Source organism: Nicotiana tabacum, chromosome 4, assembly GCF_000715075.1.
Source record: "Nicotiana tabacum cultivar K326 chromosome 4, ASM71507v2, whole genome shotgun sequence".
Classification (NCBI taxonomy): domain Eukaryota; kingdom Viridiplantae; phylum Streptophyta; class Magnoliopsida; order Solanales; family Solanaceae; genus Nicotiana; species Nicotiana tabacum.
In genome coordinates, this window is record NC_134083.1 from 29790512 (window position 1) to 29843992 (window position 53481).

Genomic DNA, 53481 nt, shown 5'->3' on the forward strand with positions numbered 1-53481 from the left:
TTTGGATGAGAAGATTCGGCATTGGCGTTATGAAAAGAAAATATCAAAGGGAAATAACAAACAAAAAGATTAAAAAGTCGTTATGGAAAGAGGTAATAGGAAAAACTCTTATCATATCAACTCCTCTTTACTTCCCTTTTCTCCTTTTCTCATAAAACTCTTTTGCCAATTTTGCCTTATATTTTATGTAGTTTCAGAAGTTTTAAATTGTATTTGAAAAATAAATGAATGCGTGATCATGAAAACAACAAAGGTAACCCATTTAAGAAAATGTTATGTTGGCCAATTGAAGTTTCTTTTGAAGATTGACAAAGGAACTCAGACATGAACCAGGTCCATTCCCTGTGTACACAGGCATGGGCATATTCGAGCATGAGGGATGCACGTGAAGGAGAGAAGGTTAACTTGGTATATATGATGTCTCCCGATCGAAAAGGTTGAATAATTGATAAGGAGAAGGACTCCTTACTCAAAGAGAACACTATCCAAGATAAGGAAGGAGTTATAAGTTGAAGTTAACTAGAACTCTTCCACCAAGGAAGAGTAGCATTAGAACTCTAGTTGTTTCTTATTCTACTAACTATATATATTGCAGGATATTCTCATTCTACGGTAACGCACAAAAGCAGAAGTTAAACGTGAGTTGAGATCAAAATAGCAAGGTATTTTGCAAGCAATTCTTGTGTTATTCAAGTGTGCGAACCTGAAGCTATATGAACCAGATAGAAGAACCAGTTCCAAGCGTCTGTCTTTTATTCTAGTTTAATTGTAGTAGGTATTTTCATGTTGTACCTTTCAGCTTTACCTAGAAGCAATTGTATTAGGTACTCTAAGTATTCAAGTTAGAGTTAACTTGAAGTTGTCACAACAGTTAGAGGTTGGTTGCCACAACGGGATTAGAGTTAATCCTTAGGTTTACAAAGAGTTTTGTAAATGCTGTTTTGGCTCATTGATTTAGTGAAGTGTTGGTGAAAATCCAACTTAGTAGCAGGTCGTGGTTTATTCACCTTTTAATCCGGGTATTTTCCACGTAAAATACTTGTGTTCTTTATTTTTCGCATTTACTATATCTGCAACAGTAGTATAAGGAACACTTAGAAGAACCAGATCCTTCTATAATCAGTGTACGCAAATATTGGACACCACACAAATCATCCCCCTCCCCCCCTCCTCGCGCGCTCTTGTGTGGTATTGACGTATAAAATATCAATTGGTATCAGAGCAAGTTATCCTTGAAAAGGCTAACACCTTAGGAGAAGATCAAGATGAGTGCACCACCTGGAAACTGGGAAGGGCAATCCACTTCTAGGCCACCACTCTTCAACGGCCAGTATTACTCTTGGTGGAGAAACATGATGAGAGATCACATCATAGGAGATGACTATGAGCTGAAGGAGAAGATGTACCAAAGACAAGAGTTGACTACACTGCTGAGGATTTGAAAAAATGGGAGAAGAACTCTAAAGCCAAGAAATGGCTTTCTTGTGGACTTGGTCCAGATGAGTAAAGCAAAATCCAAAGATGTACCACTGCCAAGGAAATCTGGGACACTCTGCAAGTGGCTCACGAAGGAACACCTCAGATGAAAAGGTCTAGAGGAACTCTACTGTATTCTCAATATGAGAACTTTACTATGAAGGAAGGAGAAACCATTCAAGAGATGTACACAAGGTTCACCATATTGACAAATGAACTAAAGTCTATTGGAAGGATTATCCCTGAAGAAGATAGAGTCGAGAAGATTTTGACAAGGGTTTGGCCTGTTACTTGGGAGAGCAAAATCACTGTCATTCAGGAATCAAAGAATATCGCCACCCTCCCACTTGATGAATTAATTGAAAATCTTACTGCCTATGAACTTAGGTGACAAACCATGAAAATAGATGTACCTAAGAAGGAAATGAGTTTGGCACTCAGAATTACTGAAGGTTCTGATCTAGAAGATGATGAAATGGCTATGATCATCAAGTACATCAAGAAGTACCTGAGAAGAGGAAAGGGTCCTTCAAGAATTGGAAGCACAACAAGTCAAAGGTTCCTGAATAGAAAACCAATTAAGGATATTACAAGTGTAGGAAGACTGATCACCACATCAAGAACTATCCTCAATGGGAAATTAAATGGAAGAAGGAAAGAGCTGAACGAAGGAACAGGAAGAAGGAACAGGAAGAAGGAACAGGTTCAACCCAAGAAAAGCAAATGATCAACCAAGGCTATGGTCACTTCTTGAGGAGAAAGCTCAGATGATGATGGAGATGAACAAGCACTTATGGCCATTGGAGTATCTAATGAGGAAACTAAGGTAGGTGTAATTCATCTCAAAGACAAAATTTAATTTTTGTCTAAAAAAAGGTTATTTGAGTTACTTCTAGATTTAATTGATGAATCTAAGGATGTAAATAATGAAAAGGAACAGTTGTCTAAAGAATGTGTGATTTTGAAAGCAAAGTGCAAAAACCTAGAACTCATGGTTAGTGAAACTGTAAGTGAAAATACTGCTTTAAAGAACCAGGTTCATGCACTTGATTCAAATATCCTAAAACTTAGATTTGAAAATTTAAAACTGAAATTAGGAACATGTAAGAAGACAGTTGATCACACACAACTCAATCTAAAAGAAATATAGAAAAAATGAAAGATGAGTTGTATAAGAGGGATGAGCGGGTAAGAATTCTAAAGGAGGATCTAAGAAAGGTCAAGCATAAGCTGGACAGAACTTGTAAATGGAACAGGTCCTCCGATGCACTTTCATGGCTACATGAACATCATAGTAGCAATAGAAGAGGACTTGGCTTTGGGAATCTGCCACCTAAATGGGACCCCAAAAGCAAGTACCTTATACTTCCTGAGAACAAGATTTGCATATACTGTGGTAAAATAAGTCACTATAAAAGTGAATGCTCTGCAAAAGAAAAGGCAAGTCAAAAGAACAAAGAATTTGTTCAAGGGAAGAATAGGCTACCAAGTTGGGCTAAAAAGAATTCGATTCATCCTTTTGCCTATAGAAAGGGACCCAAACTATTTTGGGTTCCTAAGACTAACCCCTGATTTATTTTTGCAGGTCCAAGTGAAGGAGAGTAGTCAAATATGGTACATGGATAGTGGCTGCTCAAAGCACATGACAGGAAACAAGAACCAGTTCCTTTCACTTGAGAACCTTAAAGGAGGTAATGTCTCCTTTAGAAATGGGAAGAAAGGTGAGATCATTGGGGTTGGAAAGGTAGGTAAGACTAATTCTCACTCTATTGAGAATGTCTACTTGATAGATGGATTGAAGTACAGTCTAATCAGTGTATCACAGTTGTGTGATAGAGGTAACATGGTAGCATTCACCTCTACCAAATGCTTTGTGATTAATCTTACCACTAACAAGATTGTTTTGCAAGGAAAAAGAGTGAACAATATATATGTTGTAGATCTGTCCACACTTTCAGAAAATTAACTCACTTGCCTAAGTGTGTTGGATAATGATACCCTCATTTGGCACAAAAGACTTGGACATGCCAGTCTAAGTCAACTCAACAAACTCTACCTCTCCTACTTCTTGTTGTCACGACCATTGGATGCCCCGTATTCCCACCTTTCGGGTTCACCACCGTATTACTAGGTAGTGCCCCCTTTGGGCGAGTATTTAAAGTTTGAGAAATTTGGACAAGTTGAACCTCCAAGTTGCGGATAGAAGTGTTGTGGGAGGCTAATTGGGCATCGGAGTCAGCATTTTTCTCCATCATTTGCTTGAACATGTTTTCAATCCGTCCCATTTCACTATTGTAAGAACTAGGACATTGCAACGGATATGGAGGTTGGTTGTTTGGTTGTTGATACATCGGGGGCCTCTAAAAGCCCGACCCCCGATTTCCTTGATTGCTATTGTTCCAACCCCCTTGATTATTGTTGTTCCCCCAATTGCTTTGATTGTTGCCACCCCAATTACCTTGATTATTTCCTCCCCAATTGCCTTAATTACCTTGATTACCCCAATTGCTTTGATTATTGTTGTTGCCACCACTCCAATTTCCTTGGTAGCCTTGGTTGTTCCAGTTTCCCTGGTTTCCTTGTGATCTCCATTGTTGTTGATTTGGAGCATTGCTTCTTTGACCTTGATAATTGTTGACATATTGAACCTCTTCATCTTGCTCATCATATGAATTATCTTGATTATACCCACTATTACTTTGCTCAAATTGTTCTGGTTGGTTTTGTACTTGTTGACCTCGTTGTCGTCTCTTGTTTACCATCATGTTCACCCCTTCCATAGCATTCACCTGTCTCAAACCTTGAACATGTTGAAGCTGAGCCTTGATTAATTAGTTCATGGTGATTGTCAACTCTGCAATATCTTGCCCATGATCATGTAGCTCCTTATGTAGGTGAATAACATTTGGGTCACCATGAGGAATATAGTCCCCCTGCTTTCCGGTGACATAACTTTGTGTTACCGGAAAGTTAGTGAGAATCTTCTTTTGGCTGAAATTACTAAAATTCCTTTTGAAGGTTACTGATGGCTAATTAGACGCATGTCCCTCTGCATTTAATGTCTGGAACACGTGTCCTCCTATGATTTAGCATGCCTTTTGCCGGTTATCGAGGTAATTGGGGCCAAGTATTTTAGCCGCCCAAAACTCCACATATACGTATCAACTCTCTTTTCCTTTGGGTCTCACTAGTCGATTGAGCTTTCAAACTGCATTCCTGCTCTTCACCTCTTCTCTAATTTTCTCTTGACATAGAACTTTTTCTTTCTCTTCTCCAATGGCTTCTTCATCTAAACGAGCTGGTTCTTCGAAGAGTAAGATTAAGAACGAGGATTCCGTTCCTCCAACAGTAAGTTCCATAATCCCTAGAAGACTTAGTACTTTGAAGGATTTGGAGGAGAAATTTCCCACTAATAGCCCCCGTACATGGGCGGTTAGTAGGTACCCATCTTCCATTCGTCCTTCCAATATCCCTACTGTGGAGGAAAACTGCGGCTGCCAGGATTTGGACATTATCGCACCTGATCTATCGGAGCGAGTGACCCTTCCCAGAGAGGGTTTTGCATATTTCTATACGTACCCTTTTACTTTGCGTACATTTTCTTTGAACGGAGAACTTGATACTGTGATAGAGGAAATTTGTCTCCATTATAAGGTGTGTTTGATGCAAGTAAGTCCTTCTGTGTGGAGGACGGTAGCCTGTCTTCGTCGCCTGTGTCTGGAAACCAAAGAAGAGCTATCATTGGCTCATATAATGAATCTTTACTCCCTAAAAGTTTTCCGCGGGGGGATGATAAACCTCAGCAAGTGTGGTCACCATGCTTTGATATCCAGCATAGATGATGTCAAAGATCGAGGGTGGATGGAATGGTTCATTGCAATTACCTCCGGTAACATTATTCCGACAACGACATCATCCTTTCCGGTTGCTTGGAACCGCTCTCGTAAGTTCCATTCAATACGCTCCTTCTAAATGTTTTTCCACGCGTGTATTAATCATTTAACTCCTGTATGTTATAGGGACTGATGGGTCCCACCGGTGGTAGAAGGCTTGGACCGGTGGTTCAAAAGATCTTAGACATTACCACACCCGAAATCCGCTTGTGGAAAGAAATGTCCATCAAATACGGGTGAAAGGCCAAAAATCATGGTAACTATAATTTGGTTTGCTTTAGTTTTTGTATATGTGGAATTTGGCTGAATCTCCTGATTTGTTTGTCAAATTAGGTCTATCCCCGGGTGTTTACCCGAAAAATGGTACAGTTAAATTTGTACGTGATTTCTAGACAAATGAATCAATTTGATCCCATAAGATAATGAATCAGTCAATTTGGATGCAAGATATTTAGCACAAATGTAGATAAAACGATAAATATGGAGAGCCCGGGGACAGAGTTTACGGGCACGATGATGATAAGAACAACAAGCTAGAAAAATAGTATTAAGATGATCCATTGGAAGAATTATTTGATGTCTAGAAAATCGTGTCTTACAACGATTGTTGAGCCTATTATTTATAGCTCAGTGGGTGTAATGGTTGGGCCCACCACTAATGGCAATTATTGAAGTGCTGTAATGGAAACCTAATGATAAACATAAATGCCTAAATTTCTGTAATTAGTCGTTACTCTTTAATGTTGTGGAATATTCTTCATTAAAGCATCATGCTTAATGCCTTTATGGACTTGCCTTTCTTGGAGACACATGAGGTAGATGTGCCCGATTTTTTGTCCTCCCGGCACCGATTCCACGTGTCCCATTCTTTGATGGCCATGTATCATAACATATTTTACCCAATACAGATAGTCCCCCTGCTTTCCGGTGACATAACTTTATGTTACCAAAAAGTTAGTGAGAATTTTCTTTTGGCTGGAATTACTAAAGTTCCTTTTGAAGGTTACTGACGGTTGATTAGACGCATGTCCCTCCGCATTTAATGTCTGGAACACACGTCCTCCTATGATTTAGCATGCCTTTTGTGGGTTATCAAGGTAATTGGGGCCAAGTAAGTCCTTCTGTGTGGAGGACGGTCGACTGTCTTCGGCTCCTGTGTCTGGAAACCAAAAAAGCGCTATCATTGGCTCATATAATGAATCTTTACTCCCCCAAAGTCTTCCGCGGGGGGTGATAAATCTCTGCAAGTGTGGTCACCATGCTTTGATATCCAGTATGGATGATGACAACGACCGAGGGTGGATGGAACGGTTCGTTGCAATTGCCTCCGCTAACATTATTCTGACAACGGCTTCATCCTTTCCGGTTGCTTGGAACCGCTCTCGTATGTTCCGTTCAATACGCTCCTTATAATGCTTTTCCACGCATGTATTAATCATTTAACTCCTATATGTTATGGCGACCCGATGGGTCCCACCGGTGGTAGAAGGCTTGGACCAATGGTTCAAACGATCTTAGACATTACCACGCTTGAAATCCACTCATGGAAAGAACTGTCCATCAAATACAGGTGAAAGGCCAAAAATCATAGTAACTATAATTTGGTTTGCTTTAGTTTTTGTATATGTGAAATTTGGCTGAATCTCCTGATTTGTTTGTCAAATTAGGTCTACCCCCGGGTGTTTAACTAAAAAATGGTACAGTTGAATTTGTACGTGGTTTCTAGACAAATGAATTAATTTGATCCCATAAGATAATGAATCAGTTAATTTGGATTCAAGATATTTAGCTCAAATGTAGATAAAACGATAAATATGGAGAGCCCGGGGACAGAGTTTTCGGGCACAATGATGATAAGAACAACAAGCTAGAAATATAGTATCAAGATGCTGTATTGGATGAATTCTTTGATGTCAAGAAAATCGTGTCTTACATTGATCGTTGAGCCTATTATTTATAGCTCAATGGGTGTAATGGTTGGGCCCACCACTAATGGCAATTATTGAAGTACAGTAATGGAAACCTAACGGTAAACATAAATGCCTAAATACCGGTAATGAGCTGTTACTTTTTAATGTTATGAAATATTCTTCATTAAATGCTATCGGGCGCATCATGCTTATGGCCTTTATAGACTTGCCTTTCTCGGTGACACACGAGGTAGATGTGCCCAGTTTTCTGTCCTCCCGGCATCGATTTCACGCATCCCATTCGTTGGTGGCCATATATCTTAACATATTTTACCCAATACAGATAGTCCCCCTACATTCCGGTGACATAACTTTGTGTTACCATAAAGTTAGTGAGAATCTTCTTTTGGCGGGAATTACTAAAATTCCTTTTGAAGGTTACTGACGGTTGATTAGACGCCTGTCCCTCCACATTTAATGTCTGGAACACGCGTCCTCCTATGATTTAGCATGCCTTTTGTCGGTTATCAAGGTAATTGGGGCAAGTATTTTAGCCGCCCAAAACTTCACCAATACGTATCAACTCTCTTTTCCTTTGGGTCTCACTAGTCGATTGAGCTTTCAAACTGCATTCCTGTTCGTCACCTCTTCTCTAATTTTCTCTTGACACAAAACTTTTTATTTCTCTTCTCCAATGGCTTCTTCATCTAAACGCACTGGTTCTTTAAAGAGCAAGATTAAGAACGAGGATTCCGTTCCTCCAATAGTAAGTTCCATAATCCCTAGAAGGCTTAGTACGTTGATGGATTTGGAGGAGAAATTTCCCATCGATAGCCCCCGTAGATGGACGGTTAGCAGGTACCCATATTCCATTCGTCCTTTCAGTATCCCTACTGTGAAGGAAGTCTGCTGCTGCCAAGATTTGGACATTATCGCTCCTGATCTATCAGAGCGAGTGACCCTTCCCAGAGAGGGTTTCACATATTTTTATATGTACCCTTTTACTTTGGGTGCATTTTCTTTGAACGGAGAACTTAATACTGTGATAGCGGAATTTAGTCTCTGTTACAGGTGTCTTTGGCTTAAGTAAGTCCTTCTGTGTAGTGGACGGTTGCATGTCTTCGGCGCCTGTGTCTGGAAACCAAAGAAGAGCTAACATTGGCTCATATGATGAATTTGTACTCCCCCAAAATCTTCCTCGGGGGAATGATAAATCTCTGCAAGCGAGGTCACCATGCTTTGATATCCAGCATGGATGATGACAACGACCGAGGGTGGATGGAACGGTTCGTTGCAATTGCCTCCGCTAACATTATTCTGACAACGGCTTCATCCTTTCCGATTTCTTGGAAGCGCTCTCGTAAGTTCCGTTCAATACGCTCCTCCTAAATGCTTTTCCACGCATGTATTAATCATTTAACTCTTCTATGTTATAGCGACCCGATGGGTCCCACCGGTAGTAGAAGGCTTGGACCGGTGGGTTCAAAAGATCTTGAATATTACCAAGCCCGAAATCCGCTTATGGAAAGAACTGTCCATCAAATACAGGTGAAAGGCCAAAAATCATGGTATCTATAATTTGGTTTGCTTTAGTTTTTGTATATGTGGAATTTGGCTTAATCTCCTGATTTGTTTGTCAAATAAGGTCTACCCCCAGGTGTTTACCCGTAAAATGGTACAGTTGAATTTGTACGTGGTTTCTAGACAAAAGAATCAATTTGATCCCATAAGATAATGAATCAGTCAATTTGGATGGAATATACTTAGCTCAAATATAGATAAAATGAAAGATATGGAGTGTCTGAGGACAGAGTTTCCGGGCACGATGATGATAAGAACAACAAGCTTGAAAAATAGTATCAAGATGCTGTATTGGAAGAATTCTTTGTTGTCTAGAAAATCATGTCTTACAATGATTGCTGAGCCTATTATTTATAGCTTAGTGGGTGTAATGGTTGGGTCCACTACTAATGGCAATTATTGAAGTGCGGTAATGGAAACCTAACGGTAAATATATAATGAGCCGTTACTCTTTAATGTTGTGGAATATTCTTCATTAAATACTACCAGGCGCATCATGCTTACTGCCTTTATAGACTTGCCTTTTTCAGTGACACACGAGGTAGATGTGCTCGGTTTTTTGTCCTCTCGGCTTCAATTTCACGCATCCCATTCGTTGGTGGCCACGTAACATAACATATTTTATCCAATACAGATAGTCCCCCCTTCTTTCCAATGACATAACTTTGTGTTACCGAAAAGTTGGTAAGAATCTTCTTTTGACGGGAATTACTTAAATTCCTTTGAAGGTTACTGACGGTTGATTAGACGCCTGTCCCTCCGTATTTAATGTTTGGAACACGCGTCCTCCTATTATTTAGCATGCCTTTAGCTGGTTATCGAGGTAATTTGGGTCATGTATTTTAGCCGCCAAAAACTCCACCTATACGTATCAACTCTCTTTTCCTTTGGGTCTTACTAGTCGATTGAGTTTCCAAACTACATTCCTGTTCTTCACCTCTTCTCTAATTTTCTCTTGACATAGAACTTTTTCTTTTCTTTTTTCTATGGCTTCTTCATCTAAACGTGCTGGTTCTTCGAAGAGCAAGATTAAGAACGAGGATTCCATTCCTCCAACAGTAAGTTCCATAATCCCTAGAAGTCTTAGTACTTTGAAGCATTTTGAGGAGAAATTTCCCACTGATAGCCCCCGTACATGGGCAGTTAGCAGGTACCCATCTTCCATTCGTCCTTCTAGTATTCCTACTGTGAAAGAAGACTGTTGCTTCCAAGATTTGGACATTATCGCTCGTTATCTATCGGAGCGAGTGACCCTTCCCAGAGAGGGTTTCACATATTTGTATACGCACCCTTTTACTTTGGGTGCATTTTCTTTGAACGGAGAACTTGATACTGTGATAGCAGAATTTTTCCTCCATTACAAGTGTGTTTGGCGCATGTAAGTCCTTCTGTGTGGAGGACGGTCGCCTTTCTTCGGCGCCTGTGTTTGGAAATCAAATAAGATCTAACATTGGCCCATATGATGAATTTGTACTCCCCCAAAGTCTTCCGCAGGGGGATGATAAATCTCTGCAAGCATGGTCACCATGCTTTAATATCCAGCATGGATGATGACAATGACCGAGGGTGGATGAAATAGTTCGTTGCAATTGCCTCCGGTAATATGATTCTGACAACGACTTCATCCTTTCCGGTTGCTTGGAACTGCTCTCGTAAGTTCCATTCAATACGCTTCTCCTAAATGCTTTTCCACGTCTGTATTAATCATTTAACTCATGTATGTTATAGCAACCCGATGGGTCCCACCGGTGGTAGAAGTGTGGGACCGGTGGGTTCAAAAGATCTTGGACGTTACCACGACCAAAATCCGCTTGTGGAAAGAATTGTCCATCAAATATGGGTGAAAGGACAAAAATCATGGTAACTATAATTTGGTTTGCTTTAGTTTTTATATATGTGGAATTTGGTTGAATCTCCTAATTTGTTTGTCAAATTAGGTCTACCCCCGGGTGTTTACACGAAAAATGGTACAGTTGAATTTGTATGTGGTTTCTAGACAAATGAATCAATTTGATCCCATAAGATAATGAATCTATTAGTTTGGATGCAAGATATTTAGCTCAAATATAGATAAAACGATAAATATGGAGAGCCCGGGGACAAAGTTTCCGGGCATGATGATGATAAGAACAACAAGCTAGAAAAATAGTATCAAGATGCTGTATTGGAAAGACTTCTTTGATGTCTAGAAAATTGTGTCTTACAATGATCGTTGAGCCTATTATTTATAGCTCAGTGGGTGTAATGGTTAGGCCCACCACTAATGGCAATTATTGAAGTGCGGTAATGGAAAACTAACGAGAAACATAAATGCCTAAATTCCTGTAATGAGCCGTTACTCTTTAATGCTGTGGAATATTCTTCATTAAATGCTACCGGGTGCATCATGCTTAATGCCTTTATAGACTTGCCTTTTCCTGTGACGCACGAGGTAGATGTGCCCAATTTTCTGTCCTCCCGGCATCGATTCCACGTGTCCCCTTCTTTGGTGGCCACGTAACGTAACATATTTTACCCAATACAGATAGTCCCCCTGCTTTTCGGTGACATAACTTTGTGTTACCGGAAAGTTGGTGAGAATCTTCTTTTGGCCGAAATTAATAAAATTTCTTTTGAAGGTTACTGACGGTAGTTCAGACGGTTGTCCCTTCGCATTTAATGCCCGGAATAAGCGTCCTCCTATGATTTAGAACACCTTTTGCCGGTTATCCAGGTAATTAGTGTCCAGGTATTTTAGCCGCCTAAAATTCCACCTATACGTATCAACTCTCTTTTCCTTTATGTCTCACCAGTTGATTGAGCTTCAAACTACATTCATGTTCTTCACCTCTTCTCTAATTTTCTCTCGACACATAACTTTTTATTTCTCTTCTCCAATGGCTTCTTCATCTAATAGCATATTTTTCTTTCCCCGTAGGAATTCATGATGTCGAGCGAAAGAATACCTAACAATCCTTTAGTGGTTTGTGCTAGTGAACGATCGGGTAACCTTTGTTCGGTAGCAAACTTAACTTCCCGGTGGGAATTTGCTATCGAAGCAAAGATTACCTTATCCTCCCCGAGTGGAAACTTGTTTGATCGCCTTGTCATCAAAAGGTTTTATTACTGATGTTTTGTAGTATGCTTGCGGTCGTTGCTGATCTCGTCCAATTTCACACCTCTATTTGAGGATATGTAAACGGTCAATGCAATAATAATACCCAACAGAGTCGGGGTCGAATTCCACTGGGAGCTTTGCGAATGGGTGCTAATAGTATATATCTTAGTATGTGGATTTGTATATCTTAATTTGCTCTTCCGGAATGTTGGGTTTTGTTTAAAAATCTAAGTTAAACTACAATTGCAATTTTAAGAACAAAACTAGGAAATTGTTTTTATTTGTTTTTTCAAATGATAAAAAGGCCTAGGACTATGACCTTCACCTAGGTATTCGCTTAATGGGTTGTAAGCGTTAAAGCTTGTTTTATTGGTCGGGGTATATTATAGCTATCAACACTCAAGTACCCACTCAATACCACTCGTCCAGAGAGTGATTTTGCCCAATTTGGCTTTCTCAAGTCCAAATGGGTATTAAACAAAGCAGTTGATAATAAGCTCAAGTCGGGTTTTACTATCTCTAGGTTCAACCCTTTAATTGGTATTATCAATCTCTCTATTGACCCTATTTCTTGCTAGCCAAGTTTTCCTAGACTAAATCTCTCTTTATCAAGTAGAGACCAAGTCAAATAGGCATGAAATAATATTTGCAACCATTAATTCTTCAAATTAAAGCAAGAACTAGGCTAGATAATCAACACCCAACCATAAACAAGCAATAAATCAAACACCCATTAAGTTCACACACTAGGGTTGGGTCATAACCCTAGTGAAAATCTAGCTACTCATGCTTAAATTGAAAGAGAAAGAAGAAGAAGTGATAATGAAACCCATATTAATGTTTAAGATGATAAAAGTAATATTCAAAAAGCTCAAATACTAAAAAGGGCAAAGTAAACGGCTGCTGATGTCAAAAGTTCTAAAAGTTGACCTAAAAAAATTAAAATTCTTCTATTTATACAGTGCTAAAATTTTCGAACAAAATTGCCCTTGCGGAGGTTCTGCGGCCGCACAATTCCATGTGCGGTCCGCACTTTGCTTTAGCTTGACAGGATTGGACTCTTGCGGCCGCACAATTCTGAACCGCGGCCACATCTCTATCTTTCTGCGGTCCGCACATTTTTTAGTGCGACCGCACATGGCTCTTTTGCGGACCGCACAAATACAATTGCGGCCGTATAGATGATTTTTTGCGGCCGAACAATAATTGTGCGGTCCGCACTTTCTTTGAACTTGATATGCATGTTCTCTGAACTTTCGTTCTTGCCTTGATTCTGCGGCGGCACATTTCATGTGCGGACCGCACTTCTCACAGATCTCTAATAAGTTCTTCTGCATAATATGCGGCCGCAGATGATAATCTGCTGCTCGCACTTTAGAGCTTCTGTGCCTGTTTTTATCCTTGGTTTAAATTACTCCTTCTTGAGTTGGATTTCATCTTTGAGGCTCATTTTCCACCATTCCAGCTAATCAAAAAAATGCATCAATCACACATCAATTGGGACCAACAATTACCCACACACTTATGAATTTTTAACAAGGCAATGGGTTGAACTTTTAAGCACAAATAGATTTAATGTGACACTTGAGCATCAAGAGTTGACTTAATTCATCAAGGAAGCTCGATCATTCATGTAGGTCATTGTGGATCCTAAACTCCTCCTCTTCTACTCTCCGTTTTCTTATGTCACTTTAGAATGTAGCACTTAATTCAAAGATTTGTGAAAGGTTCGCTCATCTCTCTCAAAAGAATGTCACAAGTACGGTTTTAAGTACCGTAGGCTTGCCCCTCGTGTAAATCACCACTAATGTAAGCTCACTCAGCTTAAAATCACGTAGAGCTTTTTCTGAATGCAATGAAGGCCTTTGGGCTAAGGTTGGATATGCTATGATAGAACGGGTTTATCTTTCCTTAAGCACTCCATTTTCTCTTATCGGCTCATGTTTTGCCAACTTTTTGAGGCATTTTCTTTTCCATAGGGGGATTAGAGAGATTTAGCTTCACTCTTTCTTGGTCATGATATTCATTTTCTCCTTCTTTGTTTTCTCCATGCTTTGCATCATTACTATTCTTTGAAATCCCTTCAACTCTTCAACTTATTCACTTTCGTTTTGCATTTTTCTCACTTTCTTTTTGCATTTTTCTTTTTGCTTTTTTTTCTTTTGCTTGCCTTTCCTTATCTTCATTTCTTTCTCTTTTTGTGCCTTCATACCTTTTTCAAACTCCTCGTCTCTCCCCCAAACTTACGTTTTTAGTCAATTGTTTCACAAGAGTGTTAATGAAAGCTCGGGTGCCAAGAGAGGGTCACGATAGAACGGGTAAAGGCTTGTAACATGGTGATCAAATGAAAACGGTTTTAGGCTCAAATGGGTTGACTAGGGATAACAACATTGGTGGGCCATGGGAAATTTCAAACGGGTCAAGGAGAGCCTACCAAATCTTCTCAAGCCAAGAAAAACTTAAAATTTCGCCTAGAATTACATTCGGGGCAAGTTATAGACCATTTGCATGGGTACTTGGACTTGCAACAAAAACATCTCACCTCTCACGCAGCTTGATTGTTAAAAAGGATAGAGTCGAGGGCCCACAACGACCATAATCAAGATTTTAAAATTACTATGGCTCGACTAAACCACTTGATGATTGTCTGAGTCAACACAACAGTCACAAGGTCACTAACTAGAGCTATTATTTTCCAAAACAAAACTTATTTCTAACCATAAGTACATAGTTAAGTGTGTTGGTACCAAGTGAATCATATTTGACTCTTCGAGCTTGACTCAATTAGGTCTTTTTATTCCTTATTACTAATATTCTTACCTAAACACCAAAAACGGACTCAAACCCTTAAAAAGGTTATCACGCCATCCATCATTGGGAAGAGTCACCCGGTTCACACAAAAACTACCTCTGGAAAGAACCGTGGCATTAAGAAAACCAAAGGCTTATTGTCCACTCAAACATAAAAAGAATCTACTAGATTAAAAAGAAGCTATTAGATTAAACAAGAAGCTACGGAATTAAACATTGACTAATAACAAAATAAAATAAAGAAGCTACAAAGCAAGATACTGCAAGCATAATGAATATACATAATGAGGAAGGAAAAGAGAAAATATATACATCAATAGAGAGAGAAAGAGGAGAATCTATACATGATAAAAAGTAAAAGAAAAATGTTATCAGTTATTACAAACCAAATGTCAAAGCATCCAAATATCCAATAAACTCCCCCCCCCCCCACATAAAAGTAAGCATTGTCCCCAATGCTTAACAAAATAAGAATAAAGAAGGGTAAGAGTGAAGAGGACTCCCTATGTGGTTGTTTCCGTAGCAGCGTCACCTCCCTCAGTCTCCTCTAACTGGATCTCATCATCCTCGGCTCTGGGAGTAACTGGGTGGGTGAACATCTAGCGCACCGCATCAGCAGTGTCGGCAACCATGTCTGGCTCCTCAGACTGGCCAGTTGGTGCCATTGGAATAGATGGTGCTGCTGGAGCTGTTGGAGCTGCCGATGCTGGTGGGTCTGACCCAATGAGCAAATCGAATGGAAGCTCACCAGTTGCTACTATCTTGGTTACATCTCTCCTCAACCTGTCAATTGACGCCTGGGATTTCCTCATTTTCTTTAACTGCTTCCCCAGCTCCTCAATCACTGATCCATGTGCTACCAAGGTGTTCATGATGGTGGTTTGGTTTTCCAAGATCTTCTTCAATGTGTCCTCCACTGTTGAAGGAATCTGGGGTGTAGGGGTGGATGACTGTGCTACAACAACACTAGATAAGTCAGACAGCTTTGCAATAGCTGTTTGCATCTAGTTGTTGAGGCTCGCCAGTGTCTGGGAGACTCGCAGTGCAGATAGTGGATGAGTGGGCATAGGCACCGGCCTTAAAGTCAAGGTAGAGGGAACTGTTGCTAAAGGCCCTGAAGAAAGAGGTGGTGGCATGGTAGCTGTACTGGTAGAAGGAACTGCTGGAGGGGAAGGCATGTTTGCTGACTCTGCCGCTACCACCGAAGGCTCATCATACTGGCCCACGGTAGTAGTCGGCTGACGCTTATTCTTCGGGTTTATCGAGTCCTTCAGAGAGTACCAATTGAAAGGCTTCTTTGCCCGAATCTTTGTGTCAAAATTCCTCAGCTCCACTCCCGCATCCGGCACTGCCCACAGGATTGGAAGATTTGTTTCATTTTGGCACGGGTATATTCTGCTACACACAAACATCTGCCATCCCTTTGCCTCAAAGTTTAGGGTGTTCTGCTGAATAGGAATGTAACGACACGACCGGTCGTTTCGAGTATTATAACCCTTCCTCCCTATTTACTGCTCAAATTATGATTTATATTTGTTATTTGACTTGCCGAGGTAATTGGTTCGAGCCCGGTGAGGTTTTGGAATAATTTGGAACACTTAGTTCCAAGGTTTAGAACTTAAGTTGAAAAGATTTTGTGGTGCCGAGGTAGATTAATTATAACAAAGGTTGTAGAAATTTCTCGCGGCGAGTTGAAAAGCAAGCCGTGGCTCAGACCTTTTGGGTTGAACAATGCACTGGGAGTAAAGGAAAATTTTTGCCAGAAAAAGTCATTTCTGCGGCCCACTACGCGCTCGCAAAATTACTCTGCGGACCACATAATGGTTGTAGAGTGAATCAGGGGTGGGGCAGCTTGAAGGAAGATCTGCGGTGCATTATGCGACCGCTGACCACTTCTGTGGTGCATTATGCGACCGCAGAACAGGTATGTAGACCCAGGCAAGCGACCCCCAGTTTTAGGCACCAAATTTTTGCGGCCGATATACGAACCGCATATCAATTCTGGGATCGCATATGCGACCGCAGAGTGTGTTTTGGGGCTTCATTTTTCTGGTTTTATAAACCTGACCCCACTCTTATAAAATACTATTGGGGGTTATTTTGAAGGGTTTCATCTGATATTTTAGAGAGAGGTGAGAGCATCTTAGAGAGAGAAAGTGAAGACTTAGTCAATTGTTCATTAATTCTTGTTCAAGGCTTGAAGATTTCACAAGGATCTTGCTAGGGCTTCAAAGAGATAAGAATTTCTTTCCCCAATTCTTTAATTTCGAGTTTGGAGTAAAAGATGGGGGATTAAGAGTATGATTCTTGAGTGTAAGAGTATTATTTATACATGCTTGTACCAATAAGGTTTGTAGCAAGATTGTTGAATTCAAATGGGTAAGGATTGGGTTGAAAATGGTAGAAATCTTCAAAGACTTTAATTGAAACTTTGAGGGTCGAGTTGATGTCGGAATTTGGTGAAATTTATATGGTTGGACTCGTGGTTGGATGGGCGTTCATATTCCATAACTTTTGTTGGGTTCTGAGATGTGGGCCCCACAGGCGATTTTTAATTTCGGATTTTGTTGGAAAATTAGTATTTTCATATGGAATTAATTCCCACAATTTGTATTGACTGAATCGAATTAATTGTGGCTAGATACGAGACTTTCAGAAACCAATTCTCGTGGCAAGGGTATAACGAAATAAAGAATTACACGGTTTGAGGTAAGTAACAGTTCTAAATTTGGTTTTGAGGGTATGAAACCCCGGATTATGTGTTATGTGATTAGTCTTGAGGTGACTCACATGCTAGGTGACGGGCGTGTGAGCGTGCACCATAGGAATTGTGATTTGATCAATTCCATGGAACTATGTAGTTGAATAATCTGTTGATATTCATACATTTTCTATGTGTTAGAGAAAATTGAGCTGAGACTCATATTAAAAATCATGCTTAGGTATATGCTGTTATTATTGGTACCCACTAGGGTCATTTATGTGGTTGAATTATATATTCAAATTGAAAATTCACACTCAGTCATGTTCATTCATTTCATATCATATCTCAGTCTTTGTTACTATTTATTGATACATCATATTATTATTTTTGGGCTGATTTTCATGATATCTTGAGCCTTAGAGACTGGAGAGATTGATGAATGAGTGAGGATGAGGGCCTAATTGTAAGGATATTTATGGGATCGAGCTGCGCGCCAAAGCATGTTTCATTGTTATATGCCATGATTGGCTTGATATAGCGCTTGGGCTGAAGGAACCCCTCCGGAGTCTGTACACACACCTAGTGAGCGCAGGTACCTACTGAGTGCAAGTACCGAGTGTTGGGTGCTGAGTGACTGTGAGGAATGAGTGACCGTGAGGAATGAGTGACTGTGAGGAATGAGTGACTGTGAGGTTGGAGTGAATGAGAGGACTGAGTGACTGTTACTCTGAGAGGATGCAATGATTTCATTATTTCTGCATTTCAGCTGTCATATATCACTGTTTTGGAAAATTTCTAAAACATGTTATCTTCTGTTTCAGTCGAAGTTGATATGAAATTACTATGGAATTTTAAATGTTGAACTTGTGAGTATGTCTACCCTTTTATATTGGAAATTACTGTATTTGGACTTAGCCGTGAAGCTCGTCACTATTTTTAGTTCTTTATTTATTAGTGCTATTTACTGAGTTGGTTGTACTCATACTACACCCTGCACTTCGTGTGCAGATCCAGGTGATCCCGGACAAAGTGGGTGTTGATTCTTTCGCACAGTTGATTTTCTGGAGATTCAGAGGTAGTTGCCGTATTTCGCTGACCTTGTCTCTCCTTCCTTATCTCCTTGTTTATTGTATTTGGTCTCAGACTATTCTAGACCATGTTATTTTTTCAAACTTGTAACACATAGATGCTTATGTATTCAGTGACACCAGGTTTTGGGAGTGTTTGCATCGGTATTTGTGAGATTTTTGGATTGTGTTTAAACATTATATTTTCAAACTTAAAGGAAATTGTGGGTTATTGATGGTGTCGGCTTGCCTAGTATTGAGATAGGCGCCATCATGACATGTTAGAATTTTGGGTCGCGACAAAGAACCCCTTTTGTGATCCATGGTGGTGGTGGTCCTGGAGCTACCAGAATCTCAGCTAGCCATGGGTGAGCTGCATCGCCAATAGCCTGCCTTTCCAAGTATTGCAGCGGCTCAACATCCTCCAACACTAAGTATGTGTTCAAGGTGCTCTGGTCAAACCTCACTTTCAGATTCCTCACTTTCGTCACTTTGGTCCCCTTCTTTATGTGCGCCACATTGGCGTAAAATTCCCGGACCAGGTACTCTTTGGCATCTACCACACTTTAAGTGAACCATGTGCACCCCTTCCGCTCCCGGAATTGTCTCAACATCGCCGAGTTGTATTTATCAAGATCTTTCAACAAGAACTGACGCTCAAGAGTGAGCGATCTCGACGGCCACCACTCTCAAAAAACATTGAATGCGGTTAGATTGACGAACCTATCTTCCCAAATTATTTTCTTCTTCGACCTCTCAAGGCCGGCAACTCTGGTATCACCCCTTCGGCCATCATCCGGGATCTCATCGTATCCAATGTAGTAGCTAGTATGTCGGGGGCATGTGTAGATGATGGCTCTGAAGCCTGATTGTTACCTTCCGACCCCTCAGAAGTGCTCTCAGAAGAGGTAGGCTCGTTTCTCAGTTGGTATCTATCCTGAAGTGGCTGTGCCTGCAATTGCACAACAGGCTGCTCTTGCACTGAGTTGCCCTCTGATGCTTCCCTAGACAGGGCATATGAACTTGATTCGGAGGGTTCTGGCTATCTACGTCAGTCTACTATGGCTTTCTTACTGATTACTCTTTGGAGGGCGAGGGGTAAATTGCTTTTGCCTCTGGCTATGGAAGGTTCACCCCTCCCCTTTGATGTATCACCACGACCACGGGATCTAACCATATTCTGCACAAAACAATAGCATGGGTCAGTTCTATTTCAAGTGAAGGTAAGCAGAAAGTTGTAGAACAAAACATGATGCATGTTGGGGAAGTGCGGCCGCAGGTTGGGTTGTGCAGACCGCACAATTTGACACTGCGGTCACAGAGATAAAACTGCGGTCCGTACAATTTTTAGTGTGACCGCACATCTGAAGTACAGACCGCACATACTTTTAGTGCGTCCGCACAGTGAATACCTTAAAAATGGCAACTCTCTGAAAACAGAGAATGCCCCGATCTGCGGCCGCAATTGAATTTCTGCGGACCGCATAATTCCTTGTATAGCCGCACATTTCAAAACTTAATCAGGCAGAGTTCTTATGGTTTCGATTTTATGCATAAATTGGACAGTGTAGTCGCACTTAAACATGAAAAACCAAATACCCAGTCCCCAAATAGCAACTAGGATTTTACCCAACATAATTTACACCCCACATAGATATGAAATTGACAAATGGTCTAAAATAACTAATAAATTATAAACTAACTAAGAAAAATGAAGAATTCTAGAAATGATTTGAACATACCAGTGATGAAGTGGTGTTAAGGAATGATCAAAGATGCTCAATTAAGTGGCAGATAATTCACTCAGTAGTGTGCAAGATTTTAGACTTTGTTTTAATTTCTCAGAGAGTGTAAAGTCTCAACAGTAGCCTTAGGGCTACTATTTATCCTATACTGGATTGGCTAAGGGTTCAAGAGACGAGTGCGGCAGCAAAATTCCTTCTGCGGTCCGCACTCTGTTACCTGTTGTTCACTTTCCCTCTGTTGCTCTGCGGTCCGCAGAATTATGTGTGCGACCGCAAGTTTTGGTGCGGACCACAGATTTTCTTGTGCGACCGCACTTTGTCCATTTCTCTGACAGACAAACTTCAGAGAGTTTGCAATTTTTCATCTCAGTTTGTGCGACCGCAGTTGACTTCTACTATAGCATTCAAAATTGTATGGTCCGTACTTTTTCCATACTTAGTCAATTTTTCTGAGCACAGTTCCTGCAACACACTTCAAAACCAGTTAGCACAAAATAAGACCTATCTAAAGAAAAAGAAACATGGGTTGCCTCCCAAGAAGCGACTGATTTAACATCGCGGCACGACGCAGATTATCATCACTTTAAACGAATCACTGCCACCACGTGGCCATCATCAGCTTGTCCCAAATAATGCTTCACCCGGTGTCCATTGACTCGAAATACCACATCACTTTTGTTCTTCAAGTCCAATGCACCAAAAGGTGTCACACCCACAATTTCAAAGGGACCACTCCATTTGGATTTTTGCTTTTCGGGAAATATTTTCAATCGTGAGTTGAACAACAAAACAAGATCGCCCACCTTGAACTCCCTATTTCAAATGTATTTGTCATGAAGGTACTTCATTCTCTCTTTGTACAAGGACGAACTTGCATATGCATGGTACCGAAATTCATCTAATCCATTCAAATGTGCAAGCCGCAAGTTAGCAGCTGCATCCCAATCAAGATTTAACTTCTTTAAAGCCCATATGGCCTTGTGCTTCGGTTCCACCGGAAGATGAAAAGATCTTCCAAACACCAACCGGTATGGAGACATCCTGATAGGAGTTTTGAAAGCAGTCCGATAAGCCCATAGTGCATCATCAAGCTTCTTTGACCAATCTGTCCGATTAGCATTTACTATTTTGGACAAAATACTCTTTATCTCCTTGTTAAAGACTTCCACTTGACCGCTAGATTGAGGGTGATAGGGAATCGTAACTTTATGGGTGACACCATACTTGCTAAGCAAGGTATCAAAAGCTTTGTTGCAAAATGCGACCCCTCATCGCTTGTGATAGCCCGCGGAGTACTAAATCTTGTGAAGATGTTCTTCTTCAAAAATGCCATCACACTTTTTGCTTCATTGTTGGATAGAGAAACGGCCTCAACCCATTTAGACACATAATCAACCGCGACCAAGATGCAGGTGTTTCCACAAGAACTCACAAAAGGTTCTATGAAGTCAATACCCCACACATCGAAAATATCAATCTCCAAAATGGTGTTGAGGGACATTTTATTTTTCTTTGAGATTTCACCAGACATTTGACATTCATCACAATGCTTGACTAGATCACTTGCATCCTTGTAAAGAGTGGGCCAATAGAAAATGCAACTTAGCACTTTGGCCGTCGTTCTTGCTCCACCATAGTGACCACCATACGGCGAAGAATGACAAGCCCCAAAAATTTCAACTTGTTCCTCCTCTGGTACACATCTTATAATCACTCCATTCGTACAAATCCGGAAAAGGTACAGTTTATCCCAATAATAGTCTTGACAATCCCATTTGAGCTTCTTCTTTTGGTTTGAAAAGAACTCATCCGGGATGATGCCACCAACAAGAAAATTTTCTAGATCCATGAACCATGGCACCTCTATCATTGAAATGGTTAGGAGTTGCTCATCGGGGAAGGAGTCATTGATTTCAAGGCCATCATGCGGCCTCCCCTCCTCCTCCAAACGAGACAAGTGGTCCGCCACTTGGTTTTCACTTCCTTTTCGGTCTTGAATGTCTATGTCAAACTCTTGAAACACAAGCACCCATCTCATCAACCGGGCTTTAGAATATTTCTTGCTCATAAGGTAACGAAGTGTCGTATGATCCGTGTGGACAATCATTTTTGCACCCATCAAGTACGGGCAGAACTTCTCAATGGAAAACACAATGGTAATGAGATTTTTTTCGGTCACAGTGTAATTGACTTGGGCATCATTCATGGTCTTACTATCATAGTAGACCGGATAAAAGATCTTATTGATACGTTGTCCCAAACCTGCTCCAACCACCACATCACTAGCATCACACATGAGCTCAAAAGGAATGCTCCAATTCGAGGCGGTGATAATGGGAGTAGTTGTCAACTTGAACTTGAGCAATTCAAATGATCTCATGCAATTATCATTGAAGTGAAATTTAGCATCTTTCTCCAAAAGCTTGCACAAGGGGCCCATTACCTTGGAAAAATCCTTTATGAAATGCCAGTAGAACCATACGTGACCCAAGAAACTTTTCACGCCCTTCACGGATGTTGGAGGTGGAAGTTTAGAAATTACCTCTATTTTCTCCTTGTCGACCTCTGTTCCCTTCTTTGAAATTTTGTGGTCAGGGACAATACCCTCCTCGACCATGAAATGGCATTTCTCCCAATTCAACACCAAGTTCGTTTCTTTACACCTTGCCAATACCTTATCCAAATTTTCCAAGCAATCATCAAAGGAATCCTCGACTACCGAAAAGTCATCCATGAAGACTTAAAGGTAGTCCTCTACCATATCCGTAAATATCGCCATCATACACCGTTAAAAAGTTGTCAGTGTGTTGCATAAGCCAAATGGCATCCTCATGAAAGCGAAAGTGCCATAGGGACAAGTGAAGGTTGTTTTCTCTTGAGGATTTGATTGTAGCCCGAATATCCATCTAGAAAGCAATAGAACGCCCGGCCGGCCAACCTATCAAGCATTTGGTCAAGAAAGGGTAATGGGAAATGGTCTTTCCTTGTGACTTTGTTTAGCTTCCGATAGTCCATACACACTCTCCACCCAGTCACCGTTCTTGTTGGAATCAACTCGTTCTTATCATTGGTGACCACAGTTATGCCCCCTTATTCGGAACACATTGCACCAGAGAAGTCCACGAACTGTCATAAATGGGGTAGACAACCCCGGCATCTAACCACTTTATGATCTCTGTTTTGACCACGTCTTGCATGGCTTCATTGAGTCTCCTTTGATGTTCAATGGAGGGTTTGGCATCTTCCTCCAAGTTAATCTTGTGCATGCAAAATGTAGGGCTTATTCCTCGAATATCCGCCAAAGTCCACCCAATAGCTTTGTTCCTCTTATGGAGCACCGCCAATGTAGAGTCAACCTACACGTTAGTCAAACAAGAGGAAAGAATAACCGGTAAAGTAGTGCAAGGGCCAAGAAATTCATACCTGAGATGTGGAGGCAATGACTTCAACTCCAAGATAGGAGGCTCTTTAATTGAAGGATTTATAGGAGGAGTTTTCCTATTTTCAAGATCCAAGGAAAGTTTCCGAGGTGCATAATTGTACGACCCCATCCCTTGCAAATAATTTACACATTCCATGAAGCCATCCATTTCATCATCATCAAAATTTAGCAAAACGGCCTCAAGCATGTCACCCACATTAATCGTGGCACTTGTATCATCAATAATCACATCGGTCACCAAGTCCACGAATGAACACACTTCATTGATATTCGGTTGCCTCATAGATTTGCACACGTGGAACACCACCTTTTCATCACCCACCCGGAAAGTGAGTTCACCGGCTTCCACATCAACAAGAGCCTTTCCCGCAGCAAGGAAAGCTCTACCAAGTATAATCGGCACCTCATAGTCCACTTCACAATCAAGAATCACAAAATCCGCAGGGAGAATGAACTTGTCAACCCGAACCAATACATTCTCAATCACCCCCAATGGTCTATTCATTGTACGGTCGGCCATTTGTAATCTCATAGATGTGGGTCTTGGTTTCCCAATTCCCAATGTTTTGAAAACCGAATAGGGCATCAAGTTGATACTCGCCCAAAGGTCACATAGAGCTTTTGCAATTTCGGCACTTCCAATGGTATAAGGAATTGTAAAGCACCGGGATCTTCCAAAATTCATTGATCTCTTCTTTGTCACAAGTCTTTCATAAACTTAGCATATCCGGGCATTTTCTCCAAAGCTTCAACTAATGGCACATTTATAGAGAGACTCTTCATCATATCAATGAACTTCTTGAATTGATTCTCGCCATTTTTCTTGGCAAGCCTTTAAGGATAGGGAGGAGGTGGCTTAGGCAATGGTTCCTTAGCTTTTTGCACTACCATTTCCGGTATGTCAATCACATGATCCCTAGACGGGTTCACATCCTCTTGAGTCTCTTCCACTGTGTCATCAATATCGATCCCCACTTCATCATTTGCTTGCACCACATTGTTCGGGATCTCCTCTTTTTCTACCACTTGCTCATCATCCACAAGTTGCCTTTGGCTTGAGGTAGGTGTATTCCCACCTCTTCTATTTCTTGTAGTAATGTCCATGGCATGCCCCGTAGAGTTCCCACCCTTCTGGTTCACTACCGTATTTGGATGAGAATTTAAATCTTGAGAGATTTAACCCATTTGCACTTCTAAGTTACGGATTGATGTATTGTGTGAAGCAAGTTGGGCAACAAAATCGTCATTCTTCTCCATCATTTGCTTGAACATATTCTCAATACGACTCATTTCATTATTGGAGGAACTAGGACCATGAGAAGGATAAGGAGGTGGGTTGCTCGGTTGTTGGTACATCGGGGGCCTTTGAAAACCCGACCCCCGATTTTCTTGGTTATTGTTCCACCCGCCTTGGTTGTTGCCTCCCCAATTGCCTTGATTATTATTTTTTTGCCAATTTCCTTGGTTATTTCTTCCACTCCAATTTCCTTGATTGTTTCCACTATTCCAATTGCCTTGGTTGCTAGAATTCTAATTTCCTTGATTGCTAAAATTCCAATTGCCTTGATTATTTGAAGGTCTCCATTGTTGTTGACTAGGGCCTTGGTAGTTGTTTCTTTGCCCTTGAAAGTTGTTCACATATTGAACCTCTTCATCTTGATCATTGTAAGAATCTCCTTAATCAAACCCACTATCATCTTGCATAAAATTGTCCACCCTTTGTTGCACTTGTGGACTTCTTGTTCTTCTCTTGTTTACCATCATATTGAATCCCTCCATATATTGACTTGCCTCGGGTTTTGCACTTGTTGAAGTTGAGCCTTTGCCAATTGGTTCATGGTGGTTGTAAACTCGGCTATTGCTTTCCCATAGTCATGTAACTCTTTATGAAGAAGAATCACATTTGGATCACCTTGTGGGACATTGGCTTTGGATCGCTACGCCGATGAAGTATCAGCCGTTTCATCCAAAATAGCACACGCCTCCGCATAAGGCGTTGTCATGAAGTTCCCACCGGCAAGTTGATTCACTACACATTGGTTGGTGGTGTTGATCCCCCGATAGAAATTTTGTTGAATCATGTTCTCCGTCTTATCATTGTTGGGGCACTCTTTCACCATTGTCCTATATCTTTCCCATATCTCGTGTAGTGGTTCATTAGGCTCTTGCTTGAATGCTAGAATTTCATCCCGAAGAATGACAATGTGCCCGAGAGAGAAGTACTTTGAAATAAATTTATCCGCTAGTTTATACCAAGTATGAATGGAATGATTTGGCAAACGTTCCAACCAATCTAAGGCTTTCCCCCACAGAGAGAAGGGAAAAAGCCTTAGCCTCAAAGTGTCCTCGAAGACATTTGTTTGTTTGCTCCCCCAACACGTATCAATGAACCCCTTCAAATGTTTATATGCATTTTGACCCGATGCACCGGTGAAGAACCCTCGTTGCTCGAGCAAAGTGAGTATCACGTTGGTTATTTGAAAGTTGTCTGCCCTAATACGGGGTGGGACTATAGCACTTGTATACCCTTTATTCGGCAACACCGGGTGTGGAGCCGCACGTGGTGGAGGTGGGGTGGAACGGGCACATTGTCTTGAGGCGGTTGGCCTCGTCTATTGGCTTGAGGTTCAAGAGGGACCTCATCCATTGCATTATCATCAACGTCCACATCCGCCACGGCTATGTTTCCGAGCTCGTTGTTTGCCATGATTACACCTACAATACTCAGACATTAGTAACAAGGAAGGAAAAAAAGATATTCCAAAAACACACCTAAATATATATATCTAACACCATTTTTAGCTCCCCTACAACGGCGGCAAATATTGATCTCGTCCAATTTCACTCCTCTATTTGAGAATATGAAAACGGTCGATGCAATAATAATACCAACAGAGTCGGGGTCGAATTCCACTAGGAGTTATGCGAATGGGTGCTAATAGTATATATCTTAATTTGCACTTCCGGAATATTGGGTTTTGTTTAAAATTCTAAGTTAAACTACAATTGCGATTTTAAGAACAAAACTAAGAAATTGTTTTTGTTTGTTTTTTTTAAATGATAAAAAGGCCTAGGGCTATAACCTTCACATATGTGTTCTCTTAATGGGTTGTAAGCTTTAAATCTTATTTTATTGGTCGGGGTGTATTATAGCTATCAACACTCAAGTACCCACTCAATTCCACTCGGTCAGAGAGTGATTTTGCCCAATTTGGCCTTTTCAAGTCCAAATGGGTATTGAAAAAAGCAGTTGATAATAAGCTCAAGTCGGGTTTTACTATCTCTAGGTTCAACCCTTTAATTGGGATTATCAATCTCTCGATTGACCCAATTTCTTGCTAGCCAAGTTTTCCTAGACTAAATCTCTCTTTCTCAAGTAGAGACCAAGTCAAATAGGCATGAAATTATGTTTGCAACCATTAATTCTTCAAATTAAAGCAAGAACTAGGCTAGATAATCAACACCCAACCATAAACAAGCAATAAATCAAATACCCATTAAGTTTACACACTAGGGTTGAATCACAACCCTAGTAAAAATCTAGCTACTCATGATTAAATTGAAAGAGAAAGAAGAAGAAGAAGTGATAATGAAACCCATATTAATGATTAAGATGATAAAAGTAATATTCAAAAAGCTCAACTATTAAAAAGGGCAAAGTAAACGACTGTTGATGTCAAAAGTTCCAAAACTTTCCCTAAAAAAATTGAAACTCTTCTATTTATAGAGTGCTAAAATTTTCAGACAAAATTGCCCTTTCATAGATTCTGCGGCTGCACAATTCCAAGTGTGGTCCGCACTTTGCTTCAGCTTGACAGGTTGGACTCTTGCGGCCACACAATTCTGAATCGCGGTCGCATCTCTATCTTTCTGCGATTTGCACATTTTTTATTGTGACCACACATAGGGCTTTTGTGGACCGCACAAATGCAACTGCGGCCGCATAACTGATCTTCTCCGGCTGCACAACAATTGTGCGGTCCGCACTTCCGTTGAACTTGATATGTTCTCTGAACTTTCGGTCTTGCCTTGCTTTTGCGGCCGCACATTTCATGTGCGGACCGTACTTCTCACAGATCACTGATAAGTTCTTTTGCACAATCTGCGGTGCGCAGTTTAGAGCTTATGTGCCTGTTTTTGTCCTTGGTTCAGATTACTCCTTATTGAGTTGGATTTCATCTTTGAGGATCATTTTCCACCATTCCTGCAATTAAGCATATTTCTTTAATTTTTTGGGAACACAATTAAACGCTTTTGGACTAAAACGAAAGCAAAAAGGCTCTAATAAGTAGTCAAAATCCCCACTCATCAGCTGCCTCGTTAAAAACCTTGCCTGTAAAAACCCAATTGGGATAAAAAAACAAAATGAAGGACAAAAGAGTACAACACATACTTTCCGTTTGACTGTTGTTTGTCAGTAGTAATATTTTTTAGATGAGCCACGTTCCAGTTGCTGGGCAACTTGTCTCCGTTGCGGGTTTCCAACTCGTATGACCCTTTACTGGTGATAGCCGAAACCTGGTAAGGGCATTCCCATGTAGAGGCTAATTTGCCGGCGTGAGTTCTCGGGTGTTCTGAGTCACCTTCCTCAAGACCAAGTCTCCCACTTTGAAATAACGAAGGTTGGTTATTTGATTGTAATACCGCTCCACCCTCTGCTTTTGGGCTGCCATTCTGATATGTGCCAAGTCCCTATGTTCCTCGAGCAGTTCTAAGTTGATTAGCATTGCCTCGTTATTTGACTCTTCGCCTGCCTGTAAATACCTTAAGGTTGGCTCCCCTACTTCCACCGGTATCAAAGATTTTGTGCCGTATACAAGGGGAAAAGGGGTTTCTCCCATGCTCGACTTGGTCGTTGCTCGGTAGGCCCATAGCACTCCCGGAAACTCTTCGGGCCAGCTGCCTTTTGCTGCTTCTAGCCTTTTCTTTAGATTTTGCACAATTGTTTTATTTGTTGACTCCGCTTGGCCGTTTGCGCTCGGATGATAGGGTGAAGAGGTAATCCTTTTTATCTTCAAATCTTCGAGGAATTATATGACTTTTGCGCCGATAAATTGGGGCATGTTGTCACATGCAATCTCTTTCGGTATTCTGAACCTGCAAATTATGTTTTCCCATAGGAAGTCGACCACTTCGCGTTCTCCAATCTTTTGATAAGCACCTGCTTCCAACCATTTGGAAAAATAGTCAGTTCAAATTAGAGAATTGAATGCAGTGGTTTTGCTGGTTGATGTACTAGTGGTGTGTGGCGTTGGCACATATCACATTTTCGCACAATGTCCTTGGCGTCTAGTTCCATATGGGGCCAATAATACCCTTCACGAACTAATTTCAGCACCAAAAAACCTGTGCCCGAGTGGTTGCCGTATATTCCTTCGTGGATTTATCTCATGACATAGCTGGCTTCTAATGCTCCTACACATCGGGCCAGCGGGCCTTGGAATGATTTTCTGTACAATTGGCCCTTGTCGAAGGTGTATCGCGCGACTTTGGTGCGCAGTGCTCTTGATGCTTTGAGTTCTTTGGGCAGTTTTCCGTGCTCGAGGTAATCAATTATCTTGTTTCTCCAGCCCCAAACCAAATTGGCCGAATTCATCTCATAGTAACCATCTGTGCACAAGGCTGAGTTCATCAGTTGTACTATCGTACCTGATTCTGGTCCTCAGAGTTTTGTTGATGAGCCTAGGTTTGCTAATGCATCTTCTTCCGCGTTTTCTTCCCTCGGGATGTGGGTTATTGACCACTCTCGGAATCATGATAATAAGGCCTAAACCTTCACCACGTATTGCTGCATTCGCTTATCTTTGGTGTCAAAAATTTTGTAGACCTGATTTACCACTAGCTACGAATCACATTTGATTTTGACGGCTTCAGAGTCGAGCCCACAGCCCAATTCGAGCACTGCAATCAAAGCTTCGTACTATGCTTCATTGTTAGTTAAAGGAATCGTTCTGATAGCTTGCCTTAAGGTTTCCCCTAAAGGTGTGATCAAGACTATCCCAAGCCCGGACCCTTTCACGTTTGAAGCTCCGTCTGTGAACAAGGTCTAGACTCCTGCTGTCGGTTCTGATAACATTATTGCCTCTTTGGTAGCCAGGGGTAATAGTCCCAGGCTGAAATCGGCCACGAAGTCAACCAGGACTTGTGCTTTAATCGTTGTCCTTGGCTTATACTCTATGTCGAATTTGCTCATTTGAACGTCCCATTTGGCCAATCTACCCAAGAGCTCGGGTTTATGGAGTATATTCCTCAAAGGAAATGTATTTACCACGGCTATCGTGTGTCATTAGAAGTATGGCCTCAGCTTCCGAGCAGAGACCACGAGAGCTAAGGCCAGTTTTTCCAAATGTGGGTAGCGAATGTCTACCCCCGTTAAAATTTTGCTAACGTAATAAGTGGGGGATTGAGTACCTTTATCCTCCCGGACTAAGACTGCGCTTACTGCAACTATCGAGACCGCTAGGTAGACCACCATTGTTTCTCATTCTTTTTTGCATCGAGAGCAACAGAGGGCTTGATAAGTATTCCTTTAATTCCTTCAAGGATTGTTGATACTCTGGTGTCCATTCGAAATTATTTTTCTTTTCTAGCAGTGCGAAGAAGCAATGATATTTCTCTGATGATCGGGAAATGAACCTGCTCAAAGCCGCTAATCTGCCTGTGAGTCTCTATACTTCCTTTACGTTGGATAGTTGATCTGGGATGTCCTCTATGGCCTTGATTTTGTCGGGACTTACCTCAATTCCTCTCTGTGAGACCAGCAATCCTAAGAATTTACCTGATCCGACCCCGAATGCACACTTCTCGAGCTTAAGCTTCATATTATGTTCCCTCAGTGTGTCAAATGTTTCTTGTAGATGCCTCAGGTGGTTACCTGCATCCAGAGACTTAACGAGCATATCGTCTATATATACTTCCATAGTTTTTCCTATTTATTTTTCGAACATCTTATTTACAAGTCGCTAGTAAGTGGCTCCAGCAGTTTTTAGTCTGAAAGGCATTACGTTGTAACAATATGTACCAAAATTTATTATAAACGAAGTCTTTTCCCGGTCTTTTGGGTTCATCTTGATCTGATTTTACCCGGAATAGGCATCGAAGAAACTCATTAACTCGTTCCCGGTCGTATCGTCGATCATTTGATCGATATTTGGCAATGGGAACGAGTCTTTCGGGCATGCCTTATTAAGATCTTTATAATCTACGCACATGCAGAATTTATTATTTTTCTTAGAAACTACTACCATATTAACTAGACAGTCTGGATATCTTACCTCTCGGATTGAACCAATATTAAGTAGACAGGTTACCTCTTCTCTAACGAATTTATTCCTTGCTTATGCGATAGGGCGCTTATTTTGCCTTACCGGAGGTACGCTCGGGTTCAAGCTTAACTTCTGCATGACTATCTCCATTGTGATGCCTATCATATCCTCGTGCGACCACGCAAAACAATCAACGTTAATTTTAAGGAATTCAATAAAATCTGACCTGAGCTCTAGGTGCAGTCCTGTTCCCAAATGGAACTTCCTTTCGGGGAATTTTTCAAACAGTGCAATTTTCTCCAGTTCTTCTGCCGTGGACTTCGTTGCGTCAGTTTCTTCCGGTATTTAGAAATACCTTGGTACCTGATGTTGTTCCGACTCCTCGTCTCCGGGGCAATTTCCTCTAGTTCGGGGGCGGAATCCAGTTCCGATAATTGCTATGCTGCAGGTTCCTTTCCCTTACTATGGGAAATTGAGATCGCATCCATCTCTCTAGCCACCGGTTGATCACCTCTTATCTGATTGCTCCCCTCGGGTGTTGGGAATTTCAGTAGTTGGTGGTACGTCGAAGGCACAACTTTCATCTCATGCAGCCATGGCCTCCCTAGGATGATATTATAGCCCATATCTCCATCTACTACTTAGAAGAGAGATGTCTTTTTTACGCCATCGGCATCCGTAACCAGTAAAATTTCCCCTCAGGTTGTCACCCTTGCGAGATTGAAACCAGCAAGGATTTTTGTTGCTATGACAATGCTCCTGGTGAGTTTAGCTTGATCCATAACTCTCCATTGTATGATATTGGCAAAATTTTCTGGATCTACTAAAACACATTTTATTTTGAAATTTAACACATTCAAAGAAATTACCAGTGTGTCATTGTGCGGTAATAGTAATCCGTCCACGTCTTCGTCCGTGAACGTGATATCATCTTCTCGGAACCTCTTGTTATAGGTTGTCGATACTTTTATCTTATTTGAAGCCGAGAAGGTGATCCCATTAATTTCATTCCCTCCGAAGATCATGTTGATCATTTGGAGCGGAGGTTCCTCTCCAGCTTTCGAGGTTTACACGTCTCCCCTGTCCCAACCATAGTTGTTCTTTGCTCAGTCACTCAAGAATTATCTGAGGTGACCATTTTTTAACAGCATTTCCACTTCTTCATGGAGGTGCCGGCAGTCCCAAGTCCGGTGACCATTAGTTCCATGATATTCACACCATAAGTTTGTGTCCCTATGGTCGGTATCGGACCTCATCAGTCTCGGGAACCGTGCCTCTTTGATTCTCTCATGGCCGATACTAATTCCACCGCACTGACGTTGAAATTATATTATGATAACTTTGGATAGGAAGGGCCTCGTGACCCTGGGATATCCCTATCCTGCAGTGGTCTGTAATTCCGACCACGATCAGTTCTCTTGTTATTAATAAACTTGTCAACCGACCGGAAGGTCCTGCCGCGACCTTCCGTCCGCTCATAGGGTAGAAGACGACCCCTTGAAACTCATCTATCTGAGTCGGCATTGTCTTTCACTTTATCTTTGTTCTTCTCCCGTCCTTTTGCTGATGACGGGAAGTCAACCTGATCGTCTTCGATACTTATCTTTGACTTGTACCGGTTGAGGATATCCTCCCAAGTTGTCTCTTGAAACTCGAGCAGACTTTCCTTCAGCTTCCGGGAAGCATCCGAACTCCTTGGGTTTAAACCCTTAGTGAACGCTTCAGCTGTCCATTCATACGGAACAGCCGATAACAACATCCTTTACTTCTGTAACCGACTAACGAACCTTTGTAACAATTCGGACTCTCCCTGTGCGATCTTGAATATGTCGGCCTTTCGGGCTTGTACCTTTCTCGCACCGACATGGGCCTTGATGAATGAATCTGCGAGCATCTCGAAGGAATCTATGAAGTGCTCGCGTAGTAATGAGTACCACGTCAAGGCTCCTCTCATGAGAATCTCACCAAATTTCTTTAATAATATAGATTCAATTTCATGAGGAGCCAAATCGTTTCCTTTCACTGTCGTTGTGTAGGTGGTGATGTGTTCCTGTGGATCTGAAATTCCATTGTATTTCGGCACTTCATGCATTCTAAACCGCTTAGGGATTAGTTCTGGGTTTGCACTCGGTTTGTATGGTAGTTGAATATACTTCTTCGAGTTCGGACCCTTCAATATTGGCGGTGCGCCCGGGATCTGATCCATGCGGGCATTGACTTCCTTCATGAACCGCAAAAGTTCTTCCTTGAATGGGTCATTGTCGCTGTTGAGTCCAGATATGCTCCCCCCCAGGTCCGTCAAAGCCAACTTCGCCCCTAGGAGTGTTGTTGTCGACTCTCTGCGTTGTTTGGTTCGTGGGAACAACTGGAGGAACTGGATCTCGCATGTTTGAATTATTTGAAGCACCCGATAGTGCTTGTTTTAACTCCGTCATAACCTAATCATGCCGCGTGAGGTGGCCTAGGATGATTGCATGTTGCTCTTGCAGGATCCTCACCAGGTCTGCTACATGCCCCTGGTCAGCATCATCTGGAGTCGTTTGCCGTACTCGTCTAGGGTACCGCCCGTCATACACCGGCGTGGCATCTTGCCCCTCATTACGAGTGTCGCTGATTGAGTCCTCGGTCTTGCGAGTTCATTTTTGATCTGATTGTACCCGGAATAGGCATCGAGGAAACTCATTAACTCGTGCCCGGCCGTAGCATCGATCAAAGCTTGTGAGTGAAAGAGGTAAGGATCAACTTAACCACACGACTGTCTAGGCCCCACGGTGGGCGCCAAACTGTTTACCCGAAAAATGGTACAGTTGAATTTGTTCGTGGTTTCTAGACAAATGAATCAATTTGATCCCATAAGATAATGAATCAGTCAATTTGGATGCAAGATACTTAGCTCAAATGTAGAGAAAACGATAGATATGGAGAGCCCGGGGACAGAGTTTTCGGGCACGATGATGATAAGAACAACAAGCTAGAAAAATAGTATCAAGATGTTGTATTGGAAGAATTCTTTGATGTCTAAATCGTGTCTTATAATGATCGTTGAGCCTATTATTTATATCTCAATGGGTGTAATGGTTGGGTCCACCACTAATGGTAATTATTAAAGTGCGGTAATGGAAACCTAACGGTAAACATAAATGTCTAAATTCCTGTAATGAGCCGTTACTCTTTAATGCTGTGGAATATTCTTCATTAAATGTTATCGGGCACATCATGCTTAATGCCTTTATAGACTTGCCTTTCTCGGTAACACACAAATTAGATGTGCTCGGTTTTCTGTCTTCAATTCCACGTGTCCTCTTCTTTGGGTATTTTACCCAATACAATATTAACTAACCAAAACTGTAACAAATAACAAACCTACCGAAAAAATTCGAATGACGCTTATTTTCACCCCAACTTTAACGGGAAGAAGAGATGTTGCTTATTTTGGATAGTAGAGGATAAATATCATCATTTTCCGAATAAAAAAGGAGGTAGAAGAAAAAAAATGAGAAAAGAAAGAAGAGGAGAGTGGTGGGGTCAGGAGTACACGCTGTCTTCAGGCAATTCCATGTGCACACATGGCGTTATGCTCATATTACTCCTCTTCTCTTCCCTTTCTTCTTCCCCTGCACCAAACCAAAAAGACTTTGGCTTTTTCCCTCTCTTTGGCTTTATTAATTTATTCCTCCCTCTAAAACTAGTATTCACCCCTACGGAACAATCACAATCATATTACCCAAAGAAACAATCAAATATTCAGGTTTATGAACACAGAGAAAAAAGGGGAAGCAGAAAACGAAATGGAGAAGAGCAGTGATGGGTTTGTAAGAGCTGATCAGATTGATTTGAAGAGTTTGGATGAACAACTGGAGAAGCACCTTAACAGAGCATGGACTATGGAAAAGAAGAAACCATTCGATGATTCGTGCATTAATTACACTACCGCCACCGCCACCGCCACTGCTGCTGCCCTCTCTTTATCTTCCTCCGTCAAGCCCAAGAAAAGATACGACTGGGAAATTGACCCTTCCAAGCTTATCATCAAAAGTGTCATTGCTCGTGGCACTTTTGGTACCGTCCACCGTGGCATTTACGACGGCCAAGATGTTGCCGGTCAGTCACCTACCTGTTTTTTAACCATAACTCAAAAACAAATCTGTTCAATGGTTTCTGGGTGATACAGTTACTCATTTACTTTTGATTTTTCGTTTTTGTTTCCTCTAAAAAAAAAAAATTATTATTATCATTATTATTGTTATTATCTATTTTAACTTTTTTGGAGGGGCAGAGAGGGAACCGCGTGAGGAGGTGTGTCGCAGCATTTCTGGGACTGTCGGTCCATTTTCCTTTTATATTGTTAAGAAGTTATTTTCTTTTCACTTTTATCCTATCCTTTTATTTAGTTTTAGTGCATGGATCATGCTATCATGAAGAGTAGGTACTAGGAACTTAAACAGAATTGATGGTAAAAAAGTGATTCATGCGTTTACAATTTTTGGAAAGTCATTAATTCTTTAATAACTAGTGGAAAAATTGTGCTCAGTGTTAATTTTGTGGGCCTATTCATGGTTCAATTTTAATGTTCCCTACCTCCCTATAGGCTGCTGAACTACTACTCCCTCCTTTTCAAAAATGGACTAATAAGGAAACAGTGTCAATCTTTTTGAAATGGAGGTAACTTTATTCAAGGTTTGCTATGCATGGTTGCTGTTTTTATTAGTTTTCTTCATCAGGTTGTATTGTGATTTTGATGGTCTGTCATTTGAGTGTATTCGTATGGAATCCGTGAATAATGGCACGGGTTTGGATTGAATTGTGCAAGTTGCAGATTGCATTAACTTGGCTGGTCTTCATATTGCTGTATTTCTGAACTTTCATGTGATCCTATCTGTTATTCAAGTAATAAAGTAATCGAAAACACTAATGCTTGTCATCTTGATCCTACTACTCTGGATCTCATTTTCTAGCTCTCTCATCATTTTTGGTTTTCTGTTTTTGTTTTTATGTTCTTGCTTTAAATAGCGTTTTGGTGTTAAATGTGGTTGTCGTTGTCACTGCTACAGGGCCTTAACAAATTTGCTTGTCCAAAAATTGTCCATTTTTCTAGTTCAAACTTTTTAACAAATTTTGGAATGATTTAATGACTACCATAAATTAGTGTTCTTGCTAACTTGTTTCTCGTTAACATTCCTCAGTGAAACTACTGGACTGGGGGGAAGAGGGCCACAGAACAGATGCTGAAATAGCATCACTAAGGGCAGCTTTTACTCAGGAAGTTTCAGTGTGGCATAAGCTTGACCATTCTAATGTTACAAAGGTGACATTCAACCTATAAACTTTTTATGAGGGAATGATTTAAAACCTCTCGGATACTACTGCTTCTGCATGAAACTTCAGTTCCTGTCACGGGCTAAAACTTTGATGGTCCATCTACTAATAATTTCCAGTCTAAACTACCTTTTACTCAGTTTATACTTTTTGCACTGCTTTTGGAACAAAGTGTGGACATAGTGCTTGTAGAGAACTTCAACAATAGCAATGCCATTGTAATATGCATGATGAGCCTCTATCTTTCCATTTCATGGCCAAGAAACTTCGTCTAGCTAGTTTGGTGGTGATTAGCTATTGTAAATCACAGCTTGCTCAAGATGTGTACATATTTTAAAGAAATTAATTATTAGATATTTAAGGTAAGATACTATGTTTTAGATTTTAACCAATTAAAAACATGAGAGATGGTGGTTCTACAGTAGGAAAGAGATTATAGTGGATAAATAAATTTAGTCCTGTGATTACTGAAGTCAGTAGTGAGAATATGGACATTAATTATCCTTTTTGCTATATTAGCAGATTCTTATTAGTAGTACCGAAAAATATGTGAGTCATGCTCGTGTCACCTCCTAAATTTGAATTTGATGACAAGTTATATGTGTATCAAAAGTGTGCTTATCTTTGCGTCACGAATATGAGTGTTCCACTATTCTGTCAAATTGCTGAAGCTTTGCAGAAGGCTGTCTTTTTAATTCAGTTTTGTAACTTTTGCATGAGGTGTTCCTTATAGGAATTAGTAGCTACTTATGACGGGTAACTCAATAAACAGAGCAATACCTCCCAAAAAGAGAAGAACAAAAGAAACAACATATCGACTTCTATAAGTCACGTAAATAGTCACAGTATTTTTGAGCTTATAATGGTAGGTTGTGATGATTTTCTATTATGAAAATGAGAAAAAGGCTGATCTTGGGAAATTTAGCAAGCTCTTGATAGGTTGATGGTGGAAATCAGAACTTCATATTGACAAGGACTACCTAGACACCACTACCTAACTTTTCAAAGCGGGAATAAGGAAAAAAGAATATTCCGTATATAGGCCAACTTGAATAGATGAACCTTAAACTCCAATCATCAGGATACAAGGCTGTAAGTTGTAATAGTGTCTTTTTGAATTTTGTTTACAATCTTGACAAGTTATAATTTGGTAGTCAAGTTCTGATCTCTTATATATATTGATCTACTTGAGCTATCATGTTGCATGGAGTATATAAAACATTTTGATTCTGAAAACATTCTTGCAAGGACAAAAGACATCTTATGTGTTATTTCTGGTTTAAACAAATGAAATACAAAATTAATTCATTGATGTACCAGAAACCTTTATGGTGAAGGGGTGAAAGCATGATGCTTGAAGGACAGTTAAGGGTGATGTGAAGCATGCCTATACCTATTCGTTGGCTGTAGCAAATGACTGCAATTTCAAATTTGTGTTAATTTTACAGGCTCCTGTTTATAATGATCTACGATGTCTGTGCTGGTTGGATGCCTAATCTTTAGTGTTGTATTTCATTCACAACATAAAGGCCGTTGGACTATGGAAACTGCAGATGTCCAAAGTCTTATCTCATGTCATAGCATACCAACTGATTGTTGCTTAGATTTACCCATACTTCTTTTTCCACATAATACAACTAATATATCTCTCCAATCTCACAGTTCATCGGAGCAACCATGGGCTCTTCTGGGCTAAATGTACAAACAGAAAATGGTCACATTGGCATGCCTAGTAACATATGCTGCGTCATAGTGGAGTACCTTCCGGGCGGTGCATTAAAATCTTACCTTATCAAGAACAGAAGAAAGAAGCTAGCATTCAAAGTAGTTGTGCAGATTGCACTTGATATGGCCAGAGGGTAAATTGGAGCTCTGACTTTTTCTCATGTATTTTAAACCCCTCTGAATTATATATACAATTTATCATTTACTGAACTGAGGTCAATCATTTGAACTTTTTTAGGTTAAGTTACCTTCACTCTGAGAAGATTGTGCATAGAGATGTCAAGACAGAGAATATGCTATTGGATAAGACACGTACAGTAAAAATTGCAGATTTTGGGGTTGCTCGCGTTGAGGCCTCTAATCCCAATGACATGACCGGGGAGACTGGAACCCTTGGATATATGGCTCCTGAGGTAATTCTGGAAGTGGAGTAGGATTCACCTCTCCATGAATGTCTTTCATTCATGTCAGTAATCTGTCTGGTCATTTCTGTTCTTTTGATGGATTAAGCAGATTCAGCGTATATAAAGCTTTTTCTTGGTATTCTTGCTTGCAAATGTTCCCTTATTTTTCACCAAGATTCATTCGTCAACTTGTGTACAATGCATAAGTGTGCAAGAGACACATGCTATGAGCCTTGATCTAACTTACTACAGAACACAATGTTCGGTGTTGATTTTTCGAAATAAGCTAAATCTTTTCCTATTGCAATCCCCATCTTTTTCTCACCTGGAGGAAGAGTGACGTGAATGTAGGGATTTTAACCCCCAAAATCGAGTGAATTAGTGAAAGAAAGTGTTGGATAAACTTTTTAAAATGCTGGGAAAGCAAGAATGAAAACATTGCAAATGAAAGAGTTGTACTTTACATCCGCTGTTGCTGAATTGTTGAATGCTCAAACTACAGGTTCTCAATGGCAATCCATACAATAGAAAATGCGATGTTTACAGTTTTGGCATATGTGTGTGGGAGATCTACTGCTGTGACATGCCATATTCTAATCTCAGCTTCTCAGAAGTAACTTCAGCTGTGGTTTGCCAGGTAAAGCCTCCAACTTTTTAGCACTTTTTGGATATAAGTAATGACATGTGAAGATTGAATAACACAGATAGACAAGAATGTATAGTTACTGGTTTCTTCTTGATCATCTGCCTTTGCCTCCTTGATAACTGCGGTTTCTGTTGTGCCACACAGAATCTGAGACCAGAAATTCCAAGGTGTTGCCCTAGTTCCCTTGCTAATGTAATGAAGAGATGTTGGGACGCTAACCCTGACAAGCGGCCTGAGATGAACGAGGTAGCATCCATGATAGAGGCTATTGATACATCAAAAGGCGGAGGAATGATTCCCGCTGATCAACAACAGGGTTGTTTGTGTTTCCGAAAGTATCGTGGGCCTTGAAGCTTGTAGCTCAAGCAGACATGCAGAAGTAGGTAAATTCTATCTCAATTTCCAAATATTTGACGAAGGAAGTGAACTTGCAGAGCCAGAATATTTTCGCGGTTCTATTGGGAAGCTGTGTACATGTATTCTCTTGGTTGATGTAACTAAAAGCTTATACATTCATGTCTTCTTTTCCATTTGTTTTCTTCCTTTTTTTTCTTTTTCCTTATAATATATCCATTGTTTCTTTTCTTTTTTATTTCTGGGAAATTTTCAAATATGTCATCAAGTTGGCTTCTGTAGGTTGGGTGATGGAATTGACACTGCTTTCTTCTCATGTCAATACATTTATTTATATAACAGTAGTAGTCATAAACATTTAGGCTAAAATGAAATTCTTTTTTTTTTTTTTTCTGTTTTCTTTTCAGTCGTGAGTCAATAGCATGGTAGCCTAGTTGTACTTTCCAGGATTTTTTTTGCTATACATGGGGAATGGGAAGGGGAAATAGAGAGTTTTCTACTTTGATAACACAATTCCTAATGTGTAGAAAAAAAAAATAAGAAGCTAAAAGCATAAGAAATATTTACACAATCAAGTCGCTGAAACTGCATTTACACAGATAATGAACTCTAATAATTGACCGGTAACCTAGAAAAGTAGTAAGCAATCTGCTATAACGCGCTAATTGTACTGATAATAATTAAAAATTCCTTACACTATCGGTAAATCTAACTTAAATCCTAAATTGAACTAAATTAGGGTGTGGTGTTCCCTGGAAGTTCAATTTCACTTGACTTTCCATCATCGTCCCAGTTGGTGGAGCGATAATATGTTGCATAAAGGATGAGCTGAAGTGCTCCAGATAACGCTCCCAGGCCATTAGGTACCTATTATTATCAAACAATACAGATTCAAAATGCTATTATCATGCTTTAGATTATGTAGTAAACCAGTAATGTACATGAATTAGCAATATATTCAGTATCGAAGAATAAGAAAATGAATTTAATTACCAAGATGTAGGGATCAAATTTGAGGAATGCATAGGCGAACCAAATACATCCATTAGCAAAGTTTGCAAGTGACAGGAAAAATGGCATGTATTTCACACTCTTGGTGCTGATGACTCGACGCTAAAAGAAAACAGCAAATGTTAGTAATTAGTGCATACATATGGCAAATTAAAAATTGAATGTAAAAAAAGAAGAAGGATTCCAATAGACAAATTAATACCATGACGGTGAGGGGCGAAGTGTACATAAGAATATTGAAAATGACAGCCAATATTCCAACAAGCATGGATCTGGACTTGGTATCATGGAGGAAAGTAAGCGTAACGAAAATGACGATCGCCACAAATATTACTTCAATTATCAAAGCAATTATAATCCTCCGCTGATATTCAGTTATTAAAAAAAACACAAGTTAGTTCAAATTAATTTGAATAATTAAGTAATTAAAAGTGTATATAATAAAATACGTACACGTTTTGGCCATTCGGAATAGATAAAGAAGATTGAGACATAAATTAATTCTATAACAAGACCGATGCCGTTAATGGTGATGACCAGAAGGCTATCTGGATGAACAAAGGGCATTCCATAAAATATCCACACTGCACAATTTAGAACAGTAGCAACATAAGGGTCTGGTCTGAATTGCATCACCGTCTTTACTTTCCATATTTTAATGAACGTTGGCCTGCCAAAAAAATACAGCTAAATGTTTGAAGGATCAAAGATATATACTTTATTATTCATAAATTCATAATGCACATTATTGCAGAGGACTTACACAGGGGATAGGAAGAGGAAGAAAGATATAACATTTCCTGCATTAATTATGCATGGAAAAGAAATGTTAATTAGTTGATATATATATAACTTAAAAACCGGTATTGATGAATATTGGATAGTACGTAAGACACATACCAATAATTCCAACAATCGTCCTTATTGTCTCTGTATTCGCCATCTATCTGATTAATGCTCGAAATAGAAGATCATAAAGGAAATTAAAACGAGCTGAAGATGCAACAGAAAAGCTAAGACAAGGCAAATGGCAAAGGGAGACTAATAAAATCGGTGAATTTCAGGCAGGAGATCATGTTTTGGATATGGATTGTATATTGGAAAGTACGTATATCACTTGCAACTTGTATGCATTAATAACGCATCTCTCAAATACTATATGACAAACATCAAATTCTTAAGTACCAACAATAGATGATCAAATTTTCCTGTTTTCAGTTAATTTCATACTGAAAACAAATAGATACAAAGAAAAAAGGTCGAGTGATCGTAGCTTTTTTCGCGGCTGTATGCATCCCATGCATGCAACGTTATCCACAAAATTTTCAAGAGCAACGGCAATATTACGGTAATGCTAGTGACCACAAATTTTTCCGTTAAATTTTGCGGCTACTTATCCTAATCCACTTACCTACTAATTATCTCACTAGCAAACCTGCCTATGGTAGTGACTATGCACGATCCACTGTTTTCCAAAGCATATATTTATAAAAACAAATATTCAATTACTCTTGAAAACCATTTTGCACATATAAAAGGGAGTCCTACGTTCTTCCTTCTTATGATATTCCTTTTTGATCGATCCAGCCTGATTAGAGTGGAGCAGCTACTCGTGAAAATTAGAAGTAATGTGTGAAAAGGATATTTCCAACGTTATGTTTAAGCTCAAACTTTTCCTCCAACTTTGCATGAATATATTTGGTAGTACAACGTTTTTATAACGAATTTGTTATTTCTAATTTTCAGATAATAAGTTCCAAATAATAATTATGCATTCACAAAATTAGAGAATGACGACAGTTGGATTTATAATGTAGTTTATAGACGCCTGAATTAATTTGATCAAAGAAAGGGAGGGTAATGACATGTAACAACTGTGGTGAACTTGGACACAATGCTAGAGGATGTGCAAAGGTAATCAATACTATAACTTTTTCTATCATTATTTTTCTTTCAACATCTAATAAAAGCATTCTTTCTTACTAACAACACTCTAAAGGAAAGCTGCCCATTGGAGGTAAGAAGAAGGGAAAGTAGACAAAAAGAAAGAGAACTTTACTTGATGAAGCTACTGATGATGAACAGCCCAGATCTCCCTCTCATGCACCAGTGCCACAAGAAGCCAGTGATGAGGAAATTCCCTTGTCAGCCCCTCAGCCAAGTCAACTTATTCAAACAAGTCAATCCAGCAACTTCTTGTATATGACAACCCCTTCAGTGCAGAGGCAAGAACCAAGTTGCAGTGCCTTTGCGGACTTTGACTACCCAGACTTTGATACGGAGCCTGAAATAGCTATAAGGCCAAGAAGTATCTCCGAGGCAAAGACTAGACTACAATTGAGGTAACTACAAAGTACAACAATTGGAACAAGGTCAATTGAATTTGTTGGTGATGCCAGTGATGTGAGTGAGCCATCAAAACTTCCATTCTCACCAAAGAAGCTGCAATGGCAGGGAATAATTTGTTATTATTGGTAACCAGCTTAACAAACAAAGATTGGCCAAGTTGAAAGCAAAGAAGGGTAATGGGAAGAAGTAGACTTAATGCAATTTGGTGTGCTGGAATATGGAGCTATTAAACTCTATTATGGTTGTTTATTCTTGGTTGTGATGTAATTATTGCTAGGCAAGTAAACTTGTTATTTTTGGTTGTGTGACTGTTTAGTTAGTGACCTGTTAACTTGGATGTCATGTTATCACTTGGTTGTGTAATTGTTTGGGGTAATAAGTTGACATCCCCTTGTTTGGGGTTTAATATAGTTTGATTGTTTAGTTAGGGAAACTTGGATGTCATGTTATCACTTGGTTGTGATATGTTTTTGGGGTGTTAATGCGATATACCCTTGTGAATGAAGCAACTATTAGTTTATGAATTTAAATGTTCGTTTCATTGTTATTCATTATCCAATTTATAGATGATGTCCAACCCCTTAATTGTCTAAGATTTAGGAATCTGCAGGGTCATCATTATAATATACTGTCCAGATTTTCACAGAGACAATGCTTTCAACACATACAATTTGTGTGTTTTGTAACTGCTATGTTCATCAACCCATATCTCGGAATCTGCAAGTTATCACTATGTAACTGCTATGTAACATCACCTAATAATATAGCAGGTTCATCACAATTGGTTCCCTCAAATACATACACAATGATGGCTATGAACACATACAACATCAACAAATAATATAGCTTCCAACAAAATCCATAAAACTAAGATTACATTAACTAATGTAAATGGTTCAAAACAAAATACATAACACCAATATTACATCAACAAAATGATAATAAAGATGCACCTATTCAAACGAGAAGAAAACTAAAACAATACATATTCACTAAAAAAGATCACAACAATAAACATCAACAAGATTCACAAAAATTCACTTTATCATCGACGTCGCAACAAATCCAACAAAAGGTTCCCATGAAACCATAAGCATCATCCTCGTCTTCAAACCCTTCTCTTCCAATTTCATTAGTTTTGCAACTTCAGCTTGGTGTAGAGCCTCCATGGCAATTAATTCTTCTTTCAATTTATCCCTATCAATTTTAATCGCTTACCAAGACGATGTTAAATCTTTAGTTGTAACCAAATCACTGTTCAAGGAGATTTCATCTTCACATTCAAAATAACCACAAGAACGATTCTATCGAACACAAAAAAGACTATAATTTAGAGACTATAATTTAGAGAAAACTGATAATAATTTAGAGCTTTTGTTAAATAATCACTAACCTTAGGCTTTGGGCATTTATAAAATCGCCTTCTAGGGTTAAATGGAGTTGTTGAAGTGAAATGGTTTGCAATGATGCCACAACGACACCTAATTTGGGATGAACAGCTTCCTTGTGACAGTGAAGGCTAAGGAAAATAGGATTGGGGTCGGGTGAATGATGGTAGGCTATAATCTCATGTTTTAGTCGATTATTATATTCTAATTTATTGCACTTTAATTTAGTTGAGTTTGAGCTTTAATCGCTAGTGTTTTGCACTAATTGTGTCTTTTATGCCTTGTAGGAGTGATTCCGAGCTATGTAGATGTTATATAATGAATTCAAGTAATTTGGAGCTTTGAAGTCATAGTAAAAGCCCAAGAAATTAAGCCGGAATCATGTTTGGGGATCAACGGATGATAGTGGAATGAAACGAAGAATCGCGCAGGCATATTGCGCAGTATCTAGTAAAATACGCATAACTCTTTTCTCAGAACTCCGTTTGGACTATACAATATATTGTTTGAAAGATAATTCAAAGGGCTACAACTTTTGTGTTTTACATAGTTTCCAATTCCCAACATAATATGGTGAAGGGTTCACGGCAAGTGCGCAGCCGCGCACTGACTGCGCATATGGGGCAGAACAGTGTGAAAAGTGCACAGCCAAGTGCGCGGGCACACTTCCAGGTGCACAGCCGCGCACGTCCAAGTCCGGAAAAGTATCCTTTTTCATATAGGAGAAGGTGTATTTATTTGGGCCCGACCCTACTTGGTATATATACATAGTAAAATGGTATTTTGAGGACTTTTGACATAATTTAGACCTAAGGAAGCTAAGGAGAAGAGGGAGAAGCAAGAGCACAAGGATTTCATCATTCATCTTCACTCAAGACAAGGGTTTAGATGTTTTATGTTTTTCTTTGACTTAAACTTAATTGTGATGAATTTCTCCATATCCATGGAGTAATTCTTCCTTAAGGATTGATGGATTTGGTGTTTTGAGAATTGTTTGTAGATATTAACTCTAGTTTTATGTATTGAAGCATTTTGGGTATTTTTATTATTGAATATATATATATATATATATATATATATATATATATATTCACTTATTTATGTAATCGAAAGAGGCATAATTTTTTACATTATTTTATTGGTTGAATTCATTGATTCTTGTTAACAATCGAAAAAGACTAGTTGAATTAATGTTTAGACCTAGTTAGGAGGATAATCGAAAGAGGCTCTCCTAAGGATCAATCCACTACGAATTCTTGCATATATTCACCGAGCTTAACTTATTTCATATCGTAAGGTTGAAACTTAATCGAGAGAGGAGTTTCTACTGAATGTTTGAACATAATAGAGTGAATTCGAGAGACTCACTTGAATCATAGAAGTGAAGTAACTAGAGTTAATTTCCCAAACAAGTATCTTACACCTATCCAATCAACTCTTATTTTCTCCCTTTGATATCTTCTTGCTTACTCTTGTTGCGATTGTCATTAGCCAATAGTTTAGACGTTTAGTAAATTTTAGTTTTATATCACACAATTCTAAATTGTTGATCATCTTGGATAGCAATTAAAACTAGAAGCTATGAAAATATTGTTTAAATCCAATCCCTGTGGATACGATATTTTATATACTATATTTGACTAGCGAGCATAATTTTGTATTGTATTTTTAGGCCGTCAAATTTTGGCGTCGTTGCCGGGGATTGAAAATCAGCAGTGTTTGAAATAGTTTGTAGTGCTAATTCAGGAATTAGGTTTTAGTTTTCCTTTTCTCTTTTCTTTTCTATTTTATTTTCTTTATTAGTTAACTTCATTTCAAGATTTGTTTTGTAGTACCTAAAAAGTTGGAGAAGATACTGTGGATATTGAACTCTAAATGTTGTGAAGATGGAGTACAACCAGCCTAAAAAAATGGTTGAAGAGTTAGCAGTTGACTATTATCAGCTATGTGTTTTAAATACGGTGAAAATGATCTATGGGTTGACTGTCAAGCAGGTATGTATTCCTCCTATGGTTCGTTTTTTGAATAGTCTTACTCTGTTTCTAGTCCGTACAAGTATGAGTATTCATATGGGCACAATATTGACTCTGGTTGGGATGAATACCATTATTATAACTGGAATGGAAGCGAAGTGAGACAACCACCTCAGGGGGAGAATGATAGTTTGGAAGAGCTTATGTATAAGTTCATAAATAAGCTGGTAGAGAAATTTACACAAGATGATGAAGCCATTAACAACCTAACAATGCAAGTGAGTCAATTGGTAAGTACACTGTCAAGAAGCTCATTGCATTGTGATGGTGATATATGGAGGAGATACCCTGTGAGAATGAGCCTACCCAAGAGGATGGGCATCCACAGAGAGAGCTTTTCACTGTTCAAGATGACTCTCATTCAACCGAGATGGTCGAAAATAAGATTGTGGTTGAGTGTGAAGCAACGGAAGAAGAGTTCAAACCCCTATCCATATTTCCACATCCGCAACATGTAATAGAAGAGAATGAGAAACAAATGGTCTTGGATATACCAGAGGAATATTCACTTGACCTTTCGTCCTTGTTTTCTTATTCTAATCTTGATCATGTGAATTTTATTTTAGGGGATCTGTAGGAATATGTATTGATTGATCCTGTGAAAGAATGCAGGAACAAGTTGAGGATGATAACAAAAGAGCAATTCACCTCTCAAGATGAGGACAAGAAAGAAAGAAAAGAGCGGGTCTTGCAGGTATCCTTAGAAGAATTGGGCTTAATGAGCTCCATAAAGAATCCCAAGGAGCGAATATGTGATGACCCGATAGGTCATCTCATATTTTGAAACCTATTTCTGTGATTCGAAGCATTAAAAATCATGCTTTAGCCTTCCTCAATTTGCGTCCGCAGTCTGGACATCTTTCCGGTAAGCTTTTATGTTAAAAACTGATAAAAATAAGAATATTTGCCTTATAAATTAATTTGAGTTGACTTCGGTCAACGTTTTGAGTAAACAGACCCAGATCCCTATTTTGATTATCCCGGTAGGTCCGTATCGTAATTTGGTACCTTGGTGTATGTCCGGAATCGAATTTTGAGGTCCCTAGCTCGAGATATGGAATTTTGATGAAAAATTAAATGTTTGAAAGTTTAATAATTTTTAGAATTGACTGATGTTTGGTCTTGTTGATACTGGGTTCGTATTTTGGTTACGGAGCCCGGTACAGGCCCATTACTATATTTATGACTTGTCTGTGAAATTTGGTGAGAAACAGAGTTAGTTTGACGTGATACGGACGTTCGGTTGTGAAAATAGATGTTTTAAAGCCTTCTTGAAAATTTCATTTGATTTGGTGTTTGATTCATAGTTCTAGGCATTATTTTGGTGTTTTGGTAGCGCGAGCGAGTTCGTATTATGTTTTTAGACTTGTGTGCATGTTTGGTTTGGAGCCCCGAGGGCTCGGGTGAGTTTCGGATAGGCTACGGGTGTTTTGAAACTTAGAAAAATCTGGTTTTTGGCTTCAGCTGTTATCTGGTGTTTCCTTCATCGCGTTCGCGGAGGTACTCTCGCGAACGCAAAAGGTAAAATGGGGCAGGATGATTTTTTTCTACACGAACGCGAGGCAGTGGGGGCTTACCCTTCGCAAACGCGACCATCTTCTCGCGAACGCGAAGCTTGAGGGACATGGGGGAGAGGACACTCGTTCTTATACACGAACGCAAGCACTGACTCGCGAACGCAGAGGCCAAGGGGGAACAGCCTTCGCGAACGCGAAGAGGAACTCTCAAACGCGAAAGCCATTTGGGTTGCTGCACATCGCAAACGCGGCATGCCTTTCGTAAACGCGAAGAAGGCCTGACGCCCAGACCTTAAAACATTTCAAAAATGGGATTTTATCCATTTTTCATAAACTCTCCACTAGAGCTCGGCCTAGGTGCGATTTTGAAGGGAAAACTCAACACCAATTCATAGGTTTGTACTTTTTAACTCATTTTCTTCCATTTCTATCATCACCCATTAAATTCCTAACCCTAATCTTTATTCTTTCATGGTAGAAAACTAGGAATTTAGGAAGAATTGGGGATTTAGACCTCAATATGGGGTCAGATTCTGAAACTAATTATATACTCTATCTCGGGAGTGAACGAGTAAATGGATTTTTAGTCCGAACCTCGGGTTTTGACCAAGCGGGCCCGGGTCAATTTTTGAATTTTTGGGGGAAAGTTTGAGGAATCTAAATGTATGCATTGTAATTGATTTCTTTAGCAATATTTGATATTATTGAGTCATTTGTGGATAGATACGAGTGGTTTGGAGGTGGATTCTAGAGGAAAAGTGATAATTGAGCATTGAGTGGCCTTTGGAGCGAGGTAAGTGTCGTGGTTAACCTTGACTTGAGGGAATAGGACTTGTTTGTCTATTTGCTATATGTTTAAATGTTGGGGGACAACGTATATGTGAGGCGACGAGTACTTATGCGTTGTAGTCGGGTTAAAGCATGCGGGTGGGGCTTGGTTTCTTGCAATTATAGCTTCCTTTGTTCATGTTATCTGTGTTTAGACTAGTATTGTTAAATTGATCGGTCTTATCATGTTTATGGATATTCTGGTGATAATTGAGTATTTATTCCGAAATTGAGGTTGATATTGTGGAACCAAATGTTGAAATAAGGCTTGTACTTGTTATCCTATCTCCCTGTTGTTATTTGTTCATTGCATTATGGTAAGGGAGAGTGTTAATGCACGAAGTGAGATATCGTGTCATATTGTGAGTGTTAATCCACGAAGGATGATATCGTGCGATATTGTGAGTGTTAATACACGGAGGGTGATGCCGTGCCATGTTATGAGAGTTAATGCACGAGGGGTGATATCGCGTCGTTTCTATTGATTTTATGGTAAGGTTGAGAGTAAAAGCACGAAGGGTGATGCCGTGCATTTTTTCTTTACTGTGTTTACTTGTTCTTATTGGTTCTTAGTATGTTGGTTGTTCAAGTTACCATTATGTTGTAGTTCTCTATCTCGTATTCCCTTTAGCATGTTTTCCCCTCCCGATATTTCTTGCCAAGTTTTTCTTTGCTATTATTTATGCATATACTGTTAAATGCACAGGTTTGTTATGTATGTGTCTTGTCATAGACTCGTCACTATTTCGTCGAGGTTAGGCTCGACACTTACCAGTAATGGGGTCGGTTGTACCGATACTGCAATCTACACTTCCTATGCAGATTTTGGTATTGGTTCCAGTTGATCGAGAGGCATAGCAGCTCGTACTTGTTCATCGGAGACTCAAGGTAGATTTGTTGGCGTTCGCAGACCTTGAAGTCCCCGTCTATCTTTTTAAATTTTTTTTACTGTTTCTTTCATTCAAACAGTTGTATTTCTTTTAGACTTTTACTTGTAGTAAATCTTAGAAGTTCGTGAATTGTGACTCAAGATCCGGGTAGTAGTGTATATATTGAGGTTGTTATAAATTTCCGCACTCATTTTAACTCGTTATAGCTTAGTTGCTGTTATTTACTAAAATGTATAAGAATTGACTTGATGATTCTCTAACGTTGGCTTGCCTATCAAGTGATATGTTAGGCACCATCACGGTCCTGACGGTGGAAATTCCAGGTCGTGACATGTTGGTATCAGAGCACTAGGTTTCCTAGGTATCACAATTCACGAGCAGGCTTAGTAGAGTCTGGAGGATCGGTACAGAGATATCTGTAATTATCTTCCAGAGGCTTTGAAGTTTAGGAAACAATTTCACTTCTTTTCTCCTCTGTCGTGTGATTTTGTTCTCTCAATGCTAATTGAACTCTTCTACTCTTATTCTATCGCAGATGGCGAGAACATGTAACGCATCTTCAGCTGAGCAGCAGCTAGAGCCTCCAGTGGCAGCTCCTACGAGGGGCAGAGGTTGAGGCCGAGGTCGTTCCAGAGGCAGAGGCAGAGCTCAGCCTAGAGCTCGAGCAGAAGCACCAGTGGTGGAGCCTCAGGTAGAGTTTGATGAGGAGGTTCCAGCCCAGACTGTTCCTGCCGGCCCAGCAGGTCCTGAGGGGGTTCATTGCCACCCCAGTGCTTCAGGATGCTTTGGTCCGTTTGGTGGGCCTTATGGAGAGTGTGGCCCAGACTGGTACATTTCCCATGGCACCAGCCATCTATCAGGCTTTAGTAGGAGCACAAACTCCTACTACTCACACTCCGGAGTAGATGGCTCCCCAGTATCAGACTCCAGCAGCTCAGCCAATCGGAGTAGTTTAGCCGGTTGTTGCGGCACAGACCGGTAATGGGTCAGCTATGTCTTCTGAGGCTTTGTGGAGATTAGACAGGTATACCAAGATCTTCCCAGTTCACTTTAGTGGTGCTCCTTTAGAGGATCCCCATGAGTATCTTGACAACTGTCATGAGGTGCTACGGAACATGGGTATAGTGGAGACCAATGGGGTCGACTTTGCTGCATTTCAGATGACTGGTTTCGCCAAGAAATGGTGGAGAGATTATTTGTTGACCAGATCAGCTGGATCACCTGCTCTTACATGGGACCAGTTCTCTCAGCTCTTTCTAGAAAATTCTCTCTCTATCATATTGAAAGGGGAACATCGCCGTCAGTTCGAGCATCTCCAGCAGGGCAGTATGGCTGTTACTCAATATGAGACCCATTTTGTGGATTTGGCCCGTCATGCTCTTCTTCTGCTTCATACTGAGAGAGAGATGTTGAGGAGTTTTATTGACAGACTTGCTCAGCCTATCAGATTGCAGATGGCTAAGGAGACTGGGAGTGAGATTTCTTTTCAGGCGGCTGCCAATGTCGCCAGGCGAGTCCAGATGGTTCTTGCTTAGGGAGGTTAGGGGTCTGACAAGAGACCACGTCATTGCGGGGGGGTTCAGCGGTGCCTCATCTAGAGGAAAAGGTACTTTTGGTAGAGGACATCCTCCCAGACCGTTTCATTCAGCACTCCAGGCATCCCACGGTGCCTCAGGTGGTCGTGGCCCTCATATACCTTATTCCGACCAGCTAGCCTACAATGCACCACCATCTCCTATTAGTACATCTCCGCTCCAGAGTTTTCAGGGTGGTTACTCAAGTCGATAGGGTCAGTTTCAGGGTCAGCAGTCACCACAACCGAGGTCTTGTTATACTTGTGGTGATCTGAGGCACATTGCTAAATTTTGCCCTCGGGCATTGGGCAGCTCACAGCATCAGGGTTCTCGTGCTATGGTTTTGGCACCAGTTGCTGCATCACCTGCTAAGCCAGCCAGAGGCAGGGGTCAGGCAGCCAGAGGTAGAGGCCAGACTATTAGAGGTGGAGGTCAGGCCGTTAGAGGTGGAGGCCAGCCAGCTAGAGGTCATCCCAGGGACGTAGTTCAAGGTGATGGGGCCCAACCCCGGTGTTATGCTTTTCCAGCCAGGCTTGAGGCTGAGTCATCTGACGCTGTTATCACAGGCTGACTAAGTCAGCGCATTTTATTCCTATGGCAGTTGCCTATTCTTCGGAGCGGTTTGCAAAGATCTACATCCGTGAGATCGTCCGTCTTCATGGTGTGCCCATGTCTATCATATTTGATCGAGGTACATAGTTCACCTCGCACTTCTGGAGGGCAGTACAACGTGAGTTGGGTACGTGCATTGAGTTGAGCACAGCGTTTCATCCTCAGACGGACGGACAGTCCGAGTGCACTATTCAGATCTTGGAGGATATACTACGCGCATGTGTTATAGACTTCGGAGGATCGTGGGATCAGTTCTTTCCCCTTGCAGAGTTTTCCTACAACAACAGCTACCGGTCGAGCATTTAGATAGCTCCCTATGAGGCATTATATGGTAGGCGGTGTGGTCGCCAGTTGGGTGGTTCAAGCTGGGGGAGGCTCGGTTGTTGGGTACATATCTAGTACAGGATGCCTTGGATAAGGTCAAGATTATTCAGGATTGACTTCGCATAGCTCAGTCCAGGCAGAAGAGTTATGTCGACCGTAGAGTTCTTGATGTTGCATTCATGGTCGGAGAGAGAGTGTTGCTTCGGGTATCACCCATTAAGGATGTAATGAGATTCGGAAAGAAGTCAAAGTTGATCCCTAAGTATATCGGACCTTTATTAGATTCTAGATAAAGTGGGAGAGGTGGCTTACAGGCTTGTGTTGAAACCGGGATTATCAGCAGTTCATCCGGTGTTCAACGTGTCCATGCTCTGGAAGTATCATGGCGATTCGTCCCACGTGTTAGATTTTAGCTCTATCCAGTTAGACAAGGATTTAACTTACGAGGAGTAGACGGTGTCTTTTCTAGCCCGACAGGTTCGCCAATTGAGATTAAAGAGTTATCCTTCAGTTCGAGTGTAGTGGAGAGGTCAGCCCGCCGAGGCAGCTACTTGGGAGTCCGAGTAAGATATGCGGAGTAGGTATCAACATCTTTTCACCAGCCCATGTACTTTTCTATGTATGTTCGAGGACGATCGGTTATTTTAGAGGTGGATCATGTGATGACCCGATAGGTCATCTCATGTTTTGAAACCTAATTCTATGATTCGAAGACTTAAAATCATGTTTTAGCCTTCCTCGATTTACGTGCGCAGTCCGAATGTTTTTCCAGAAAGGTTTGAGTCAACTTGAGATGACTTCGGTCAACGTTTTGAGTTAACGAATCCGGATCCGTATTTTGATGGTTTCGGTAGGTCCGTATCGTAATTTGGGACCTGGGGGTATGCCCGGAATCGAATTCCAAGGTCCCTAGCTCGAGATATGGAATTTTGATAAAAAAAATAAAAAATTCGAAAGTTTAATGAATTTTAGAATTGACTGATGTTTGGTCTTGTTGATACCGGATCCGTATTTTAGTTTCGGAGCCAGTTACAGGTCCTTTATTATATTTATGAATTGTCTGTGAAATTTGGTGAGAAACGGAGTTAGTTTGACATGATTCGGATGTTCGGTTGTGAAAATAGAAGTTTTATAGTCTTCTTGAAAATTGCATTTGATTTGGTGTCCGATTCGTAGTACTAGGCGTTATTTTGGTGTTTTGGTCGTGCGAGCGAGTTCGTATGATATTTTTGGACTTGTGTGCATGTTTGGTTTGGAACCCCGAGGGCTCGGGTGAGTTTCGGATAGGCTACGGGTATTTTGAAACATAGAAAAATCTGATTTTTGTCTTTAGCTGTTATCTGGTGTTTCCTTCATCGCGTCCGCGGAGGTACTCTCGTGAACTCGAAAGGTAAAATGGGGCAGGATGATTTTTTTCTACGCGAACGCAGTAGCTAGGTCGCGAACGCGAGGCAATGTGGGCTTACCCTTCGCGAACGTGACTAGCTTCTCGCGAACGCGAAGCTTGAGGGACCTGGGG

The 53481-nt window shown here is 40.4% G+C and overlaps 2 protein-coding genes across 2 annotated transcripts; one reads left to right on the forward strand and one right to left on the reverse strand.

The window, feature by feature from the left end:
- The first annotated feature begins 34558 nt into the window (after positions 1 to 34558).
- LOC107776159 (serine/threonine-protein kinase 52-like) lies at positions 34559 to 39791 on the forward strand. Its single transcript, XM_016596010.2, has 6 exons — positions 34559 to 35092; positions 36175 to 36296; positions 37970 to 38166; positions 38271 to 38445; positions 38939 to 39073; positions 39227 to 39791. The coding sequence occupies exons 1-6, from the start codon at positions 34744 to 34746 to the stop codon at positions 39431 to 39433; spliced, it is 1185 nt and encodes a 394-aa protein (XP_016451496.1). The 5' UTR covers positions 34559 to 34743; the 3' UTR covers positions 39434 to 39791.
- Positions 39792 to 39960: 169 nt separating this feature from the next.
- Positions 39961 to 41665, reverse strand: LOC107776160 (bidirectional sugar transporter SWEET5-like). Its single transcript, XM_016596011.2, has 6 exons — positions 41348 to 41665; positions 41211 to 41247; positions 40901 to 41117; positions 40650 to 40811; positions 40430 to 40549; positions 39961 to 40303 (listed from the first exon to the last, which is right to left on the reverse strand). The coding sequence occupies exons 1-6, from the start codon at positions 41388 to 41390 to the stop codon at positions 40172 to 40174; spliced, it is 711 nt and encodes a 236-aa protein (XP_016451497.1). The 5' UTR covers positions 41391 to 41665; the 3' UTR covers positions 39961 to 40171.
- Positions 41666 to 53481: the final 11816 nt, after the last annotated feature.

Excerpts from the sequence above, each read along its gene's own strand:
- LOC107776159 (XM_016596010.2), top strand. The coding sequence starts at position 34,744 with ATGAACACAGAGAAAAAAGGGGAAGCAGAAAACGAAATGGAGAAGAGC. Across the intron at positions 38,167-38,270 it reads GCACTTGATATGGCCAGAGG|GTTAAGTTACCTTCACTCTG; the intron begins GTAAATTGGAGC and ends GAACTTTTTTAG. Across the intron at positions 39,074-39,226 it reads CTTCAGCTGTGGTTTGCCAG|AATCTGAGACCAGAAATTCC; the intron begins GTAAAGCCTCCA and ends TGTGCCACACAG.
- LOC107776160 (XM_016596011.2), bottom strand. The coding sequence starts at position 41,390 with ATGGCGAATACAGAGACAATAAGGACGATTGTTGGAATTATTG. Across the intron at positions 41,248-41,347 it reads GACGATTGTTGGAATTATTG|GAAATGTTATATCTTTCTTC; the intron begins GTATGTGTCTTA and ends TAATTAATGCAG. Across the intron at positions 40,812-40,900 it reads ATTCCGAATGGCCAAAACGT|CGGAGGATTATAATTGCTTT; the intron begins GTACGTATTTTA and ends ACTGAATATCAG.